At 39.5% G+C, this 52,101-nt stretch overlaps 1 protein-coding gene across 1 annotated transcript; it reads left to right on the top strand.

The window, feature by feature from the left end:
- Positions 1-926: 926 nt before the first annotated feature.
- Positions 927-30,835, top strand: LOC140647927 (interleukin-5 receptor subunit alpha-like). Its single transcript, XM_072853156.1, has 11 exons — positions 927-987; positions 11,682-11,881; positions 12,201-12,355; positions 12,490-12,637; positions 13,215-13,323; positions 13,409-13,596; positions 16,968-17,104; positions 21,872-22,016; positions 26,597-26,684; positions 28,253-28,343; positions 30,713-30,835. Exons 2-11 carry the CDS (start codon positions 11,779-11,781, stop codon positions 30,833-30,835), a joined length of 1,287 nt encoding a protein of 428 aa, XP_072709257.1. The 5' UTR covers positions 927-987; positions 11,682-11,778.
- The last annotated feature ends 21,266 nt before the right edge of the window (positions 30,836-52,101 follow it).

Raw genomic sequence — 52,101 nt, forward strand, 5'->3', positions numbered from 1 at the left:
AGGGCGAGACTCTGAATTATCCAGGGGATAACTCATTTGCTCTGCCTTGTGGGATGAGATTAAACCTGTAACAGGCACCTAAGTCATAACAAGTTCACTAATCCTATTCTCTGTAAGAGGAACCTAAGGTTATGAGCCCAAACTTAAGGATATTGGACAGTAATGGCAGATGAATCTTATCCTCCTGATGTAGAGATAGGTCTTTGCACAGTGCCACAAATGGCTCCTCCGCTGATAGTGGTACTGGTAGTTTCAGTGGTGAGGTTACCTACTACAAATTAGCTAGCTCTATCATGTTTGCACAGTGTTTACACTATCTTCCTCTTAGGTTTTCCAGCTATTGGAACACTTACAGTGATTCTTCAGAAACAAATCTTTGTTAAATTAAGGAACAACTGCTTAAAAGGAAGAAAAACTTTAGCCACATACACTTGTCAGATAAAACGAAATGGATGTGGCTAAATTAATGTGACTCAGCCTAACGCAGGAAGCAGTTTAACAGAGTGATGACAACCCTGACTCAGCTGGGCAAACTTTGAGTCCTCTTGCGTCCAGAGAGCTGGTACTGCTTGCATGATTAAGTGCACTAGTAAGGGTTGGAAAAGGAAGTAGTGCCTCGGACTGAACAGGGATCTGACTGATTTACTAGTCAGCCAACCTGGTTGCACACAGGGAGGTGAGTAAGCTGATCTGTGGGAAATGGGCAAGTAACATTGAACTTAGTGCAGGAGAGGATTTGGAAATGTTAGGCAAGGTTGATCCATAGTGGAAGCTACAGCTTTGAGAAAACACCTCAGAATGAGCAGCATGTCTCTTTGGGACTCTCCAGCATGCTAAATGGGGAATTACCTAAGCTTCGCAGTTGGAAATAGCACTGTAGAGGACTGTATCCTCTCATCTTCTCCATCAGAAAAGTGTGTGCCCTTCTTGTGGGACTGAAGGAGTGAATCATGGATGGACTGCAACAGCTGTGAACCTCTGCCAAAGGTAGGTCCTAACATCATTCCTTTTTTAAACTTCAGGCAAGGTTCATACTCTTCTCTCAAATTCTTCCCAGAGGCAGAAACTCTCACCTCCTCCTCTGTCAAGGAAGTCAGGGCTGTTCTAGAGCAGCCCTCCTCTGACTGATTTTAGCCCAACTTCTCCTCCACCTCATTTGTTTTCTATCCAGTAATCCTCAAGCAAAAAACGTATTGTTTAGTTAGAAAAATCAAGTCGCCTCCACTGGGAAACTGCAAAAAAACCCCCAAACTCCCAAATTATTTTCAGGCAAAGTTGTAGATTTCAGAAGGGTCTTCTTGCAAAACTTTCTAAAATTTAGAATAGATCAGATTTGTTAAATGTCTAACAATTAAAGATTTTATAAAAATATTTCCTGATTTTTTTTACCAATGACAAATAACAGTAACTGTAGATAAGCCAGTCTTTTGGGTGAGAATAGAGTTGCTTCAAAGAGCACGTGTAGTGGTTGCTCCAAGCTGAGCTATGGAAATGCTTCAGAAGTGTCGTGACAAATGGACACAGCTCACTTCCTTTTGGTGTGATTTCTTGCTCAGTGTATTCTCACTGATAGGGGACTGAGAGACCACAAGAATGCAATGGAAGAATTTTTGTTGATGAGCTCCAGATTAGTAATAAGGAGATAGAATTCTGAACAAGCACAATTATCACTGTTGACCAATATTTAAGAGTGCTGAGCAGAGCATCTAGAAACATATATTTCTCTAATACAGAATGAAGTTTTGAAAATCTCTCTAAGTGAAGTGGCCAAAGACAATGATTTTGTTAGACGGTTCAACTGTAAAGAAGTTGACATGTTTTGGAACTGAGATTAGCAAAAGATTTCACAAACAAGTAATTTATTTACTTGCACTTGGCAGATGGATAGACGTTTTCCCTCTGCCTGTCTCTAGTGAATTTTATATCATCAGACTGTTTGGCAAAGAGTTAATTTTATTTCAACTGAGTGGCAAATGCTGCTCTTCACCATTGTGATCTTGGGCAACTAGAGTTTGGTAGGGGAGGAGTGTCACGAGGGTGAGAAAGTTCTTCCAAAAATGGTGGCTATAGCAGGTGGATAGACATTCCCCCCCCCCCCAGATTTGGCTGTGTAAAGGACATGGATACACTTGTCTTCACTGAGCATGTCATCTGCTGTCGTGGTTTAACCCCGGCCAGCAACTAAGCACCACACAGTCGCTCGCTCACTCCCCCCGCAGTGGGATGGGGGAGAGAATCAGAAGAGTAAAAGTAAGAAAACTCATGGGTTGAGATAAAGACAGTTTAATAGGTAAAGCAAAAGCCGCACATGAAAGCAAAGCAAAGCAGGAATTCATTCATTACTTCCCATGGGTAGGCAGGTGTTCAGCCATCTCCAGGAAAGCAGGGCTCCATCACATGTAATTTGGTTATTTGGGAAGACAAACACCATCACTCTGAACATCCCCTCCTTCCTTCTTCTTCCCCCAGATTTATATGCTGAGCATGACGTCATATGGTGTGGAATAGCCCTTTGGCCAGTGTAGATCAACTATCTTGGCTGTGCCCCCTCCCAACTTCCCATGCACCTGGCATAGCATGGGAAGCTGAAAAGTCCTTGACTAGTGTAAACACCACTTAGCAACAACTAAACCATCAGTGTGTTATCAACCCTGTTTTCAGCACAAATCCAAAACTTAGCCCCATACTAGCTACTATAAAGCAAATTAACTCTATCCTAGCCAAAACCAGCACATCTGCACATATATGTTGTGTTTCTTGGCTAGGCAAAGAGTGCCCCACGCTAGCACTAGAAGACTCCTTATCAAATACTGGTTTGTGAGTTGAAAGAATCAGATGAAGGATGCAGAAGGCAGCACTTTACAATATCTTCAGTAATCTAGATAGGAAGCAGTGTTTTAATAATGATTTGTGAATCAATAGAAGCTTTGCCAGAGCCAGTCCTAGCTCTTAATGGTGGAAGAATGAAAATTAAGACTTGAAGTTTAAAGATGTTATAAGGACAAGGATTGGTTTTGAGCACCTGAAATGTTTTCTGCATACCAACTGGGAAGGAAAATAGAATGAAGCATTCTGAAGGATATTCTTAAATGAATTGTATAGAGGAAGCATGGAGAGAAATTAACAGTACTCCATTAAAGAAATGGAAAGAAAAAAAAGGTTTTTATTCAGAGTCCATTGTTTTTTTCAATCTGCCCATTTTTAAAGGTTTTATCCAAACAGGGGGAGCAGGGATTGAATTTGTAACAATTTTAGTGGTCTGAAATTCAATTGTAAGGAGCAGAGATCTAATCAATGCAGCTTACAGTTTGATTTATCAGATTTACTGTATGGGTCTACCTGAAGGTGAGATGAGTCTTTTCCTCCCTGCCCAACGCCTTCTCTCTCTCTGTAGTTCACTCATTACTTTAGCTAGATGTCCATTCGCTGTAATGGAAACCCTGACAACTAGCTCTTTGTCGATGCCAGTTTGCAGGTGTCTGAATCCTAGTCCTAAACTGTAGAAACCCAAACTGAGGATTAATCCCATCCCCAGACTTCTGACTGAGAAAAAAACTGAGTATGTATCTTAAGGTCTTCCCCACCTGCCTTCTCCCAGCAGGGTCTGTTCCCTATTCATTCTCTGTCCATACTCTACGCACTCCAGGTAGCTGCTAAAGTCCTGTGGGAATGGAGTACGGGTCTAGCAGGTAGATACTCTGGACTGATGCAGTGGGTTAGTAGCTCAGTTTCATCCTGTTAACTGGGAATGCCGAGTGATAAACAGAATTAAAGAAGGAGGCATTGAGGTCTCTGCCTCCTTGAGATATAGAATGACATACACGGATCTTAGTAGTTCTAATACAGAAACGGGCACATCACACACCTGTGACCATGCAGAGTTGCTGTTTGAGGCACAACAGCCATCAAATGATTCAAACTGACTCTAAGAGCTAAGCATAAATAAAACCTAACATGACATGCATTGTTAGTCTCTTATTTGATTCCACAAATTTGTACCTGGTAAAATATATATATTAAGTATTCTGTTGTCGGTTCTTGAATATCTGATCAGGAATGTTTGCATAAATTAGCAATCAGATGCCAATGTATATGCTTTTAAGTGTCTAGGAATTTTCTCTGTGTTAGGCTATGTTTCACCAGTTTCCTTGAAAGAAGGGTAATGGTTATGAAATATAGCTTATCTTTCATAAGGCAGCAGCCTCTCTTCCTATAAATATTCCGGATGCATATCTGTTGTTTTCACGCTAAAAGATAAATCGTTATTTCAAGCCTTAGTCTCTTATGCTGCTTGTCATCACAATTACTATGATTTATCACTGATCTCACCATCACCCCAGAGGAATTTGCATGCATAATGAGATATCAGCTCCTGATCAGTGTTCTGAATTTTTCTATGTAGTTCACAAAGTCTAAAATGGAAATTTCAGAATAGTAACAATTCCTAGCTATTTCAGCTATTTCTGGTGTGATTTGGAAAACTTGTATAATCTCTCCATGCCTCAGTTCCTCACTCAGAAAAGATTAGGGCTCTGTTTTTTCCCATCTTTTCCTCTCCTTTCTCTCCCCCATTAAAAGTAGTGCATATCCTACTGTAGGTGTTAAATGGGTCTGATTTAGTCTAATGGATTTGTAATCACAATACTATCAGCACTACCTTTTTAATTCAAACCTTTCACTGATTCCTCCTGATTAGCTGAGAACAAGCATGTCTATATAGTATTGCACTCCTTCCCATAGGGCTCATCCCCACCCCTGATGCAAAGTTAGCATACCCTACAGTGTACCCCACACCTACACATTGCTGTCTCATAAATCTCTACATGTAGGATTTGACTGTAATTGATATTAACCTCTACAGATGTAGAAAAACAGAGAAACTAGAACAGAGTTGCTGTATCTGAAGTTTACTTCCACTGTCAACAGATGGCTATTTGCTGTAGCTGATAATTTTTGGAAAGTAAAGAGACATCTTCTCCAAAAAAATTACTTTCTCTGGCAAGCCTTGTATTGATACATGTACAAATGCATCTATCTAGTTTGAAAAGTATTACAACAGAAAGAACAACAAAAGAAAAATTACACAACACAACAAAAAAGAACAACAAAAGAAACATTACATTTTGAGACTGCAGATGCAGAGTAGAAGGCCACAGTGGCAGCTGCCATCCCTATTATGTGAAACAGAAACATGAGATCAGCTTCAAAACAGGATTTTAAGAAACCCAAATGGTGGTAATTTAGTCAATGCAGTAGAAAACTATGATGTCAAAACTCCCTTCTGCTAAAATGCACATATCACTTTCAGGACACTCCCTTTACCTTACTGATATCCTTCAAACCTGCCTCACTACCCCTTTGCAGTGAAACATTTCATTTTCAACAGACCAAATCTCTGAAACTTCATTTTCACATCAGTGCAAAGCAAAAGATGAGATTTTCCCTTCTTCCTCTGTTGATGTAAACAAAGGTGGAACTAAAGAGCACCCCAAATGAACCCAGCACACGATTACAAACACCAGCTGTGCTAACACAACAAAACTAGACTTGGAGGGAAAGCGAGAAGGGAAAACCTATGTCCTCTAGTCACACGCATGGGACTTCCCTGGAACTAGCTCGACGCAGGGTTCAGATGACTACGAAAGAAATGGCTGTTAAGTACTGAGCTTTTCTTGGAGCACTGGCTTTATGGATTGTTAGCAGTCATTTCTTTTCACAGGCAACTAAACCCTGGGTGAAGTACTGCACAGTGCCTTGGCTTTATGGATATTTTTAATTATACGACACGTCATTTTGATCAGCACAAATCCATATGTTGTTCCAACGCAGCACTTCGATGAACTGAAACTACTGTTCAGTTCAGTGTGAGAGTATTCTAAGGATGGAAAAAAGTGTTGAATTCCTACCATTCTTGTTTTTCTGAATAAATTTACACTGTGTGAAAATTTAAAGAAAAAAAATCCCTGAGGTGTAGCTTTCTTCCTTTTCATCTTTAATTATTGTAAATTATAAGAAAACTCCAGAAAACATACCACCAGGTAACGAATGGCTTTTCTCTGAAGTCAGCAATGGCAGTGTTTTATTGATGTAAGAATACCGGAACAAACATGCTACAATTACTAATGTGCTACCATCAATTCAATGTACAAACCACACTTAGACCAGATAAAACTTACATGTTTTGCTAATAGCATAAAACACAATGGGAAAAGAAGTTTTATACATCTTAAAAATGAAGTACTGGCCCTGTGGTCAGGTTTGCTACGTTTACCATCGGATTTGAGATTCTATGTCACACTCTTCTCACTTAAATACAACATACTTCTAAATATAGTTGAAGTTCTCAAGAATCATTTACCTCCCTTCATCTAGTCCATTGTTAGAAAAGTATGGGGTTTTTGTACACACCCACCTTAAGCTCATGTCTGATAAACTTCAAAACAGAAGTAAAGGCTGTTGGTTTGGCCTTATGCTGTATAATTGCATTATCTAGTGCTAACAATAAAATAACACATGGACCTAAATACATTCTTTTCTAATCTAAAACCAAGATTAACTTATTGAATCTATGTATAAGGGAAATCTGGATATAAAGCAGTCACAGTAATCACAGCAAAAAATATATTATTAAAAGAAAGAGGCACATCATGTATACCCAAGATGCAAAGCAGCAGGTTTTAAGGCTTTAACAGCAAGAGGTTGAAACATTCCATTGGGCTTTTGAATGACATATCTTTGGTTGCATTTTTTTTTCATTGGTTGGGTTTTTTTAACATGTATTTTTAACATACATACTGAAAGAATAAAAATGTTTCTATACTTACTGTAACAACCTCCACCTGGGATGAGAGTGAAGATCTTTAGGTCACTACCACTTCACCTAACAAGCCATCAAAGTGATTGGGGGAGGTGGGATCTATTCCTCATCAGCATTTCTCTGCTGTGTGCCCAGCAGCTAAAGATGGAGAAAAGCAAAGCAGAAGAGCCAGTTTCTATGCTCTGGAGGGGAACATACCAGTTAGTAAATGAAAGAAAATATATTCCTTGATCTCTTCAGCCCTTTGCAGCAATGCTTGTGAAATGAGACTTTTAAGAGGATAATAGCTTGCCCAAATTTGGGAATTTTTAAGAAGGCAGTAAATAATGCACTCCTGACACCTTATGCTCATTTTTGCACCAAAACCTGGGGTCAGATTCTCAGTGAATATGCTTTTTAACGTGAATGAAGAGGCATATCTGTTCCAAACCACATTCCCAGAAAAAAACTGAACAATTTTATCCATTATTCCCCCTCCAAATTCAGCTTAAGATGGAAAGCCGGAAGGCAAAATATCAGCTTGTATCAATAAAGTGATGTTTATTTCAAACCCACTTATTATCAAGGCAGTCAAACCACCCAGAATGCCACTCATAACATGCCAGTATGGCTTGGAATTGCATATGTGATAACTGCAAAATAACCCCATTTACAAAGTAAACAAGGTAAAAGTAGGACAATTTCAGAGGCTAGGCTGGGCAAAGCTTCAGAGATGGAGAGTAAAACAGACAGTGACACCTGTTCAAAATGGATTTGTTCTTTTTCCCCCATTAGTTCTGGGACTTTTGGTTATCTGTCTAGTTTGTGTTTTGTTTTGGTTTTGTTTTTTTTTTTTTTTTTTAATTTGGTGTGCAGTAGAAGATGCTTATTAACCATGAAAAAAACAGGAGAACAATGGCAAGTAGGGCATGATCTTTCTGAGATTTTAATTTCATAACCACCACTTGCACTACACGATTTAATTTCTCATATGAACTGTCTTTTTCTTAAAAGATAAGAGCTCATTACAATATGTAAAATGTTCTGAAATTTTTCTCTTCTGTATGAAAAGAGATAAAAAATAGTAACAGCTCTGACCAACGAGTTATCATCCAGAGGTGCGCCTCTTTCAAGTTATTTTGAAAAACTTGGCTAAGGTTCCAGTTAGTGTTTGCATATTCAGAGGTGTGCTTTGGTCCCATAGTGGGAAGTGGCAGCAGAAACAGGCTTTTCTGAGGTGGTGTCTTGCAAAAAGGGAAGTCTCTCGAATCAATTTCTCATTATAGTCTTAAATCAAGACATTCTCCAGTGCTGACCTCTCCTGCTTCTCAGCCCAAACGATGCATAGATATCCAGGATTTAACATGCATTAAATTGAAGGTAAGTTTTGAAAAAATGTAAATGGTACTGCTGTTTTGACTCCTCAGCTACCCAAACCTTTAAAATGTATTTGACCTATATTGTTTATTTCATTATTCCTTAATCAATTTCAACATTGTTTACTATCAAATATGGGGACTTCAAAAAATATGAATCGACAGCCTTAAATGAAGCATAAGTTTTAGGTAGTCTTAATCAGACAAACAGTCCTAGTGATTCCCCTTATCTAAGACTGTGCATTAGAGCCACGAATAAAAGATTTCATTGCTTAATGATTGAATTTACCCTTTAAATTAGGCACAATCTATTTTTCAAGTGCACTTGAAATTGTCTTTTTGGACAATTTTACTATTTTTTTCAAAGAAAATATTAAAAAATGCTGTTTCTTGAAACGTTAACTTTTGTATTTAGAAAGATATAATAAACAGCCCCACAAACTTTTCAAAGATTACTTTTATTGAGACACATGGACAGTGAACAGATCTACACGTCAGTAAACTCTCAGGTCTCCTGAATTTTTAAAATTAAATGGTTCAGTTTTCCCGCACTCAAAGTAACTGCTCTGAGTTTTGTGAAGACTGGTTTCACTACTTTCTTTTTTCTTGTCTACTTCCCAGATCCACCAGGTGGGTTTTGCACAAGCCCTTACAATCTCTACAGCTGCTGTGGTGTATGGGCTGGCAGCTCCCCTTATGTTACCTCCCCTTTCTGTTACTCCAGCAACCAACCCACTGTTGTAAAACCAGACATTGCTGGGCAGCAACCAACAGGCATTAGCTATAGTTGAAGCTCAGCAATGAAAGGAAGGGGATAAACAAAATACCAAAACAAAAAGTAAAATATAAGCGTAGTACTGTTTTTAAATATTAAGAATACTTTCCTACTAAAAAAAAAGAGCATTTTTTGATAGTGCATTCTTTGGAAAGCAATAACTCATTTTTTCTTTATGTTTTTTTTAATTATTATTATTTAGATTATTGAGATAATTTATATCCCATTAGATTAACTGGACTGTCTGTAAGTATATTTGGCTAGTGGGCATTTCTCCAGAGACAAAAGGACTTAGAGGGCCTTTTTAAAAAAAAGTGTCAGGCAGTGAATTTTATTTTGCACCTCATAGACTGAATTTCAGCACCAGATACTAACATAAAGCTCTTTGTAGCACAGGATTAGAAACACACAGTCCTGTCTGCGTACTTTTGAGAAGAAATGTTCTGTCTTTCTGCTCAGCTATGCTGACATAAATGGAAATATGCATTCTTTGACAAGTCATGGATCAAAAGCCTTTTACGTACGGACAGCTTTTCATTCCCTCCTGATCACCTTGGGTGTCCTTATGTTGCAGTGTTTTCACTTTGCTGTTTTCTGTGGACCAATTTGTTGCATATAAACGTAAGAAATACCCCATGGGGTCAGCCCAGCATTCCATCTGCTGTTCTGTCTGCAGCAGTGGCAATAGGAGGTACTAAGATATAATCCACAACTTTGGCTACCTCCTGCAACCCTAGCTCCAAGTATTCCCTCAGCATCTACAGCTGCTGAATTAGGGTTGTTAGAGGCTACATCCATCTCTAACGCTTTTTAGTAGCTTTTCAAAGACCTGCTTTCCATGAATTTGTCTAGTCCTATTCTCAGCGTGCTGACACTGTCTGCCGTCGCAGTGCCATGGGAGCAAGGTGCAGGAGTTCATTGCACACTGAGTGGAGAAGTGCCTCTCAGTGCTGTACGGAAGGTACTCCTAGGAAGAAGTCACCTCCAGGAAACAGCAATGATCTCTCCTGAAATGCCTTTCTTTGACTCAAGTTGGTTGTTTTTTTCTAAGTTTATTCAGACTTACTTTAAAAATCTTCCTTCTCTGCCTCTGTGTTTCCTTTCTCCAACTGAATACATTTATATTACCCTACAGATGATTTCTATTTTTGTTTCTAGCACCAAAAGTTGTTGATACTTTAAGATTTATTTTCTTCCTTTTCCCATTTCAGGTCCCCTTTTGACTTGTGTTTTCTGCAAAAGTAGTCATGTTACTAACAGCCACAAATATTTTAACTTGCTTAGTGTTTTCCATCCTCATTTTTTCCCTTTCTCAAAATTTAGATAAAGTACATACATGTTCCTAGGACTATTTTTGATTGCTCTATCTCATATCTCAATCCTTTACAGCCACTGCATGTTGAATTATAAAGCCTTAAAGCCTCCTTGTTTTCATTTTATATTTTCCCTGACTTTTGCCACACACCCTACCACTCCAGGGGCATCATTAACAAGAAGTGAGGGTAAGAACAGCTCTCCCCTTCCCTCTCCAGGCAATTAGAATTGACTTCTTTCCCGGGCACACCAAGCAGAATTTACTCACTTTTTTGTTTGCCATGCACATGTGTGACACACATACTACAGCTGCTGCTGCTGCTGCAGCTGAGATCAGTGCCAGAATGAACCAGGTGGGGGAATCTCTGCCTTAAAGCATTTTGTTATGATCTTTCATAGCACTTCATAAACAATGACAGCATTCATTAAATGATCTCTTGTTCACTGCATTATACCAAAATAGCATTATAAATGAAAGTGTGTGTGTATATTTTTTTTTCCAGGTAACCTCATCGCAGATTTTTTGGATGTGCTGAACATTCACACATTTTCCGCTACATGACCAATGCCTCTTGTTAGTCAATGTATTGTGAACATTTTGATATGGCTCCAGGGGTCCTTTTGCTGATCCCTGGATAACACACATAGAGTGTGTGTGAGAATTTAGTATTGAAAACAATCGAGTCAAGATAAATCAGTTACTTTGTGAGTGAAAGACCCCTAACACAGAGGTGTATTAATTCTGTGGAGAACTAGTAAGGTCTCAGAGGTTGTTTTACATTAAAACAACCTTTGAACGAAACTCAGCCATCAAACAGCAGTTATGTCTTTCTAAAACCAACGTTGACCAGCGCAGAATCTATTTTCTCACTGTATCCCAAATTTAGAAAACACCTGATATATTCTTGCTGATAGTCACTTTTGCAAATGGCAAGATTCATCTCTCCATTTGTAGATAGTTACAGTTCATATCCTCCTAAAGCAGATACCTAAACCAGGGAACACAAATCACAACCTAGAAGTGACAGTTGCTCTACTGCCAGTAGAGGCTAGATAACTCATACAGTTACAGCTGCTGGTTTTGTATCTAGCCAAAGTTATGTCAGGTGGCTCCAACCCAAACTGTCTGCTATCAGTATCGGTAGTGTCATTTCTGTGGTCTTGCTTTCAGTATCAGTAGTGTCATTTCTGTGGTCTTGCCTTGCAGTATAAGCAGTGCTGCCATTCAAAACCAGCTCAGTATGGCACACCTGTCCTCTTTGGCTCCGGCACCCAGTTAAAGGTGCGCTTAAATACAAACATCCTGAGCATAGAAGGCACCGATCAACAAGTTTCATTAAACATATGTCATGTCATATTTACTTCTTATACTTCAGACATCACTTAAGTGGTTAAGTGACTCTTTCATGTTATTTCACAGATGCAAAATGAAAACATCATGTTCTAAGTGCTTTCTCAACCAAACTTGGAACTAAAGAGTCTCAGTTTCTGCAGACCTGTGTCCCAAAGCATTTGCTATGGCACGTGTTACAGTCGTTCCTGTCATGCTGATATTAAGTTTTTTCCAGCATAAGACACTATTTTCCACTAGCCTGGCAAGTGGACAACCATCTGTAGTGGGTAAGTAAAATATTAAGTAACAGTTTTTGTTGTCAAGGCACTTTCTACAGCCCATAGAGAGAAACAGAGACCTGTGCTAGGAGAGGTGTCCAAGACAGGTAAAAGTGAATCACCTAACATTTTGGGAGCTGCAGTTATGTAAACATGAATCTTACTGCTACAGTCAGTCATATTCAACTGAGCTCAGCAACCACCTGCTCCATGTAAGAACAGAGCTCCTGGGGAAGCTACTGGGTATGGAAGCCTTGCTGAGAGCCAAATCCTTTGTGCACACAGTGGCGGGCCTCTCTTCCTCTATGTAATTTCATTGTAATTGCAGATGCTCTTGGGCTACATAATGTTCTGCAGATTACCAAGCAGGAGTCGAGAGTTATTCTGTCCTGGAACAATAACCTGACAAAAGAAGAAACTGAGAAGTACACTGTGAAGTATATTTTGAGTTATAAATTCTTCAATACCACTCATGAAAGGAAAGTAAGTCGTTCAATGGTTACACATAGTTTAAAGTGAAATCATGTATTACTTCATTCAGTAGATGAATTTGCATAATTTCCCTTTCAATACTTAGTACCATCTACCTTCATGCAATTCCTTCTTCCTCCTCTTAGGAAAGACTGCAGGATAAGAAAAAGATAATACGTCTTGAGTTACATTCTGGTTTTAATGCTAAAGTTAAAACACAACTTTTTGCAAAAGAAACAGAAGACATAATTAAGGAGAGTGGCTGGACAGAATTTACTTACAAGGCACCTCCAGGTCAGCTATTTCCTACATGTTAAGACATCCAAACATTCATGATAATGTTCTGTCTTACTTGGAGCCATATAATTTCTGAAAGCTCATTATTATCTTCTTATGCTAATTTTTTGGTATAGGATTTGTTAAGAAGATGACACATAACACCTTGGAATATTACAGAATTATTTCCTTTATTAGACATGTTCAGATTCAGAAAACTCCATCTCTGCTGAGCAAGATGTCAAAATGACCCAACCACTCTCTACATTTTCCCTAGCAACTCATGTCTCTTGAAGATTGCCTTCTCTATCATCTGGTTTCAGGAAATCTTAAAAAAGCAGAGCTTTTCAACTACTACTCCAGACATTCTTTTCTTTAAGTGGGTTTGTAAGGCTTTTGCTGGTAGTAGCAGATGTGCCTCTCAGTTGTCTTTGTCCAAAAAGCCAAAAGACGCATTTGTTCTCACCTACCACTTATTCACGCTTCTAGAAATAAGGTTACATAATGAGTTTGTAAAGGCAACCATCACGTTGTTATCAGAAAATCCGTGTAAAATAAACATCACTCTCTCTTTTTTCCCCTTTCTTTGTTGCAGTATATATTCAGAATCTTTCATGCATCATATATAACATTTCTTTTTTCAATTGCACCTGGCATATTAAAGCAGAAGCTCCTGAAGATATCCAGATCTTTTTTTCATACAGGTAAGGGTCTTGTGCAAAATAAGTATGAAACCATGCTTTTGTACCTAAGTCCTTGATTTATAAGACTCATATTTCCTTCTCACAGACACATAGGAAAAGATTTTGAATGCCAGCAATATATAAAAAATACAAGGAAGAATAATATTGGATGTCATATGAAAGAAATACATTTCCAACCATCAAGAAAAATCAATTTAAACATAACTGTAAGAGATCTGAGAAATAATTCAAGAGGACTGTCTTATTACAAAGCTTTTACACCCCAGACAATAGGTAAGTATTGTCTATTATTACCTATTATGAAAAGTTCATTTATTGGTTATTTCATTGGTCTGGAAAGCAAAGAAAGGAAAGAGGAACGTGTGACAAAGTCAGAATATTAATTCTATCTTTTTATGCATTCATCTCTCTGGGAATTTTACACAAAGATTAAACAAAATGGATTATTGCTCAAAGTTATTTTTTTCTCTGATGACATATAATTGTTTATCTATAACTGGCATTTTTAAAAAATTGATAGGATAGTGTGACAAAATGCAATTTGAAAAACATTATACCCTTCTTTCTCCAGTTTTTCTCTTTCCTATCCATTTTCTTTTATAGTGCTGAAGAAAATGTGATAAAAACCCAGGAACATAAATAGACACAAGTCTCATTCATAAATGAATTTAAGAATATGAATGTTCTCAAACATTAGTAAGATTTATCTTTATTTATTACATGATTTTTCAGTTTAAAATACTCTGACAGTTATTTTTAATTATAGACAGTTTTGAATGATCATATAAAATTATTTTTCCTTACTTCTCTGGGAAGTCTGAATTAATCTCATGGGTAAGAAATTTACCTGAGTTTTAGCACAGATTGCAGATTCAAATATCTTTAAAATTATGAACATGTTGATCATATTCCAGACCTATAACACACGAATCAGTCATAACTCAAAGGATACAAAAAAGTAATTCAAAACTATCAACATTTATTCTGAGTTAGATCTCATTTATTCTGTTCTAATATGTTAGAATTATTGGCTTTACTCAAAGATTTACACTGCAATCAGAGCCAGCTATAAGCAAGATGTTCTGTTTTAGCAAAATAAAATTTCAAGAAAAACAGATTTTCCTGAAAAGACAAAAAATAAAGGGCGGGGGGGGGAACTAATCTGCGGGGAGACTGTATTAGGTGTTTTCATAGCTGACTGGGAAGATGCTCACTTCCAGACTGGCTGCCTGGGTCTGATCCCACCTGCAGAGTCCAGAGCAGAGAGCTGCTGTAGTACGTCCAGTCTTAGGATCAAATTCTTCACACAGCAACAAAAGATTTCACGTAATGTTCAGAGGTGGTGCCTGAACTACTCTAATTTGCCTGACAGCCTCCTGAGGGCTTGCCCAGCCCCACCTTGGCAGTTTCGTGCCTTCTCCCACCCCTCTGCTACTCCTGGGACAACCTTCCCACCCAGGGCCTGCCTGGGGAGCACAGGGCTGGGGTCGGCAGGAGCCAGCAGGGCTTAAGTAGGAGGGAGCAGGCTGTCCCTTCCCTGCTGCTCTCTCCATCCACTTGATCTCCTTCCTCCTGCTCAGAGCAGCCACCACCTCCTCTTTGCAGAGGCCAGACTGCCAGCGTTTCCTCCCTGCCCTTCTTCCCTTCCTGTCTTAGCCATCTTTAGCCATCAGCAGCGTGCATGCCAGTCACAGCTGGCTCAGCCAACAGCTTCCCCTCCTGTCTCAGCACCAGGCACAAACCCTGTTAGCTCGCCCTGCCTCTAAAACCCATTGCCAAACCTTGGTAGGGCACAGCAAAGTCTAAGTGAGCTTGCAGGGGGACATTGTTCACATTATAAGTAGTGGAATTACTCTTGCAAGGCTCCAAAGTTACCAGGGCTGTCTTCTCCCTCCTGAGAAGGCGGTTGTACCTTTCTGGTTAACAGACATCAAAAAGGCTTGTTTGTATCCAGGCTCCCCTTCTTAAACAGGAAAGCCTCCAGCTGGGCTTTAGCCAGCCTCTCCCTTGCACAGCCCTGGAGGTCCTGGAGGTCCTGGAGGTCCACTGTCCTGCTGCGAGTTACCAGCCCCTCTAATAACATGACATACAGTCTGACAGAACAGGACTCATGCGTGCCCTGTGCTGCAGGCAGCCCAAAAATAACTCAGTCCTGGCTGTCTGTGTGTGGGAGCTGAAGAAATTTGCAGCTGACAGGTGACAAACAGGTGAAAAAAAATTGTTTCCTACTCTTGGTATACTCAAAGAAGGGTGACATGCTCTGGGAACAGTATTTCAGAGAAATAGGTCTTTCCTACTACAGAGACTAAACAAAAAAAAAAGCTGCTGCTTACTCTCCTCACCTTTCACAGCTCATGGTGTGCCTCTACCCTCAAAGGCAGGTGTTGGTCACTGCCAACAGCTTCGGGGACAGGCAGAAGCAAACAATTTTACAAGCCCAAGGTAGCCTTGGGATAAATGTTTTTGCTAACTTTATGGGATCATTACTCGAAGAGAGGAGACTTCTCAAGGAGACGAAGGAAAAAGAAAAGCCAAAAAGGAAACCCCAGTGTGACATACATGTCCATGGAGAGACACAGGGTCATGCAGCCACAGCTGCTAGAGCAAGCACAATGGCTTCATGGACTAGTAACGCTGCCACTCACCCTCTCTGTCTCTCTTTCTGTCTTTTCTCTCCAGCACCACATTGCAGCCCCAGACCTCGTTGTCCTTGTCCACAGAAACTTGCCATGCACTTCTGCCTCTGCTGGGAGGGCTTTTTTGGAAAACTCCAGCTGAAGTTCCTCCCTTCACAGCAATGCAACAGCAGCTGGAGAGGGCTCAGGCTGCTTGAGTACTCCAGCACACACCTAGGACCAGTGCTCTAACACTCACCATGCTAGAAAATAACTGTAGACTTGCTTAACTAAACCAAAGGCTAAAATCCTGGGAACTCAAATGTCCCTTGCTTCCAACACTGTAGCCCATCCCTCCCTGAAAAAAACCATTGCCATCACACTCCTTGCACTTTGTGACTGGAGCACAGTGGCAGGAAGGATATTTTTTGTTTGTCTGTTTACATCTCCTAAGCACATCTTGCTTCCTCTGTAGCAAGTGCTCACCGGATCATTTACAAAAGAGATAGAAAGATTTCTCATGCATGTGTAGAAAACCTCATATATTGTATAAGACCTGCCAGGAGCTGGTACCTTGTCAGTAATGCCTCTGCGAGAGATCAAGTTCCATTCTTTTCAAAGTTATACTACCAGGCTCATGGGCAGACTTGGGGTATCCCACAAGACACAGAGGAAACAATCTGACATGGCAGGAAGCCTGTAGCAGCTCAGAGGTCTCCTTGACACCCACCCAGACTCTGGAGGGTGAACTCAAAGGGCCCGCTCCTCCTGTCCACCCTCACTACCTTCCCTGGAAAGATATACGAAAAAAAACTTCCTCCCTTTATTTTGAGACAGAAATGGATGCCACTTAGTGAGCAGCACTTTTAAAGAAAATGCGTCACTCACTGAACGCCTTCTTTGGGTGTGATAACCTCCAAAATAGTCAGCTGTGTATTTTAGGGACTAACGCACTGCATTTGTTTTGCATCAGCATAAATGTAAGAAAGAGCATGAGGTACAGAAGGTCTCTCTGTGCTCTTTTTTCAGAGAAACTGAACCCACCAATCAACGTCTCAGTTTCCCTTGAAAACAGAAGTATTAAAATTCACTGGAAACCCCCGCCTACTATTGGTTCTGCAAGTAACAAGTGTTTTTTGTATCAAGTGAAAATAACAGATCAGAAGGTAATCAGTTTTTTGGTAATCAGTATTGGTAATACACTTAATCTGTACGGCATAACTTCCATAAAAACTAGGCATCCCTTGAATTTAACAGAATTAAAACTCAAACAAACTTCAAAGAAATCCTAAGGTCTTGTCCCAACTTTTCTTGTATTTCTGGTCAAAAATGGAAAATCAACACATTTCATGAAGTCTTTCAGAGTCGTGCTTGCATTGAGGTGGGCTGGTTGGTTTTTTTGTTTCATCTTGAATTTGAATTGTATATTAACATCACATAGATTATTGACTTTTTTGTTATAGAAAAAGGAGTATTGATAAAAGAAAAGTTTATCAGCTACTTTGATAACATTTTTTAAGAAAAAAAATTACATGTTATTATTGTTATTTCTACATACATCACTAAAAGAATCACACCTGTTGTTTGCACACATTATATATATTTTAAAATCTTTCATGGTGTATCAACAGCTTCTCTTAGTCTTACCTGTAAGAAACAGAACAGTGTTATAGTTTAGGTTATGCCATATGGTGACTAAATGCCACCTAGCATTACCAGGTGGCATTTTTAAATTACGTGGAAATAAGAGCTGAAAAGTTTTCATGCAGATTCTTGTTTTAACTCCTAAAGAGTAGAAAGCCAAGCACTTAATTCAGAACATGATAGATATGAAATTTAGACGTATATTGGAACGTGATTTTTCTGAAACTTTGGTGTTTTCATTCGAGCTGTCTTTGAAGCTGTGTTTTCCTTTAAGAACCTAACACTTAGCTAACACACACCTTCAGTCAGCGTACAGTACTCTAACAATAAAAGGCTTATCTAAGCTAGCTGCAAACATTTAAGAGACAAAGCCTGGAAGAACTTATGACTAAATTGATATGCCTCCACTCTTTGTTAGACACAGTAGAAAGGAGAAGTGCAATGAGGTAGACACGTTATTGATCACCTAATGTTATCTTCATAAATTACAGCAGGGTTTATTAATTCAGGTGCAGTGCTAGTACTGCTAGGCAGCTTCCAGAACACGGCTGGCTCTTCCCACATTACCTCATTGCAGCATGCAAAAAACGAGCTCAGGTCTGTATGCGGACATGCTAAAGCTTCCCAGTCCTCTTTGGGTTTTTCCAGAAGAAAGACAGGTAGCCTCCTTCTAGCCACCTCTGCAAATAGTTATCATCCCCGTAACCATTCCCAAGTCTAATACTTCAAAACCCCTGCCAGAGAGATCCGGGGGCTTGTTCCTGTCCATTCACAAAGCTCCTAATCACCAAAGGCTAGGAGCAGAGGGAGCAAGGGAGGTTCATGATGGAATGTTCAAGACTCGGAGCAAGGGAGGTGTAGCGGGGAGGGCTGGGAGTAAGGGGTCCCCTCCCACTGTGGGGCAGGGATGAGCTCAAGGTGAGCAGGGGGATCCTGCAATCCACAGTGTTCATGCGGCCGCTGCAGCCCCTGTTTCCAGCTTCCTAACACCTTCCACTCTCTGGAAGGAAATGTCAAATACATAAAATAGTCCAGCAACCTTATTTAAATGGAATAAATCTATTTTATTTTCCTTGTCTTATACAGCTGATCCTCTGCTTTGTACACATCTGCAGGATATAAACATAGGAGAGGAAAGCAAAGAAAAATCATTTGGGCATGGAAGTGAATAAACACACACAGCAATGGAAAATCATGGTGGTTTTTTTTTTTTTCAATGATGGGATGGTTTGGAAATACAGGAGAGAGGCAGCTGCAGTAATAACAGAAAAAAGACATATGAGGGCATGAGATAAATGAAGGGGCTTTAAGGTAGATTTGAGGAGAATCAATGTCAAAGTTCGTAATGACTAAAATGGTAGTTACCTAGCCAAGGAGCAATAAAAGGTGTGTGTGTGCGCAAAGTTAAGGAAGAAAACTTTAGCAGTATTACAGGAGACACAGGAGGGAGAAGAATAGAGAAAGCCTGAGATTCTGTTTCTTGGTCAAAGCAAGGTCTTAATTGCTGTCACAGAGACTTAATGAGTTGAGGTATTAGGGTGTCCCTAAGCAGGCTTGTAGATATTTGTTGAAGAATGGGTGAGAGTATAATGATTAAAATATACAAGTCTATATTTATTTATCCTGAATACCTGAAGAGATGACTTGCTGAATACTTATGTGCACAAATAATAATACTGTGATACAGAATGACAAAGATTGAAAATAGGGAGTTGAGTCTGCAGGTGACTGGAAAATAGGAAGAGTTGGCATGTACTGTGGGAAACAAGATTAGAATTTGAAATGTTGGCTAAGTCTGAAATCAACAAGCCAAAATTCAGTAATAAAGAAAATCCTATGATTAGGAAGTACAGGTCAAATGTGCCAGCACAAAATAAGTAATTAACGTGTAGGCAGTAATGCAGAAGAAAAAAGGTCTGTGGATTACACTGAACCACAAACTGACTCAATCATTCCATGTTATTACACAAAGGTCAAATGTTATTCAAGTATATATGACAAGCATGTCACATGTAAGATGTAGACTGTGACTAATTCACCCTTCTAGCTACTGAGTTTCACCCGAAGTTTCAAACTGTGCTTTGGGCACCACCACAAAATATAAATATGTTGTAAAAAAGTTCAGAGAACATCAGTGAGAGTTACCAAAATGAGCATAAGCTTTGAAAATGTGTTCTAGGAGTGGAAGACTGAGGGACATGGTCTAGAGTAAAGGAGTGTAACTTGTGTTAACAATCTTCTGGTAAATAAAAGAGCATAGGGATCATACTTACCCATGCCAACTTGTGAGTAGGATAAAAAGTGACTGGCTAAATTCAAAGCAAAGAAAGCATAGACTAAAAGTTAGGAAAAGTGTCCTAATTCCAAGGACAGTCTAGCACAGGAACAGGTTTCTGAGGCTGCTTGGGGATGGCTCTGTATAGAGTTACCAACAATGGATTAGACAAACATCCTCCACAAATGCTCTGGGTAGATGTGACTGAAAGTTCCTGCACATCATGACTGCCAGAAAGTGGCCTACGTAATTTTATAAGAAGCCTTTCAGTCCTGCATTTTGGTGATTTCCTATGCAGACATAATATTATTGTCTCCTTAGGAAGAAATTTTCAGGCACCGCATTTGGTTAGCACTTAACCCTCACAGTCACTTGCAGTTTGCTTTTGAAAGCCCAAGGACTTTCCCACATTTTTACTTACTTTTGAAAAACTTAGCATGTGAACTTTTGTGAACTTTTGTCCTGGTTTTGTCTGGGATAGAGTTAATTTTCTTCCTAGTAGCTGGTAATAGTGCTGTGTTTTGGATTTAGGATGAGAATAATGTTGATAACACACTGATGGTTTAGTTGTCGCTAAGTAGTGCTCATACTAGCCAAGGACTTTTCAGCTCCCCATTCTCTGCCAGGTGCACAAGAAGCTGGGAGGGGGCACAGCCAGGATAGTTGATCCAAACTGGCCAAAGGGCTATTCCATACCATTGAAGTCATGCTCAGTATATAAACTGGGGGGAGTTGGACGGGGGGTAGCAATCGCTGCTCGGGGACTAGCTGGGCATTGGTTGGTGGGTGGTGAGTGGTTGCATCACTTGTATTTTTTGTTTTTTTCCCTGGGTTTTATTCCTCTCTCTCTGGTTATTTTCCTTTTCATTACAATGTATTATTATTTTTAATGAAATATTGAAATATTATGAAATATGTATGAAGTATGAAAATGAAATATTATTATTTCATTGCATATTATTATTGTGTTATTATTATTATTTCAATTATTAATCTGTTCTTATCTCAGCCCACAAGTTTTCTCACTCGTGCTTTTCTGATTCTCTTCCCCATCCCACTGGGAGTGGGGAGGGTGATCTAGTGGCTGTGTGGTGCTTAGTTGCCAACTGGGGTTAAACCATGACAGCATCAGATCTGGAAAGATCTTAAAGAGTGTGAAGGAAGAGCGAGAAATGACATTGTACACAGGGTCAAATCCACACTGCACCAGTCAGCATGAGGAGAGCAGGAGATCACCTTTTCTTAAAGTTGGCCTTATAATACTACCTCATCATGCTTTCCTAACACCAAAGCTGCAAAGATTCTGGACCCCTGTGTGCCTGAGATGCATACTTTCTACTTCTTTGCAACTTCCTAGCATTATTGTTAATTTTTATAAGCAGGAGTTTCCTCTCCTGGTTTCTTTTTTGTTCCTTCTTAAATTCTTAGCTTTGTTTATTTACAGCAGTTGCCTTCAGTTTTCAAAAGTGATGAATGATTTAGAGATCCCGCTGTTTTGAACTCTGACACTCCTTGTGAGGGCTTGATCTTTGGAAGTGATGTGCTTTCTTTTGTAGGCCCAATTAAAGATGTTTCAAGATAGTCACTAAAATAGTGGGCATCCCTCACCACCAGTCAGCTGAAAAATGCAAGCTTTTATTCTACCAGACAACCAAGTATAGCACACTGCCCACACCACAACCTTGAAACTTGCAGTTTCATAGTTACTATGTTCGTCCTACACTTGATGGGATAAGAAATGAAAGGGGAATCAGTGTTTCAAATTCTTACTGTCCTACCATAGCTGATACCTCCTTCCATCTTATCAGTTCCAGGCTCTCCTTCATTTTCAGTCCTGAGTTTTAACACATGCCAGGTAAGAGTCAGATTGTGTCTGGACATAAACACTGGCTCTGAAAATCTCTTCCTACTAGGTCTGAGATGTAAGTAATAGTGCTTGACATCCCTAGATTTATATCAGTTTGAACTGCAATGTGAAATCACCTAAAATAACCCCCTAAACATACCTTGATAGATTGTAGATGTCACTGCAGAGAAATATGAGCACCCGTTTCACAAGCCAGCAAACAAATGTGCAGCACAAGTGAGGGTAAAGAAAGAGATATGCATAAGAAACAAGATTTGGAGTGAATGGAGTGAACCAGTGTTTATTCATGATGGTAAGTTATCATGTATTTACTATCCATAACCCTTATCATTACCTATGTTATTACCATTCAACATCTTTACTTCATTATTGCATTTGTTCTTCTCCTTGCTGTATTATTGTACCGTAACAGTACCTAGAGGCCCATGGCATGCACCAGACTCACACAGCTCTAGGTGCTGTAGGGAAAGGCAGTCCTTGGTCTCATGAGTTGCACTTCCTTGGTCCTAAGGCAGTCTAGCACAGGGCTGTTCTCCTGAGGTAAATTACATCTGACTCTTGGCAGCCTTTAGAAAACAATAATGGTCAGCAGCCAAAAAGCTCACATCACCCCCCTGGGCTGCCCCGCAATGGACAACCCAAGCATCTCAACAAATGCTTTCAACTGGAGTTAGTAAGCAAAGAAACCGACAAAAGTCATAACATTCATCAAATCACATAGTCCTTAAGGACTACACCAGTAGTATCCTGGCTTGTATCAGAAATAGCATGGCCAGCAGGAGTAGCAAAGTGACCATCCCCCTGTGCTCGGCACTGGTGAGGCCGCACCTCGAATACTGTGTTCAGTGTTGGGCCCCTCACTGCAAGAGAGACATGGAGGTGCTGGAGCGTGTCCAGAGAAGGGCAACGAAGCTGGTGAAGGGTCTGGAGCACAAGTCTGATGAGGAGCGGCTGAGGGACCTGGGGTTGTTTAGCCTGGAGAAGCGGAGGCTGAGGGGAGACCTTATCGCTCTCTACAACTACCTGAAAGGAGGTTGTAGCCAGGTGGGTGTTGGTCTCTCCTCCCAAGTAACAAATGATAGGACGAGAGGAAATGGCCTCAAGTTGTGCCAGGGGAGGTTTAGATTGAATATTAGGAAAAAAATTCTTCAGCCAAAGGGTTGTCAAGCATTGGAACAGGCTGCCCAGGGAAGCGATTGAGTCACCGTCCCTGGAGGTATTTAAAAGCCATGTAGATGTGGTGCTTAGGGACATGGTTTAGTGGTGGACTTGACAGTGCTAGGTTAACAGTTGGACTTTATGATCTTAAAGGTCTTTTCCAACCTAAATGATTCTATGATTCTATGACTAAGTCTAATGTTTCTTTTACTACACCAGGGGAATAATTTCTTATCTGACAGAGGTAGGAAATGGTTTAGCTCTCATTTAAATATATGTGCTCTGGCCCCTACAGCTCACTTCAGCACAAATTAAATGAGAGCTTTGTAATACTTTTCCTTCACCTCTTATGACTAGATTTTAACATTTGTGTGCTAACAAGGGAAACTTGTGCTTTCCATGATGAGAAAAATGCCTCCACATGCAGCAGCTTCCTGATATCAGGTTAGGTAAAGGGGAAGTAGTATAATGGAATGACGCTATATTTATGGAGAGAAACTGGTGCATAGACTTGTCTCTGTAAATTGACATGTAAAAATAAAGTACAATACTATTGGTAGTAAAACAAAACAAGATAAATATCTTTATTTAATGCAACAGACTGTGTATTTGGAATATGTCTTTTTGATCTCTTGAGACTCAAGTACATATTTATCCAAAGACACAGGAAATACAATGCCAGACATTATTATTTTTGCAATGGATTGAATGTAAATTCAGTTATAGAGTTTACAGGATGTTGCCTGCCTACTCTGTCAGACGCTTCACCACATCCCACTGGTCTACTGGCACCTCTCAGCTGCCACCTTTTTTGGCCCAGATTCATTCATTTCATTCCAAAAGCATTTCACTTGTGAAATGCTTGGAGAGAGAAACCTAGTTGCTTCACACGTTCACTTTGGTGAAGGAGAGAACATGTTTCAGGCCATCAGAGACTTGAACTGCCCTTTGGAGATCCTTCTTTCTTCTCACTGAACACAGAGAGAGCCTAGGACCATAGCATGGCCAGCAGAGGGGTCAGGCCGGACACATCTGGTGTGTGGACAGTGGAGGGAGGGGAAATTAGAAGGGTTTTTCCTGGTGAGGGAATGTAGACTTATTCGCTCCCTGTCAGCCTCTCACCAGAAGAAGGAAATGAAGTTGAACAGTCACCCGTCCTGGTTCTAGCCTACCAAACCTTGATCTTAGCAGCTGCAAGTCTCCTTCAACTGTTTTCAACACCGCTACTTCCCCAGCTTCTGCTACAGCTGTTGTTGAGGCTCAACAATCACAGTGTTTTTGCACTTCAGAAAAGTTTATGGTGGACAAGACTGCCATTGCATGTAAGCTGTAATATCTGCATGCGTTCAGTGCAGCATGTTGATTTACCCCTGGAGCATACTGCACATATACACAAGTTCATGCGATGCGGCTATTTCCCTTCTTCCTTCCTGTACTCAGAGAGGATCAGTGGCTTTTATAAAATGAAACTATATTACATCAAGGGGTCACATGCTCAGGCAAACCTCTTTAAATATCTCCTTTGATGCTTAGAGAAAGTTTTCTGTCCATTTTATTTTGTATTCTGTTGAAATAATTTTGTCTGCTTCTAATTGGGAACGTGTATAAATGTGCATTATTAAGTGCATTTTAATACTGCCTAGATTAAAAAAAACCCCTGGTATAAGTAGTATCATTCATGGTAACTCCACAAAAGTCATGTACCTAATTTCATAGACACAGTGAATTGAAAAAAATGGAATCTTTCTGTGGAGTAACCTGAAAGGAAAAACATCCATTTGGTATTTTTATTTTGGAATGTGTCAATTTTTCTGCTGAAAGCCTTGAAGGAGCATGCAATGACCTGCTTTTTGTTTCCTTCTATATGACATTCCAATGTTTCATCTAGGAAATGTGCTACATTTCCTTAAGAATGCATTTTTAAGAGGCATTTCAGCCTCCATTTAAAAAAGCTGAAACATCAAAATGAAATAACATAATTCAAAACATAACTAAAATATTTGTTCTGAAATGTCCCTTTGACATGAAAAGAATTTGTTAATTTTCTCATGGGAAACACATTCATTTTCCATTGGAATTAGCATATGCCCTTGAAAAAACCCCACAATTTAAACTGAACTGAACTGTTTAATATAGAAACTTTCTGCTAAAAATGAAATGTTTGATCAGCTTTATTCATACACAGAAGCTTGAAATAATTGGTCTAATTTTTAGAGCTGCTGAGCATTCATAGATTGCTTTGAAGTTAACAATAATTCAGAGGTGTTCTGCATTTTTGCAAACCAAGCCCCTTGTTTTGGTTTCAAAGTAGTTATTTGTGACTAAGTTTAAGCATTTGCATCTGAAAAAAACCCACCATAAAATGGTCTACCTAAAAGAATATGTGTGCTTCTTTTTCTTCCTCCTTTCCAAAATGCATGAGGTAAGAAAGTAAGAGAACCAAACCTCTTTGTGGTTTCGCTGATGTAAAGACCACTGCTTCCTCTTCTCTTGGGTGTGTACGTGATATGGGGTTAGCAGAACGACGCAGAACAATTACCTCAAACAAAACAATTTCTCCTACACAGTCCACAGATTGTTCAGTATATATTTTCCAAGCCCTCATCTCAAAAGACAAGGGAAAAACTCCCTTTTCATCTTAAAGTGAATAAAGAATAGTTTCGCATTATAGTAGTACATAAAAATTATTCTTATACAGAGTTCTGCCCAGAGTTTGTGAGTTTTTCCTTTGTTTCATATCAAATTTGTGGAAATTCATAATATCCTTGGTTTAAACTACAGATGGGTTCAAACTAGGAACTTTTGTACAATTCTTTTGTTCTTTGATTTTGATCTAGATTGATCCTAAAACCACTGTGTAAAACTGGCCTCAGACTATTAACATTTTAAGAGCTGTTTCTGCCTGTTTTTCTTCAAAGTACTTAGTTCAAAGCAGTCCAAACTAGTTGTTGTTTTAAAGCTAGGTATTAAACAAAAAATAAAATTTGCCAAAAATACATTTTTGAGTCAACTAAAGACATTGCTTTTTGGTATTTGGGGTATTTTTGAGGAAGGAATGCAAGGTACAGAGCAGTAGTATTTGTTGGACAGTATAAATATATATTGCTGGCATTTCTTTAGGACTATTCCTAGCAGGCTTAAAAAAGGTAAATATAATGAAAACCAAATGTTGCTTCTTGAGTCAAAGTGAATATTTTGTTTGACAAAAAGCTTTTATTTTCATTTTGCCTTAAACCAGTTGCAGCTGTGAAGGAGTGAGGAGGCAGTGGCAGCGGGCTCATGGTGCGTGGAGATAGGAGGTGGCAACAGCAGGAATCCAAAAACAGCTGGGGCAGCGGAAGTGTGTCAATAGCGGATGGACAGTGGGGTCCGACATCCAGAGGAATCAAGGCTGGATGGAAGTATCCAGTGGCAGGACAGGCCATGCCCAGAATGTGAGAGCAGAAATCCAGGGAAAGGAGGAGATGGAGTCTGCTGGAGTAAAGGAAGCCAGAGGAAGTGCTGAATCGAGGCAGCAGCAAGGCTGAGGGCTAAAAGGAGGAGGAAGGAACAGTCAGAAGCCCCTGTTTCCCCTAAAAAGTTCCAGGAAATGTTTCTTTAAATCTGTAGCAGTTCAGGAATGGTGCAATATTTATGCGTCAATATATAATTCCATCCATTTATGAACTACCCTTTCCCACATTATTAACATTACCTTTCCCTCTTCTTTTTAAGAAAAGACAGTGGACATCATGCTGCTAAGCCTCACATTGTTTTGTCTCCTGATTTTCTTTGGAGGTTTGCTGATATGTGCATGTAGGAGGTAATGTACATTTCTGGAACGTAGTATAAATTTCTGGTGGAAGAGAGGTCAGGGTGAGGGTAAATAAACCATACAATGGATTAAAGTCAAACACAGATCTTCTCAGACAGATTATGTTTACAAGAAGCATTCACTTGTGCATTTCTGACTATTGTTCTAACAAAGGAGTGCTAGGTGTTAAGACCTAGTGTAAGATACTGAGCCCTATCACTGTCATCTCACAGCTCCCATCACAGTACCTGGAGCTCCAGTCTTACACCCTACTCTCAGTTGTCTTTCTGCCACTGTAAATAACATTTTTTCAACTTACTTTCACTGCTGGCTCTCTACCCTCAGTGTGACTTTGCCCCATGCTGTTGCAGGTTCTGCATTCAGGGCCACCAACATTAATAACGCCAAAGATGAACTTCATTTCCATGTTGCTCAATTTAATTTCATAATCCATGGGTATTACCGAGAGTAGTCTTTTACTCTAAGCTGGACAGTTTACAAGAAATAAATAAAAAAGGAAAGTCAGGCTGATGGAAGGAATTTGCTTTGCTTTACTATTAGTACAGCAAAGTAATAGTAGTGGTCCTACACCCACCAACAATTAATGCAGCCAGCTGCCTCCATGCCACTACTTTTCTGCCTGGCTACATAGCTTTCCTATTGACATGGCAGAGAAGGCTTTCTTGAACTGAAAAATAAACTTGTTCAGGGTAGGATGGTAACTCAAGATGCCTTAATATTTGGAAGCTGCAGTAGATAAATGGAACCTCTGTTAAAAGTAAATGGATTATTTCATTAATTACTAAATATTAGTCCTGATTAGGATAAAATAAGTTATCATCTGCTTTATCTTCTTTCAGTAAACAAAGACTCAAGGAACTATAGACATGAAAGAGCTAATATAAAAATACAGAATAAAAAGTTCCCCCTGGGGCAAACAAAACATGTAATTGAAAGCCATCTGCATCTAAACATAAAACAATATTCTGGTCAAATAATGAGGATTGACTCTGGCCTCAAGAGAGCAATTCAGCTGGTAGATCTTTTTGGTGGAAAATTTACGTGGTACTCAAAACCAACAGATAATCCTTTGTGATGAAACAAAATGTTTTCATGGTTCTGTGCAGACACCACTCACTCTCAACCCCAAATTCTGCTAGACCTCAGCAAATGAGTTAAAAGATGTTTCCGATGCTATGCCTGCGCTCTGCCATCCAATGTTTATTTCTTTGATTATCTCACTTTATAGATAATATGTTTAATTATGAAAAGAAAATGTAGGACTAATTTTTTAGCTATAGACATAGCAGCATGCCACAAGCTCTCGCTTTGCTTGGAAATCATATGTTTGTGCATATCCATACAGGTCTTAAATCTCTAGCACGCTAAAAACCAGTCAGGCTGAAGAAGAGCTGGGAAAAATGTTGAGAAAAATGTCTGCGGTGAAACAAAAAAGGGTAGAATGGCTTTAGAAATGGTAGTTGCCTGTCTAATTGGTGTACCTATTACAAAGCATTATTGACTGATCTGTTCCTGCAGAAATTTAAGAGTAGTGTGTCTGTGTCACTCTCTTGTAGGTATAGGTGCCTGGAAGCTATAACTATGCCTGTTCCACATCCTTCAGATAATATCAAAACTTGGCTAGCTGCAGATGAGACTCACCACCAGGTAGAGTGCGTCTGTCTTTTTTCTCTCACTACATTGACATGTATGATATTGCGATTGGAATGGTACAATGTTACGTTTAGAGCAGCAGGTCATTTTTAAGACAAACTAGGGAAAAAGGCATGCGCAATGTTTGTAGTGAAGCCAGAAGAGAACAGAAAGCTTGTGGAGGTTACAGGACAATGATCTCGGTAGACAGGATGGAGAAAAGCCTCAGGGGAGTATTATCTCAAGTGTGCCTCGAAGTGTTTCAGCATATCCACACTCAATGGGCCAAAATTTTAAGGAGCGATCACCCTGACTCCCTGCAGAATAGTCAGTTATGGGATATTACATGTATAAACATGTGGGTAAGTTATCAAAGGGAATGTTTTTGTGGAGATCTGCAAGTCATTGGCTATGTTGTAATAAATGTGCACATTCTTATGGCAAATAAGAGGCTCCACAATGCACACAACTTAACCTACCCCAGCTGTGCACCTGCTGTGGGATAAAACGGTGTACAGAGGGGTGTACCTTAGAAGAGCTGATGTGCTGTAAGTTCAGATATTAGCTTATCTCATGGCAAATTACAAGTCTTTAGTCAACTAGGTGAAACAGAAAATAAATATTCGCAATATTTTTTGTGCCTATCATTAACGGAGCTCCTTGGCTGGCACATTCAATGCTTCTTATCATTGTCTGTCATCGTGTGAGTTAGAGGAAAAAATGTGCTAGTCAGGCAGTGGTCTAGAACCCTGTAACTCTGGTGAAGCTACAGAGTGGACTGTGCTCTAGGAGGCATGGTAAGATTGCCTCTTACCTGGTTCTCCTGCAACACATGATGAGAAGGTGCAACTGTGCCCAAACTATGGGGTTTTTTGGGGAAACATCACTGAAATAGAAAACTGTAATGAGGATTTTCTCCACCCTATGTACTAAAAAAATTTGTTCAGAGCCTCTGCAGGTTTTCCATTAATTTTACTCTGTCCTACTTTATTATTGTACTTACACTGCAATATTGAAATGTCTTCTAGTAGTGCATTCAGCAATGTAACTAACAATTGCCAATGTGAGCTGTTATGCCATCTTCTGTCCCAGGGGAAAATGCCTTCCAATATTGTGTTTTGTTTTTTGTATAAATATACCTACATGATTGCAAACTGTGACAGAAACCATGGACCATCTCAATTCATGAATCACAATTTGAATTGTGAGGCAAGAGGTGTGGGTTGTTTCGTTTTGTTTTATTTTATCTTCTCAAAGATGAATTTATGGAAAACTCAATATGCATATGCTATAGAATCATATTACAAATGACAAGACTGAAATGTTTTGAACTTTCCACAAGCCTTGGGTTGGCTCTCAAGAGCAATCTGTGCTCCTCTTCTTCTTTACAGTCATCTTCTCAGAAAAGAAAAGCCCAAGAGCTCCAGAACTGGGCTGAAGCCAAGTTTCTTATTCTCAAGATTCAAAGTCATTTCTATGACAATTCTGGCCAAAATTATTTGACCAAATTTGACCCAAAAGGTGCCACATTTACCACCTTTTCTGTGCAAAAATCCTTTGGCACCATTTTCACTGGTAATGGTGTGCAAATTAACTAATAATACCCCTTGTGGCCACCACATATGGACTGGCAGAATGTAAAGATAAAATCATCACCATCAAACTTATATTCTGTATCTCTCTCCACCCTAGAACTGCATACACTGCTATTTAGGGGTCTTTGTATTCAATAAATAAATAAAAAATCACAGCAATCAATGATCACCACAAAAAAAATATTTAATATCACTAACAGAGAAAGAAGAGACTTCTGTCCCCAGACTTTTACAAACACTGAATATACCTTTGACAGGAAGACCTCAGCATAGCTGTGTAATTCCTGTCTAGATGATTACAACAAGGGGCTGAGATGACTGTTGATGGCACTTCTAGGAAAGATAAATTGAATAAAACATATGGAACATATCAGTATCTCAAATATTGCTGATACCTGAAATAGCAAAGGCATTGGCTTTGGACATAATGTAAAAGTTAAGAAAACTGTGGAGAATGGTGCTGAGATAATCTGTTTTATCCAACAAATAAATATAACCCCTGAAAGCTAGACTGTGACTTTGACATAAACCTTACTTACATAGTCATATCATCCTGGAGGGTGACAAGCAACAAAATTAGGGCTCAGAACAAATAAGAAAATTTGCCTGTGAGCAACTTTTAGATTGAGAGAGTAACTCCTATGATCTCTGTATTCCAGTTACTTGACAGAGTAGGTAATCTGTACTAATCCCGGATACACCAAATAAGTAGCATGCTTGTAAAAATATTCAGAATTTGTAATACCACTGAATGCAGATGTTGTGCATAATGTAATTTTTATCCCACAGAAAAAAATATCAATGCAAATGGAGAGGCACTCAGAGGTTACTATGGGAATACTAGAAGAGAATGGAGATGAGAACATTCAACAACAGAAATGTTTGAAGGAATCTGGATTAGAAGACCTGTAGGGACGATACACTTGTTTTATCTGCATGCAAGAGTTACCTTTCTGTGAGGTGGACAATATTCTGACAGATCTAAGAACGGCTGATACTGGAGTTTTTCTGAGCCCAATAATTTGAAAAATTTTGAGCTCTGACATTGTGCAACTCTTAAAATGAGCTTCGGATTACAAAGGCAAAGCAGTACCTTGTCTCTAACTACTACTGTAATTAGTACTCTAACTACTACTGTCTCTAACTACTACTGTCTTTAACTACTACTGAGTAGTTTGTCTCTAACTACTACTGATCTTCAGCCCAGTAAAATTACAGCACCTCAGACAATATGATCTAATATTGAGGTCCACTTGGGTTAAAACAGAATTAGAGTTAACGTTTCATAATGCTGCAATAGCTTCCAAGTACTGTCTGATAGATCAATGCCTTTGAAGACTGGTTGTTCATACAAACCTCATACTAGCTATTCAACATCTGATTGGTCATGAGAAATGGTGGAAGCAATTAATGTTTCTGGAAACAGCAACAGAAGCTCACAAGGGTTCACTAAAGCTCAAGAAAAAAATCACTTTTTGAGGCACTGCATTGTGTAAGCAGATATCAAGAAGAAAGAAGAGTCATGTGTGAAGGCATAAGGTCTTTTCATGTGATGGACTTATTCCTTTGCAGTCAGTAAAAGGAAAAAACTTTAGACAAGGTAAAGAAAACAAAGTTTTCGGCTCTATTGTGATTGTTTAAATAAGTATAACTCGGAGAAGTTAATGTTCAGAATATTTATTTTTTCCTGTCCTTTTAAAGGAATCTTTCTTTCTGTTTCCATGACGTGGTGAGCCATGGCAGTTCATTTTGAAGTACACAACCAGAGCAGACTATTTTAACTCTTAGTTGAGACAATATTTATTTGACTACAAGAGAAGGAACACAGGGCCTTGATTTTGCAAGTAAGGCATTTCTGTAGACTTTTTTTGTAGGCAGGAAATACAAATAAATGATACACCTAATTTTCTGGAAGGCTTGGAAGCTACCAAAAAATTCTTCCTTTAATTTCTGGTAAAATTTCTCCATGTTCAAAATAATATTGGTTGAAGGAAATATTTGATTACACTTGAAATAACATCTTTTGTATTATTGTAGGGGACAATATAAAACTTTTGTCTGTGTTTTTTTGAAACATTCAGTTTATAAGATACACTTCTGTGCAGAGTTTTGATTCACCTGAATATGCTTTTTTTTGGTAAAATGCCTCCCTCACCACACTGGAGAAGACTGCACTCTTTCTCCTTTAATACTAAGAATGGCTGGTAACATCTCAAGAGCCCAAGCTGGAAATGCCTGAGCAACAAAAGGACTATCATTGACTTTGTTTGCTATAAGACCCTCAGGAAAAAATAATCAACTTTACTAGGTAGTGTTACCTTTCTTGTTGCATTGTATTTTTTACAGAAGGTAAAAATCGTAGCCTTACCTTTGAACATCAGTGCTCTTCCTCCCTGTACCTGTCAGCCTGATGCCTACGCAAATCCTCAAGGAGAAGATGAAAGGTAGATATCAGGTACTGAATCAAGTTTCAGTAATGATGACTCCTGTAATGTCTCCTTCTCTGTCTTGAGTGCAGATGGGAAAACCAGCAATCAACATACTCATTTTTCTCTTGGATGGTCAGACACTGTCTCTGTGGATAGACAAGCTAGTTTGTCCCATCAGCCATGGTCCAGACATGTTTTCTCAAGAAGGGGGGGAAGAATTACTACTTCAGTTAAAAATCATTACAGGAGGCATTTAGAAAACAAGTGTCATGAACTTACAGATTCCTTTTTTGGTGAGGATATAGAACGGACACGATGAAAGAATCAGAACATATGTGAGCTAAGTGGGGTAGAGAAGTACCACACATTGGCCAAACACATCTGGAATCCAGACTTCATATAGCGAAATCAGGCCACAGTGAATATTATATCGTTCCTTAAAATATATTTTATATATGTATATTTTATATAGTTTTGGCTTGCAGCACTTGAAGCCCACAACCAGTGCCAGGATTTAAAATAAGACAGAGAACCTATAGATTAAAGTAATTTTACTATTTTATCTGAAAATAGAATAATTTTTTTAGATTAAAATTGCTTTGCTTACAAGAGGCCTTGGTTTTGGTCAACACACACAGTTTGCCCACAGGCACATGGCAACTTCTAGAGACACACCACATAAAAAAAAATATTGTAATATCAGTGGTATGGAAAATTAATCCTAAACAGCAAACTTGCTAGTAAAGAAATCAGTATCTGTACCTTTCTGAGAAACACTTGACCAATTTATTTACAGAATGGAATAATTTTCCTTAAAATAAGAATATTATTCTAAACCTGTCCTAGACCTATTGTCCAATAGTGGATTAATGTGCAATATATACATGAAGTAATATAATTATCTGAAAGCAAAACTGTACCATCCTCAGTATGGCAATAAACACTTAAGTATATACAAAAATCTTACTCAGCTCAGCTGGCTTGCTCCTGTGAATGAAGCACTTGCCTTCACCTTACCTGTGAATGAAGCTGCTGTGAATAAGATTTCACCTTCTGGTATTCAAGTGGCACAATTTGATGAGACACTGGGCAGTGCATTGCATATAGAGAGATTGCTCTTCCTCTGCACTTATGCACATGCAGAGGGCTCTGGAGTTGAAATGCCTTTGTCTGGATCATAAAGCCCTGTGATATATCATGACTAGCTATTTTTATGCTTCCAACTCCAAGTTCCCACTTCTGCCAAGCACACAGGGTCTTAGGGCTAGGGGTATTATCCAACATTTGTGTTTCTTCTTGAACATCAGTGACTACGTAGATATCAGGCGTACTTTACTGTAGCTTCTGAAGGCACAACAGCCCCTTCTCTTTGCTTCAAAAGGAGGATAATTGCAAGAGGATGAAGGGAATCAGCGAAGCAACCTCCAGACTTGGGACCCTGCACGAAGGCTGGTCCGGTTGTCCATTGCTGCCACCTACCGTACAAACAACCTGCTTTTAATCAGAAATATTGCTCAAGTTTTCAAACTGGTTTAACTCAGGGCAGGTCTGCTGCTTTAAGTGCACTGATATAATTAAAGCAGTGCACCTTCTTCTCTACCTTGAAGACCAGGCCTTCATTAGGGACAGGGTCCACCTCCCCTAATTTTAGCTGCCTCAAAGCTGGGTGTGTAATCAAACATAACTGGCCGGAGACCTGGGATACTGAGAGAAGACCTCCAGTGAACACTTTGTTCCAACCTAAAACAGGAGTCCAAGGCAGGATGACTCCCCCTCTGAAGATGCCCATCTCTTTCTCATTAGACCCTAAAAGATCAGACTCAGATTACATGCCTACATTGGCAAAACATACTTTTTTTGACCTAGTTATTCTGGCTCTCCCTACCCAGGTGAAAGGATATACTTTGGCCAAAGAACAGCTTGGCAGGCGTAGCCTTTGCCTCTGGGGGCTTTTCCAGCACAGTTAAAGAAGTCACAGTTCATATCGCATTATGTTTCAGACCAACATTATTAAGCCAACAACAGCAGTTTTGATCAGAAACAGCCTTGATCAAGAGCAGGGGCAGAGAAGCTTGGGCCACAGTATTTAGGCTGAAGTCTGAGTTCACAATTTTATTCTTTTCACTTGTCCTGGTTTCAGCTGGGATAGAGTTAATTTTCTTCCTAGTAGCTGGTATAGTGCTGTGTTTTGGATTTTAGCATGAGAATAGTATTGATAACACATTGATGTTTTAGCTGTTGCTAAGTAATGTTTACACTGGTCAAGGACTTTTCAGCTTCCCATGCTCTGCCAGGTGCACAAGAAGCTGGGAGGGGGCACAGCCAGGACAGCTGACCCCAACTGGCCAAAGGGCTATTCCATACCATATGACGTCATGCTCAGTATATAAACTGGGGGGAGTTGGCCAGGGGGCAGTGATCACAGCTTGGGGACTGGCTGGGCATCGGTCGGTGGGTATCACTGTTGTATCACTGTTTTTTTCCCCGGGTTTTGTTCGTCTCTCACTCTCCTGTTGTTTTCCTTCTCAGTACAATTTATTTTCATTATTATTATTTTTTGTTGTTCCAATTATTAAACTGTTCTTATCTCAACCCACGAGTTCTCTTACTTGTGCTCTTCCGATTCTCTCCCCCATCCCACCAGGGAGGGGAGGGTGAGCGAGCGGCTGTGTGGTACTGAATTGCCGACTGGGGCTAAACCACAACATCACTGTCAAGTGGAGAGGCTGGAGGACACAAGCATCTAACTTACACATAATTGTATACCATTATAAGTTTCACCAAAGTGAAATGTATCAAACAGGTAAAGAAAGAGCGAGTGCAAGAGCAAGAGCAAGAGCAAGAAAAAGCATGTGTAAGGAACATGGTCAAGGAAATACTGTCTGTATGGAAAAAAGCACGAACATTCATCAGGGCCAAGTGTATGGTGCATGTTGTGCTAGCATACTGCCTGTATTTCTCCATTACAGCTATATACGTTATCTGCTGGCATTTGAATAGCCAATGCTAGCTGACTGGTACAACTTGATCTACTTATATCTAAAGGAACCAGATGGCCCCTACAATGTAACTCTAAAGATAAAGATGACATTGAGAAGATAAAAATGCTTTGGTGGCCCGTGCAGCACTGGGTTGCACTAAGAGTTGTATTACCGAATGCCATCAGAATATACTCATGTCAGCATATTTTCGGTAATCTCAGAAAAAATCCAGGTTACAGCTTTGAATGTTAATTGCATGTAAAGCCTGTCACCATGCTTCCAGTTCTCCTGAAACCTGGCAGGTGATCAAACCTCTAACCATTGGACAAATAGAAAATATTATTTTGGTATTTAGTTCAGGAAAACATTTGGAGTGACACAGACCCAGTGAAGCAGTCAACACTTTTGAGTCAAAACTACCATAGCTTTACTCAGCTTTCCTTTTATCATCCTCTAATTTTGTAAAAGCTTCTAAAAACCCACAGTCATACTTATCTAGCTGCAGTAAATCCAAAACACTTAAGCATAAAAAAATACATGTATAATACCTAGGCAAAGCAAGACATTAACAAAGAAGGAAAGAAGAGATGGAAGTGGAGGGAAAGAAATAAAGAATTAGTATTCCAGACCATGCAACAATATTATTATATTTTCATTACCCCACAAAATTAGTTTGGATCTAGCACGCTGCCACTTTGCATTCATATAGATGAAAAATAATTGTATTTTAAAGCTTGTTTTGGCTTCTGGCTGTCATTTGGTTTTTTGACCAATGGAGAAAATGAGAAATGTGGTAATTATGTAAATATTCTAGACCACAATAGCTAACAGATTCTCATTTCACCTTTGATTTTGTGTGAAAGGCTACTATGTGGGGAAAGCTTTTCCTAATTTTTAAACTATAGAGCTGCTTGCCACAGGATGTTGAAAATGTACATCAGTTCAAAAAGAAACCGGACAAAACCATGAAAAAATATCTATCAAAGACTTGCTAGATACAAAGTCAACTCTTCTGTCTCATGTGATCCCCCACTCATAAATTGCAAGGCACAGGGAGAATACATCTGCCCTCTTGTTATTGTTTCCCCTAGGCACATGCTACTGGCACTATTAGAGAGAAAATGGACCATTGGTTTAGGTCAGCCTTTCGACTGATCAACTAAACCCATATTTTTAGAGCAGTTGGAGGAACTGCTGAGGCATCGTATATGTTTCCCAAATGAGGGACTAATGGGTTCACTGCTAATGTTGAAAACAAGTGTATGACCTCTGTCTTCAGGAGAACAGCAAGGCATGCTGCTCACTTAACATCTAAACCCAGAAAACCTCAGAAATGGGTGGCTTCATAAGGTCACCCAGTTCATCTTCACTGTGTTAATGTGGGGAAACTTTATTAGCCTGGACTTCCAGTGACAGTATGGAGAGGGCATTTAGCCACTTACATAATTTCAGTAGCATCTTGAATCACAGGCTGATTTTTATAGAACAAAATGTTTTATTTAAAACACACAGGATGGGAAAGCTTTATCTCTGATCCCTCTTGGACATTTAATAAAAAGAAATAGTGATGCATATACCATAGATGTTCCAACATCTGGCAACAATAGAAAGAGAAGGACACAAGCAAAATTGTGCCCACTTTCAGCAGGCTGAGGAGAATCTACATTACCATATATTCATTATATTGTGAATGTAGTCAGCTTTGATGCATTGTAAACCTACCCTACTTGACTGAAGAGTCTGTGAAGTATGAGGTATTCAAGGTTATATAAAAACTGTAAATTATTTGCATCTTTACATCTCTCAATTTATTTCTTCATGAAAGCTAATAAAGAATAAAATACCAGAATGCTTGTCCCATATGTAGCGTATATTTCGGATTCCTTTAGCTAGAAGACAGTGAATGTTAAAGGGAAAGGCTCTTCTGTGCCTTGTGAGCAGTTGTTAGTCCTGGTAATTTGAAATTAAGAGGCTTCAGGATAACCTATTTGGGAAATTTATGTTGTTCACCTCCTGCCATATTCCTAGCATATGGACTTGTACTAAACATGGTGAGGAACCACTTTCCCAGCAGTGGGAACTGGGGCACTGCTGGGCTTTGCGGAAGCACAGAGGTGCCAGGGCCACCCCACCGGTGAGTGACAACTCAGTTCCCTTCCAGCTCTAGAGACATGGGTTAGTCGTAATGGCACAGGAAGGCTTGGGGTAGAGGCAGCACACTTCAGACAATTAAGTTAGTGAAAACATGGTGATTATCAGGCCATGGTGATTATTGATTTAGTAACCCAGTATATCCTGTGATCTCTGTAAATGCTATTTTTCTGGGGCACCTCAGCCCTCGACCTGGAGCATTGCTGGTGGGGTGGTACTTTGAAACAACTGGGAGTTCTTCACACTAAAAATAGCCCTTTTTGATTGTTTTTATGTACAATTTTTTTGTGTGAATAGATTTTAAACACTAGGTGTCAGTCAGTCACCTCACAAAAACAAACTCTTAAGCCATAGCACATTTGTCTTTGGCAGCAAAAACTTTTAAAGGGAGCACGTACAATAATGTACACGTTAAATAATAACTGCAGTAATACCAAAGCCAGCTGCAGCAATTATTCCACAGGGCTGTTTAGCAGCCACAGAGATCCCAGAGCCAGGGAATGTGGAGAAAACCCTTCTGTAGAAAGACCCTTGTACACACCGTGGTGAGTATTCATACTGTCTCTGTAAAATCCTTGTTAATCTGTTGTCTAATGCTACAGGTGACTAGTAAATTCCTCCGGTAAACCACCCATGCTACTCTAGCTTCTGGAGCGTTTGTAAAAACATATGTTTCAAAAGAAAGGACACCTATCAGCTAGGTTGAAAAAACAGAGTTCAAGCAACACTCTTCTCTTCTGCATTTCCTCCTAGCTAAGTTAGGACACTGACAAGGGGTCATGCTATCGCATTTCAAGAAGTTATGGGCCCCTCTTGTTTTTCTGACTTTTGGCAGTTGCTCCTCACAGGGCATCATTGCCATACAGAAACTTATACCTGCAGCCAAGCTGTTGTGACAACTGAGGGCTGTTTAAGCAAAATGCTTGTGTTGACAATACGGTTTGAGTATTGCTCCTTGTGCCCGTTCTCCAGCAAAGAGACCAGTTGACTGGTGGTGAACTGCAGCAAGAGTCGCCAGACTTCACAAGTCAGGCTTCTCAGGCAGCTCTGCACTGAGGGTCTTCAGTTTTGTGGATCAGGCTTTTAGTGATCTGGTGCCACAAGAGATACAGATACCTGAGCTGTCTCCACAAAATAATGATATACGAGAGGAGCTGCTTGCTTAAGCACTGCTGCATGACTACAGACCTCAGGACCTACAATGCCTCAGGACCCAAACTAATAGGTCCTCACTGAGCTCCCAGTGTGGATATGTAGGGTAGCATCCTGCTGCCTCTCCACTGTGTGACTTGGGCACCCAGCGTTCCCTTCGGATTGCATCATGGACCTGTCTCAAATGCTCATAGATCCATTAGGTGTCAGGGCACATATATCCTCTGGGTTGTCTAACCAGTGTCTGAAATTTGGCTTTGTAGTTACAGAGTTTTTTATTATTGTCTTCAGCTACATTTTGATTCGGAAATCTCAATAATCCTCCAAAAATCTGTTACCTATTCTTGAAACATGTTCAGACTGTCATTCTTTCCTGGATCCATACATGTGTATCATTTCAAACACTCAACTACTTTTAAGACATTGCCACTGGAATAGCTTGAATGGAAACTTACTCTAGAGTGTATGAAGAAATGTATTTTACAATTCTGATCTCTACTCTTTTACACATACACTTAAAATTATTGCATCTCTGCTGTAAGACTCTGAGGAGGAATGTCTTTTATGACATGCTGACTCCACAATATACACTTTTTTTTCAGCCAGCCTGTGAGATCCCAGGATGCTGAGCTTATGCTGCTCTCAACTATCTGATCCTGGGTTACCAAAGGTTGGGTTAGTGCAGCAATCTCCGTGTGTCAGTCTATAGGATGAAGGACCACCGAGGACGTGTTGTCAGAAGAGGCAGGTAATGGCTTTCAGACTAAAAGAAGAGAGCTGGATTTTTCACTGTTCTGTACTTTGTGAGGCAGAATACAACCACATGCAGGGCTATCCTGTGAGAGCTGTTGCATTTCTACCCACTCTTTACTCATCCTGCCCGAGCATAGGTCACTGCAGAAGGTGAGGGGACTGGAGAACCAGCTCCTTTGATGTCTATACGATCACTGCATTTGGGTCTTTTTTATATTATTTAGTTTGTTTGATCTCACATCAGGGCTTTAGTACTTTTTTTCCTGGTGATGGGAAGAAACAGCAGTGAATTAGTTCCTCATCTATGTACCTGTCTTCCTGCTGTGATCACCTGTCCATCCTTTCTTGTTCCCTTTACTTCAGGGTGGTTTTACACATGTACACCATCATGATGGCCATGGCAGCCACTCAAATCAATAAAAACTAGACATATTTGTATGGCAAGCCTTCTACCAAGACAAAGGCTGCCTTGTGTGGAGCAATATGCAGACACCTATACCCAGATTGATCCCACTTAAGTGAGGTGCCTCTTTTAGAAAACCAGAACCCCTCCGCAGCCCATGGAGAAAGACAGACACCTCCAAAGGATGGTTTATTCCAACTGAGGATGTCTATTTCTTTCTACTTTTCTCCCTGAACTTGCAAGAGCTCCCTCTTACTCTCCCTCTTTCTGCAAGAGCTCTAGTTCAGCACATAAAGTTAGTTGAAAAGAAATAAGGGAAAAACATTAACTATATCAAAGATGTAGCAGCACAAAGAGAAAACATAGTTAAAAAGTAGAATATGGAAACATGGGGGAACGCAGTGTAGTGTTGAATAAGAAAATGGCTCTCAGGTGCTCTGTGTCTTCAGACCTGTCATTAGAAGGTGCCCTGTCTTGGTCATATATACCTGCTTATTTGAAAGTTCTGTTATTTTCATAATTCTTCTTTTGAGCAGATGCAAGACTGATAACCGTCACCAAAAATGTCCTCCTGATTGCTTGAGATAGCCATTTATGACTCCATCTAAAGTCAGTTCAGAAAAGTGGGATGAGTTTTGGACTCATTATCTGCTTGAAGCCTAAGATTGACCTGGTGTCATGAGTACTGTCTTTGCTTCACTCAGAACCAGAGCTCAGAACATGAAGCATGTGATACTAAGCTGATTTGATCTCTGCGATACAGCCATAAGCAAAAAATTATATCCTTCCAAATTATCATGTGGGTCTTTTGTTACAAACTGGCTGTATGAAGCTGAATTTGGAGTTTTACTGCTGAAGTAAAACAAATGAGCACTGTAACAAAAGAACTCTACGTCCTTCGCCTATGGGGATCCTTTCATGGCTGTGAAGGTTGAATGAATTGGCCTGACACAGACTCTGCCCTTTCCCTTGATGACTACTTCTTTAATGTTTGTGAACACTGAATATTTATCAGTCTTTTACCTTCAGTCAAACTCTGGCTGAAGCTGGCTATCAGGATTAAAAGGAAAAAAGAAGAAGTGACTGAGATGCATAAGTCCATACACACACAGAGCACGATCAGTCCAACCTCATTTACCTAATAAATCAGGCTCAAAGTTCTTGAAGACATACTACTACTCTGAAAAGATAAATTATCAAAATGCTAATATACCATGCATAAGATCTGACCTTTAATGAGGTTAGATAATTTACTGAACTCAATTATATTAGTCTCACATACTTAGAAAACTTCAGCAAATGATCTTATTAGTATGGTTCATACTTAATAATAACTTTGAAGACTAAATTCAATTTTTGTAATCAATAAGGGGTAAAAGAATTCACAGACTCAAAATGACGAAGTTTTTTTTGCCTCTGTAAAAGAAGATCTTTTCTTAAGTGAAGCTGAGTGAAAGGGCTCTCTGAAAAAAATCAATTGTTTTACAATGCATGTAAAAGCATGACATTATTTGTCAAAGAAACCAAGTGAGATAAACACTGAGCTGTTTGGAAATAATAAGGGTTTATTAAATATCTGTTTTAAAAAGCATACAAGTCATTATTGTGGTTGCACACATCCTAAAGATGTGTTCAGCTCTCTCTGTCATTAAAATATAATTTTTGCACTTGTGGTGAATGCAAATCAAACTATCATGTAAACTTTATGAGGGCACACCAATCTTGCTCCCAATGAAATTAATAGCAAAGTTCTCACTGAGTATATGGAATTTCTTTATTCCATTGAAACACGGGGAAGCGTGTACAATTCTTGCACAAAGCCTGGCTGTTCAGCACAGCAAAGTAGAGGCTGATTTCAGAGTCCAGTGTCATCCATTGAAGGAGGGAGAGGTAGATGCCACCTGAGTATCGCATCACGATGAAGATATATTTTCCTTGTCTTAAAAAGCCAGTATAATTGTGCAAGCAGGAACTATTTCATAAAAAATTTGAAGCTCCTGAAACAAATGTTATTTCAATATTACAAAAATCACATAGGAGACAAGATTAAAAGATATTAGTTTTGGTTGGCGGGCTGGGGTTTGTTGTCTGGGTTGTTTTTTTTTTTCCTATTTTGTTTCATTTTTTTGCCAAAGCTAGATGATACTTGATATAAAGCAGCAATTTGATCTGTTGGATCATAGCACAAACATCCTGTCAAGACAAACTGATGGTCTATCTAGTTTTTTTCCTATGTAGTGTGTTGGTGTGCTTTTTATTTATTTATTTATTGGCTTCAAGAATGTTCAGAATTAATAAGAAGGTAATAAAGAGCAAACCAGAAAATATTATAATGACATTGTAAAAATTCAGGGTGTATCACTGGCTTAAAAACTGCATGCAGGTCTGGTTGTCCAACCTAAAAAGAACAAAATAAATCTAGAAAACGAAAGACAACAGCGGTGAAAGGTGTGAAATAGCTTGCACCTGAGAAAGAACTAGGTGGTCTAGGATCCTTCAGCCTGGAACAGAGGTAGTTAAGGGGAAGTATGATTATACTGGCTATTAACTAAACAAATCAGATACATCTCTTCCAACAACATGCATTGTTAAGCTGCAAAAATCTTTGCCAAGGAAGGCTGTGGATGCTGATGGTCCACATGGGTTCAAACGGTGATTTAAAAAATCTCATACAGTAACCCTTGATTTGTCAAGAACTATTAAGCACAATTCTGTGACTCAGGAAGCCCCTGAGCTATAGACAACCAGACAGGGGGAGGCTGCATGCTACACTTGTCTCCTTCTTACAACCTTCCCTTAGCTTCTTGCAGTATGCCAGCTGGAGGAGCAGTTGAGTTGGCAGTGCCAGGTGCTTTCCCCACCTGCCCTGGGACCGTGTCTTGGCATGGAGTCCTCCAGACTGGATACGGAGGGGCTAAGGGGCTGCCCTGTCTGCCTGGGGAGGAGTAGGCTTTTGGGAGACCAAGCCATGCCCTCCCTGGGAGGGAACAGAGAGGAGGTTTAGAGCTGAGCTCCTGCCTCTTCTTTCTTGTGCACCTCTCGGCAAGGGGAAGAAAATATATAATCTTTGAAGTGTAGATAAGCTCATCACCTTTGATGGGGTATGAGCAGGTGTGGCCCATTTCTTCTTCCTGGAATCTGTTCACCAAAAGGCTGTAGAAAGTTCCTAAAAATAGTGAAGAAGTTTAGAATATAACCTGGCACAGTAGCAATGTCCTACAGAACACCCACCCATGATTTTCAGCAGAGGCACGTGACCTTCTGGGGACCCTTTTTAATGGCCATACTGGCAGGGCTATTACCTCTGGGTTGTGGGTGCAGGCACAGCACCGGCTACAGCAGCTCCCATCTCTGCATGAGGACACATGCCATGCAGAAGTGTGCCATCTACAACTGGTGGGCACATTTCATGTTTTGACTCCCCCCTCCATCTTCTTCCTTCCTCCTTGGAAAGAAAAGTGCTTGTCCAAAGATGCTGCCTGAGCATGGATGTGGAGCAGAGAGAATCCATTTTGTTCAAAACAAAACTTTGAACTTGCTCAGTGTGTTCTGCTATCTCTGTTTTGCTGCTTGATAAAGGAGATAATAAAGTCAGAGATAAGAGAAAAAGAAAAAAGTCCTATCTTGATCTGTTTGTTTTTTCCCTGTAAGTACTGTGTGTTAGGTGTCACTAAACTTTGTTTCTCTTGCTTAATGTTATATTGACTTCAGCAGAAATTATTAGCTGCTTTTGTCATTTGTCCAGTTTGTCATCCCTACTAATCTGAATTTATTCATCTGTAATTTAAGTTTGCATTTCAACACAGAACTGGGACCGAGTGTGAGCCTGACTGACACTTAATTTGCTTCCCATGGTGAGAGGGATGGCAGAGACAGGCTGCAGCCCGGGCTGGGTCCCCGGCACAGCTGCCAGCCTGCAGCTTTCCTTACAGCATAAGGTGGACTTCTTCCTTCAGTGAACGAGTGAGGAAAATCTTGTCTTTCATAGTTTAATGGTTGATAACTGATGGGGTGAAAACATGAAAAATTCCACTTTCCAGGCTTGCACGGAAGGCAGGAATTTACAACAGGGGAAAGCAAGATAAAACTGAGGCATTCTGTTATAACGTTGTTTTACGTTCGTGCAGAAAAGAGGTGAATCAATGCATGTGTTACAAGGCACTGAGTATTCACACTGACCCTTCCTTAGCGGTGAGTGAAGGTGTCCCAGTTTATTCCTCTTGTCACATAAGTGAACCAAGAAAGCTTCTGCTCTGAAAGCTACTCAGTTAAAACGACATAAATGGGTTTATATGCGGGAGGGGCAGTGCAAAGGAGGAGCAGTGGAGGTGGGAAACTTGTATTTATTACTTCTAAATCACTTAAAGATAGAATTTACTCCCTTTAGAAGTGCTTTTCATCAGCAATGCAAATTGATAGAGATGTGACATACCAACCTCTTGTGAGCGTATGATCCCAGGAAGCCCTTTTTACTTAGGCTCTCCAAGACTAAATTTTATGACTACTCCATCTCACTGAAGCACCTTCTATTGTAAGGATGTAGCTGAGACTGGGCAAGGGGTTGGCTCAAACATTATTTCACTGCAGCTATCCATGGATTGCTGAAATTCTCTGTAGCTGAATGGATTTCAGAAAAGTAAAGCATGGAATATAACTATCTAGCTATAAAATGTCAATGTAGCATAAAAACTACTTTGCTTACATTCATATGCACAGGGGCACTGTCATACCCAAACACCCAGTCAAAGGAGAAAATTTTCAGGGAAAGCAGATACAACTTTTAAGCATGATTTTCCAGAAAGTACCACATTTTAAACTGAAATGCAGAGAAAAGGTCATCTTGAAAAAACAGAGTCCTCCTTTCCAGCCCCAGAACAATATGATCTTTCTATGAGCCCTCCCACCTTCTACTCGCCCTTTCCAGATTGCCTTCTAAAAAACACTAAGAAAAAAAAGACCCTAAATACATGTTCTTCCCATTTAGATCTAATTTGATAAAACCTGCTACCCTCCATTCCCCATACGGCTGCTGGCCATGGCCGTCACAAAGTTAATACTGTTACCAGAAATGAGCTTAACTTAACTCAAAACACGTGTTTGTCTGTAAAACGGCATTTAGAAAACTTTGCTTATATTTCCCCATCCTCAGCTTTTCTATGGTTTGTTTGTTTGAAAACAACATTTGAAATTCAATTACATTTACTGCAATTCTGAGAAGGGCCCCTGCTTCCTTTTTAAAACAACTCACGGAGAAAACAAAATGGGGACTATCAAGGAAAAAACCAAGCTGCTCTGGTGCAAGAAACTGTCTCTAGAGGCTGGCTTTCCCCTTCTTCCTTTAAGCAGATTTACCTATTTAAGAATATTATCTTGTGCATACTTCACTTCCAATTAGTCTTGCACTGACTCTCAGCAGTCAGTAATAACTGCAGCTGGATCATACAGTAACAAAGCAAGAAGATGTCCTGGCTGAAAAGTGCCCCTCCAGCCCAAAAATAACTGATATTTGTGAAAAAATAGACAGAGACCCAAACTCTACTTAGACACGGTGACATAAGATTTCACACTACATTGACCATACAGTCCTCTTTTAGAGTATTTTTGTATGGTTGCTCTTCTAGAAACAGGGAATCTTCAGTGTAATTGGTCATTAAAAGGCACAAGAATATTTTGTTATTAATAGCTCAGATAGCAAAAGATGAATGACATGAACCACATTCCCTGATGCAAAATCCTCTTCCCTGAAGGCAAAGAATTACCAGACCTTAGGGTCTAGAACCACATCTCTGTCCCCTTTACTGAAGGAAGATCATCTACAGAGTATATAAGTAAGTCTCTTAACTCTCCCCTCCACACATGAGCAGCTCTCCCCTCAAGTCCTGCTTTAAAGCTTCAGTACTGCTTGCAGCACAAATAACAGTAACAGAACAACTACCTTCTGAAATTTGAGATTCCGATACAATTTTCCGGAAATACAGGTAAATTGGCACCTGAGGGAGCAGAAGCATCTTTAGCTAGTTGTATGATGGGTAGCCATTTGGTCAGTGCAAGGGAGTATCATTAAATGTCCATTTATCTCCCTGCTTTCTTTGCCACTACAAAGTCTTCCACAGTTGCAAAGAACCCAAGCTCTCCTCAGGCCATTATATCCCATTCTGGTATACTAGATTAAGCTAATGACGGGCAGGATAAAAAGCTCTCACAAAGTGTCCAGCACTGTCTGTTGAGTATTGAGACAACATCACTCTTAGGGACACCTCAAAATGTCAGATGGATGAACATGACGTGGGAGTTCTTAGTAAATCATGGTGGGTAGATGTTAGGACTTTCCACTATACTGGAAATTCACCTCTAATCCACATGGGAAAGAAAGAGAAGAAATGAAATCTTATTAAATAAAGTATGTGGAAAAAAATTTGACATAATTAAAACATTAGGCATAAAATACAAATATTTAATTCCATTGTAGACTTTAAATAATATGTAGGGTTGCTATCACTTTTTATTACAATGGAAACAAAAAATGTGTATAAGAAAAAAATTCTGGTGTTGAATTTTCATCACCTTTTTCTTCTTCTGAAAAAGTTGAATTTTATTATCATGGGCTGAAACAAACACGCAAATGTTCAGGTTACAGTTGGTTGGGTATTTTTGTTCAAAACTCAAACCAGAAGAAAGACTGAATGAGCGAAGTTAACTTTCCTTTGCAATTGTATGTTCATAAACTTTTACATACAGGGGTTCACTCGAGAACAGATGAAAGAAGTTGTAAAACACCACAAGACTGACATGAATCAACATAATTCTGCATCAACCGGTAGTATGTAAAAGAGAAGTCTGGGGTTTGTGAAACCTCAAGACACTGAAAAAAGTAAGTTTCATTACGCAGTTCAATTTTTGCTACTTTCTGTACTGCCTGAAATAGTACTTTTTAACAATTTAGAACTAATTGAAATATATGACTACGAATAAATAGACAGCACTAACCAGAGATCTTAATCAAGCAACAGGCAGATGTTTACGTGTAATCCTTGCATATTTTTATGAAGGCAGCACTGCTGGGTAAGTATAGATGCCTGAACTTCTCTAACCAAAACCCAGTCTGGAACAGCTGCCAAATGACAAAACCAAAACCTATATACTCTATATATACATTTACCAGAGTGGCATTTTACAAGTGTTCAGAAGATTTACCTGAAATCAGATCTTTCAGATTTAAAAAAAATCTATCTTTATGAAAAACACAGTAATGTAAAATGTTGTCAAAAAAGAAGAAAACATTTTTAGATTTCATTTGTCATTTTTCTACAAGAAAAGTAAGAAAAAAGGCAGTTACCCATGAAAAAAAAATTTCTGTCATACTCCCATTTTTAATAGGAACATTTTAATATTAAAAATGCTTCGTTAGGTCTATGCAGAACATGGAGTGACACAAGGCTTGTCAGGAAAGACATTGTCTTTTATGAAAGCAACTCACAGACCTGGAGAAAACACAGAGAAGCTTTTAAGCACACAAACCTTTTACAAGTCTGAAGTGGATGCAGCAACCCTAAGACTGCACAGGGGTTGCAAACAATTGCTATGGGTTTAATGTAAGTATGTTCATCAGAAAGTTGTAGTGAAAAGAGATGTACCACAGGAGGAACTGATAAGGTCTTAAACCTTGTCATAAAGAGAGGGAACTGATGTCAAATATGAACTTGAATTCAGATTGACTGTTGAAGAAACTCAGAATAGATGACTACTCTTTTCTGAAACCATGGTAAGCCAGGGTGATTCATTGTTTCCTTTAATTTGCATACAGATGAAATTAGGATTTGAGCTAGTCAGACCCAATGTGTTTTTCTTTGGGGCTAGGGGAGGGGAGAGGAAGGGAAAGAAGAGTGGAAGGTGGCGTGTTTTGGGGGTTTTGTTTTGTTTTGCTTTGTTTTGTTTTGGGTTTTTTTATTGTTAAAGAGAGAACTAGATTGTTTCCACATCTCTGTGAGCCCACCAGTGTTCCAAATATAATTACACAACAGGAATCTCAAGTGCTGAAATGCCGGAGCACACGTTGTCAACACCTGGGGCAGAAAAGAGGACAGCTTAGGCGATACACTTCATGCCTCCTCTGCTGAGCTTTCCATGGGGGCTAAAGGATTGATCCTGAATCTTTCCACCTTGTTAGATAGTGCAGGGAGTTAGTTTTTGCCAGCATATTCTCTTGGTTTTACAAACACGTAAAATATAAACTTCTACTAGTCCAAATAATTCAGCTATAATCAGGACCTCTAGGAAATTTCCTAAACACATGACTTATCCTCATGACTTGCACACATAGCCTTACACATGTAAGCAGTTCAATTAAAATGAATGATACATCCTCAGTGGGAAAAAAAATTTGTGAGATTGTGTCTGGAAGAGCTATCTTGCCAGTTCGGTGGCCTTCATTTGAGAGTTCTTTAAAGAGTAGCAAATTATAGATTTTATCACTTGAAATACTTATAAATATTTATAAAATAAGTTGGTTTGGATCTTTTCTCTATATTGACATTTCTGTTTAAGAATTATCAATACCTAATTAACATTGGGACTACGGACAAAGCCACCACCAGGAGCAATTAAATACAAGCTTTTGCTTTTCAAGTTGACAAATGCATATTATGGCTTCATTTGCAGCAAATGCTGTAATAGAATTGAGCTTTTACATATGCATGCCATTTTGAGACTTAGAAATCACCAATGAGTCCATCCAGACCAGCTAGTGGCCAAAGCACCCTGAAAGACTCTGGATGATCCGTGAGTTATCACCACTGTGTGGGTGGTGTCGTGGCACCGCTTGACAGCACTTCTCAGATTGGGCATAAAAATGCTGCCTAGCAATCTAAGGCTGCCAAGCATCTGAAGGTAGAAAGCATCAGGCATCGCTCTGGCTAAAATTTCGGTTTCGGTGTGTTGGCTTTTCACTCCCTCCTCTGCCCTACGGTATGTGGGACTGCTTAATCTGCCAGTGGGGCAACCAAAGTTCAGTAGAGAATTAAGAGCTCTCCACAGATAACTCTGCTTCCACAAGATTTGCACACAAAACTTGAGGAGTGCCAAAGTAATCAAAATGGCCACTCATATGCTTAGCTAGGCACGTGTCTGATTTTACTGAGCTTGTTTAATTTTCTAAATCACTTTGGGGCATAAACTGGTATAAATGCAAGAAATTCATATAATGAAACTAGAATTTCATGCCTAGGAAAAATGCCAAGATTCATAACCATTCCCCCAGCTAAATTCTACTTTGCCTGATTTTCTGAATTAAGTGGTGGTAATTATGTGCCTAATATGCATTCCTAGTTAACATGCTTGTCTCTATAAATTCAGTAATTGCTTATTCAAACAATGCAACAGGCATGTAACACATAATTGGCATGCACAATTACCTCATTTGCATCAGCAGTCACTGTAATTTCATGTCACACTGATTATGCATGAAACCACGAGTGTATTTTGGAAGACATTTGAAACCCAAATGCAAAACAGAGACACAACATAAGCTTCTAAATCAATTGCCTTTTCCTCTCCCTTTAAAAATACTTCCATGGTGATTGTCTTAATTTTTTTGCATTTACTTGTGTTTATTTATTTATTTTTACTTTCCTTAGCTCACTGTCCTGTAATCAGGTCTGTAGAAGATTGTGAACAACTAGTCCCATGAGGGATAGAGCTCCTGGGTCCTCCTGTGCCAGCTAAATGGTGCTTATTTTCTTTCATGTATGTTCAAAGAGACCTAAAATTTTCAATAAGAAAAAGCTGAAGCATTTTCATCCAGGCACGGCTACCTTTTGAAAAGGAAAGTTTTCTCTAAATATTGTTGATATTATTGATGACTATGTATTTGGCCCTCCCAATCATCAACATTCTTACTGTTATTTTTTAATTATAAACCACTTAAATATGTTATTGCAATTATGAGTTAATTTTTCATTTAAGGAAATTGGAACTTTGGAGAAATTACCATTTTTACTTCTGAAAGCTTTACAGTTGCTGATTTAAATAATTTAACAATTTCAATGGATGTAAGTTTAAATAATGTTTTTCATATGCATTTTGTTTGCTAATTGAATAATTATTATTATTTTGGGGTTTTTTTAGAAGACTGAATCCCTTATTGATGGAACAAGTTAAAGGAAGCTGTGCTCCATTTTTCATTGTGGAACATAATACAGAGCATTAGAGTAATTTAACAAGGTGAAATACAGGTAACTGTAGTCTTGCTGGTGTCTCTAGGATGGGAGAGCTAGAGCTGATTCAGCTTTTTCGATGCCTGAACCTGGCTGTATCACACTTCTCAGCGCAGCTCTGCATGAACTTAAATGTTCAGTTTTAAAATCTAGCTCGTTTTCAACTTTTCAGTTACTCAGGCATTCAAAGCCACTTTATTTCCCTGTATTCCCCAAAGTATCCCCACTTGAGATCCATGAAGCTGCTACTCAGTAGCCCAACATCTTATCTTAACTAGTGACAACAGAGTACTAACTTAAGTAGATGCTATTTTCTCTTAAGAAGTCTGTGCAGGACTTTATCCCCACGCAGTTCATCCCTGTTCTCACACTTGAAGATGTGTGTTCAAATGGCTGTGTCCTCCTGCAGAAGAGGCTGTTTAAAGCCTGAGCACAGAGCTGGAGCTCTCGCCCTCCCAGAGCTGCTCCTGGACCCACACTGGATGGGGTCCTGAGGAGCACTGGGCAGAGCTGGTGCTGGTGGACGGCGATGCCTCTCTGGGGCCTCCCCGAGAGGCTGGAACTGGTGCAGTCAGTAAGTCAGGACACTTACCAGCTAGGCTAACCATCTGGTTAAACCTAAGGAAAAAATGTCAGATTTGGGCTCAGTCTGTGATGCTTAAGGTATGGAGTCAATCATCTGAAGGCACCTCTGAGTAAACAGAAACTCCACCTGCTATGTGAGTTCTCTCATTTTCTGTGTCTGTATAATTTATATGAGGTAAAACAATCCCAACAAGTGGGAGTGAGCAAGGAAAGCAGACTAACTGCTAGATTAGTCTTCCAGGACAGTAGAGGCTATTGATTATGCAGTATTTTGAGGGGTGCACTGAAGTAACTTTTAAAATCTAATTTCACTGGATCTAGAAATATGAACAATAAATGTCTGATTCATCCCAGGATAAAACAATAAAATATATATGAGTGTATATATGTTCATATGTATGTATAGCAATAATTTGTTACGGAATATGAATGTGCATGTATTTATGTATTTATACAGAACCTGTACATACTGATGCATGTGTGCGCATGTGTGCACGTGCACACACCCACACATACGCTCAAGAACATAAGAACACCAGGAGACCATTAAAGATCTTTGCAGTTAGAGTGATATATAATGCACCTTCTTTCCTCCTTGCCTGTGACAGAGCTACAGTGCACGATATGGAAGCTGCCCACTACTGGGTAGCAGCTTTGGCATATTTTATATCCCATAGTGATTCATTATTAGAGAGCGATTTGTTCTGTCAGCAGCTGACTTCTGTACTGCTCTGTGCTGAAGGTGTTCAGAACCAAACAGGCAATTGCCCAGAAAAATGGTGCTTCCTATTGCCATACACAGAAGGTCAGGATGGATTACAATTCTGAAAGTGTCTTCCTTCTTAGGAAGCTGGCTAAAAACCTCAGCATGAGCTCTCCTGTCACCTCAAACAGAAAAGCCAATTAACAGTGGAATATGTATTTACCAATATGGGATTCACATCTTCATTGTATGATCTTCAGGGCTATGCATAGCTTGAGGAGTCAGATGCAGCTGCATGCTCATGCTGAACAGCTGTCGTCCCAGTCTAGAGACACCTTCAGGGCTGTAAATTCCTGCACTTCATCCCATTAAATGGTCTTCAATGCTTGATTTTCTCCTGTGTTGGGTAAGTTCCAAAGTGAGTAATGGAGCACTGTCATCTGGGACTGCAACTAAATGGGGAGACAACAAGAAAATATATCTGCTATGCACATAAAAAAGATGGGAGGAATAACATCAATAGCATTACAGAGTTACTTTACAAATGTGAATAATGTAGAAAGATAAGACTTAAAAGGAGGAGCAGCAAGAAAATTTCCAAATATAAAGGCATGTTCTTGCTGCTCTAACTGCTATTATGGAGCACCTTTCAATTATTTTTAATTAATTTTATCTAGTTTTACTAACCACATCCATTATTCTTTTGAGCAAAAAACATTTTAACTGAAAAGTTCAAGACTATGTATCTGTCACTTTAGTGTCTGGGAAACTCACGTTCCTGCTCTTTGATCTCAGGTTCAAACGCCTGAG

This window comes from Ciconia boyciana, chromosome 1 (genome assembly GCF_034638445.1).
Source record: "Ciconia boyciana chromosome 1, ASM3463844v1, whole genome shotgun sequence".
In the NCBI taxonomy this organism is placed as follows: Eukaryota; Metazoa; Chordata; class Aves; order Ciconiiformes; family Ciconiidae; genus Ciconia; species Ciconia boyciana.

Excerpts from the sequence above, each read along its gene's own strand:
- LOC140647927 (XM_072853156.1), top strand. The coding sequence starts at position 11,779 with ATGGCACGTGTTACAGTCGTTCCTGTCATGCTGATATTAAGTTTTTTC. Across the intron at positions 11,882-12,200 it reads TGGACAACCATCTGTAGTGG|ATGCTCTTGGGCTACATAAT; the intron begins GTAAGTAAAATA and ends TTGTAATTGCAG. Across the intron at positions 22,017-26,596 it reads ACCAGTGTTTATTCATGATG|AAAAGACAGTGGACATCATG; the intron begins GTAAGTTATCAT and ends CTTCTTTTTAAG.